Source organism: Malaclemys terrapin, chromosome 13, assembly GCF_027887155.1.
Source record: "Malaclemys terrapin pileata isolate rMalTer1 chromosome 13, rMalTer1.hap1, whole genome shotgun sequence".
Taxonomy (NCBI): domain Eukaryota; kingdom Metazoa; phylum Chordata; order Testudines; family Emydidae; genus Malaclemys; species Malaclemys terrapin.
Window position 1 is genome coordinate 29,529,206 of NC_071517.1, and position 65,228 is coordinate 29,594,433.

The 65,228-nt window shown below is 49.0% G+C and overlaps 1 protein-coding gene across 3 annotated transcripts; it reads left to right on the top strand.

The window, feature by feature from the left end:
• The first annotated feature begins 19,616 nt into the window (after window positions 1-19,616).
• On the top strand, window positions 19,617-32,298 carry LOC128848267 (zinc finger protein 883-like). 3 transcript variants are annotated; one of them, XM_054048162.1, is made up of 3 exons: window positions 19,617-20,641; window positions 25,442-25,540; window positions 25,891-32,298. In XM_054048162.1, exons 1-3 carry the CDS (start codon window positions 20,617-20,619, stop codon window positions 27,513-27,515), a joined length of 1,749 nt encoding a protein of 582 aa, XP_053904137.1. In that variant the 5' UTR covers window positions 19,617-20,616; the 3' UTR covers window positions 27,516-32,298. The 3 variants fall into 3 exon arrangements, with proteins under 3 accessions (XP_053904137.1, XP_053904138.1, XP_053904139.1); XM_054048163.1 differs by having other exon boundaries at window positions 25,894-32,298; XM_054048164.1 differs by lacking the exon at window positions 19,617-20,641 and adding an exon at window positions 21,105-21,509.
• The last annotated feature ends 32,930 nt before the right edge of the window (window positions 32,299-65,228 follow it).

A 65,228-nucleotide genomic window follows, 5' to 3' on the forward strand; every position in this document is an offset into this window, starting at 1 on the left:
ATTCCCGAAAGCTTCTGCCCCTAACGAAGCCAATTGTTGGGAGGACACCCCCCCCCCCCCCCATATATTGTCCCAGACCACGACCACTCCCGGCGGCACCATTACCAGCTGCGGCGGACCCAGAGCCCAAAACAGCATTTGTACCGAGACAGATGCCGCCAACAAAAATTGAGGACACTACAAGTCAAGCCAGTGAATCAACTAGTGGGGCAACCAGCAGTGGGTATGCTACTACGTCCCTGTCTGTTCCCTTCCTTAGTCTGTCCCATACAAGAAAAGGGGCGCACTACAGGGAAGACGTGGTTAATATACAGGCACCCCTCCGGACTATCCCAGTTTCCACAATGGATGGGAATGTCATAGACCGTTATGTCCATGTCCCATTTACCACTGCAGACCTTATGAACTGGCAAACCACTACACCCCGCCTTAGGGACGACCCGGACGTCGTTCATAGGCGATTCCGTGCTATTTTCCAGTCTCATAATCCTGATTGGCAAGACGTGGGCCAGTTTTTAAATTGCCTATTGCGTACGGAGGAGAAGGAGCGGGTCCTAAGGGGGGTCCGGGGGGCTGCAGAAGCCGCCAACGAGGGCCGCGACTTTATAACTCTCGCCAACCCGGCCCAATGGAACCCGAATGATTTAACCCACCAGGCAGATCTAAAGAGATTCCTAAACTATATTTTGACAGGTATAAAACAAGCAGGAGAAAAAACTCTAGATTAGTCAAAGGTCCATAATACGGTGCAAGGGAAAGAGGGTTCCGATTTCTATGAGATGCTTTGTAAAGCATTTTGTACCTATACTAACATAGACCCCAAGGCCACGGACACACAGTCCATGGTCAGGCTTATTTAGGCACAGTTAATCTCCACGCCAGATTCCAGTATGGAAAAGGTGAGTAAAATGAGAGGAGACATAGCCGGGGAGACGAGATTGGACATAGGAAGGACAGGGGGGACGGGCGCAAGGAGGCCCGCAACATATAGTGCTACTAATGGGAGACAGGCTAAACGACATACATTAGGGTGTTTATACACCAATGCGAGAAGCCTAGGTAATAAAATGGAGGAATTGGAGCTCTTGGTCCAAGAGCTGAAACCGGATATCGTAGGAATAACAGAAACGTGGTGGAATGACGGTCACGACTGGAACACAGGTATGGAGGGGTATACGCTGTTTAGGAAAGACCGGAACAAAGGTAAAGGTGGGGGGGTGGCATTGTATGTCAACAGTGAAATAAGCTGTAAAGAAATAATAGTGGATGGATTAGATAACACAGAGTCCGTCTGGGCAATACTCACACTGGGTAATAGGACTACTAGAGCCTCTCCGGGGATAGTGCTTGGAGTGTGCTATAGACCGCCGGGATCGACCCAGGATATGGATAAGGAACTATTTAACGTGTTTAGAGAAGTAATTACTAATAGAAACTGTGTAATTATGGGGGACTTTAACTTCCCGGATATAGATTGGGGCACAAACGCTAGTAGTAATAATAGGGCTCAGATGTTCCTAGATGTGCTTGCTGATCAATTCCTTCATCAAGTGGTAGCTGAACCGACGAGGGGGGAGGCCACTTTAGATTTGATTCTGGTAAGCAGTGAGGACCTCGTTGAGGAAGTGCTAGTGGGGGACAATTTGGGCTCCAGTGATCATGAGCTAATTCGGTTTAAAATACATGGGAGGAGTAACAGAATTAAGTCAAAGACTAGGGTTTATAATTTTAAAAAGGCCAATTTTAACAAATTAAGGGGACTGGTAAGGGAAGTGGAGTGGGCAAACGTATTAAGGGATCTAAAGGCAGAAGAAGCCTGGGATTACTTCAAGTTAAAGATGCATGAGCTGTCGGAGGCCTGCATTCCAAAAAAGGGAAAAAGATTACAAAGCAGGAGATTTAGACCGAGCTGGATGAGCGACCGACTCAAAGGGGTGATTAGGAAAAAACAGAAAGCGTACAAAGAGTGGAAGAGGGGAGGGATTAGTAAAGAAACTTACCTTAGTGAAGTCCAAGAATGTAGAGATAGAGTGAGAAAGGCCAAAGGCCGTGTAGAGTTGGACCTAGCGAGGGGAATTAAAAGCAATAGTAAGAGGTTTTACAGCCACATAAATAGGAAGAAAGCAAAGAAAGAAGAAGTGGGACCGCTGAAGACTATTGCCGGAGAGGAGATTAAAGACAATCTAGGCATGGCGCAATATCTCAATGAATATTTTGCATCGGTGTTTAATGAGGCCAATGAAGGTATTAGGGATACTAGCACCACTACAGAGGGGCATTCGGGATGGGGGATTACCGTATTCGAGGTAGAAACAAAACTTGATTGCCTTAATGGGGCTAAGTCGGGAGGACCGGACGATCTTCATCCGAGAATATTGAAGGAATTGGCGCGGGAAATAGCAGGCCCGTTAGCGATAATATTTAATGAATCTGTAAACTCGGGGGTGGTCCCGTTAGACTGGAGAATAGCTAATGTGGTTCCTATTTTCAAGAAAGGGAAAAAAAGTGATCCGGGTAACTACAGGCCTGTTAGTTTAACATCTGTAGTGTGCAAGGTGTTAGAGAAAATTCTGAAAGAGAAACTAGTTGAGGACCTGGAGGTTAGTGGCAATTGCGATAAATTACAACATGGTTTTACGAAGGGCAGATCGTGCCAAACGAATCTGATCTCCTTCTTTGAGAAAGTAACGGATTTATTAGATAAGGGAAATGCGGTGGACCTAATATACCTGGATTTCAGTAAAGCGTTTGATACTGTACCCCATGAGGAATTATTGGTTAAACTGAAAAACATGGGGATCGATATGAAAATCCAGAGGTGGATAAGGAATTGGTTAATGGGGAGAATGCAGCGGGTCGTATTAAAGGGTGAACTGTCGGGTTGGAGGGAGGTTACTAGTGGAGTGCCTCAAGGTTCGGTTTTGGGACCCATTTTATTTAATCTATTTATAACTGACCTCGGGACCGATTGCAGGAGTGGGCTGATAAAGTTTGCGGATGATACGAAGGTGGGAGGCGTTGTAAATTCGGAGGAGGATAGGGATATCCTACAGGGAGACTTGAATGAGCTTGTGAATTGGAGTATCAGAAATAGGATGAAATTTAATAGTAAAAAGTGTAAGGTAATGCATTTGGGGATGACTAATAACAATTTTAGTTACAAGATGGGGACGCATTGGTTAGAAGTAACGGAAGAGGAGAAGGACCTAGGGGTCCTCGTAGACCGCAGGATGACTATGAGTCGACAATGCGACGTGGCGGTGAAAAAAGCCAATGCTGTCTTGGGATGCATTAGGCGAGGTATATCTAGTAGGGATAAGGAGGTCCTGCTCCCGTTGTACAAGGCGCTGGTGAGACCTCACTTGGAGTACTGTGTGCAGTTCTGGTCTCCCATGTTTAAAAAAGATGAACTCAAACTGGAACGGGTGCAGAGAAGGGCCACTAGGATGATCAGAGGAATGGAAAACCTGTCGTATGAAAAGAGACTAGAGGAGCTTGGGTTGTTTAGTCTGACAAAGCGAAGGCTGAGGGGGGATATGATTGCTATCTTTAAATATATTAGAGGGATTAATACAAGGGAGGGAGAAGAATTATTCCAGCTTAGTACTAATGTGGATACGAGAACGAATGGATATAAACTGGCCGTGGGGAAGTTCAGGCTTGAAATTAGACGAAGGTTTTTGACCGTCAGAGGGGTGAAATATTGGAACGGCCTTCCGAGGGAAACGGTGGGGGCGACGGACCTGTCTGGTTTTAAGATTAAGTTAGATAAATTTATGGAGGGAATGGTTTAATGGTAAAACATAGTAGTCAAGGAAAACCAAACAATGGTAGGTAAATCGTATAATGGCTGACAGGGGTCAGGCTGGTGACTCTTGCCTATATGTTCGGGGTCTGACTGATCGCCATTTTTGGGGTCGGGAAGGAATTTTCCTCCAGGGCAGATTGGCCGAGCCTCTGGAGGTTTTTCGCCTTCCTCCGCAGCATGGGGCAGGGATCTCTAGCAGGAGGGTCTCTGCCGATTGAAGTCACCTAAAACAGGATTGGGGACTTCAACAGCAGAGTCCAGGGAAGGGGTAGGGACGGTTTTATGGCCTGCAGCATGCAGGGGGTCAGACTAGATGATCATAATGGTCCCTTCTGACCTTAAAGTCTATGAGTCTATGAGTCTATGAGTTATTTTTATCTCTCAGTCAGCTCCAGACATTAAGAAGCGATTGCAGCAGCTCGAAGGCGCTGAGGGAAAATCCCTGGAAGAACTGGTAAGCATGGCCACCCGTGTATATCACACAAGAAAAAAGTTCAGGAAACCAAACAGGTGAGGATGCTAGCGGCCCTTATAAACGCTGAAAATGAGAAGCAAGAAGGGTGGCGGGGACACCCCAAGTGGCAACCAAAAACGGATCACGGGGGGGGCCCCGAGTCGCGCCAATGATATGTGTAACTACTGTAAGCAGCTTGGTCACTGAAAGAGAGAGTGTCCAAACCAACGTACCGGACGCCAGCCCCGTCGCCCAGACCGACCTCAGCAACAGATGGCTGTGAAGAGAACAGACGCTGTTAATAGTGAGGAATGACGGCGACCCAGGGGTCCTCTTGTTACCTATTCCAATGACTTTACCACCTATGTTTGTTCCTCCACAGACCCCCAGGTTCGCCTAACTTTGGGAGGAACCGCTTATTCTTGTCTTTTGGATTCAGGGGCTGCCCTTTCTACTCTTACTGCCAAGCCAAAAAGAGGAAGTCTCACAGATAAGAGCATTCCGGTAATGGGTATAGGCGGAAAGCCATTTGACTGTCCTGTATTACAGGAGGCTACTGTAGAAATCTCTGGGGTCTCCGCCTTCCATGCCTTTTTGCTAGCTCCTGACTCTCCAGTTAATTTCTTGGGCAGAGATCTGTTGTGTAAACTGCGTGCTCAGATTTTCTTTTCAAATAACAAAATCATCCTGCGGTTGCCTCAAAAGCAACTTCCTCAGCTATGTGCCGCATTAACCCAGGCTTCAGAGGACCCAATCCTGCCTACGGGCCTGATCCTACCCGAACGACTCAGGCAGGAGGTACAAGCCTCCCTATGGGATACTTCAAAAGCAGACTTGGACACTCTCTGAACAGAACCAGTACACATAACTCTGAAGCCAGGCATTAAAATTCCTTGGATTCGTCAGTATCCCATCCCCCGAGAAGCTCTGCTTGGCCTCTGGAATCTTATCACAACATTCCTGTGGCTGGGAGTGCTAGTTCGCACCAAGTCTCCTTTCAACACCCCCATTCTGACAGTCAGAAAACCTGACACGGATTCAGATGGAAAACTGGTATACTGATTTGTCCAGGACTTGCGTGCAGTAAATAAAGTCGTCCAGGCTAGACACAACGTGGTACCTAACCCTCACACTATCCTGACTGCCATTCCAGCAGGTACTGCTTGCTATTCGGTAATAGACTTGTGTAATGCCTTTTTCAGTATTCCCTTAGATCGAGACAACTGGAATATTTTCGCATTTACATGGACAGACCAGAGACCGGGAAAGCAGAACAGCTGACCTGGACTCGACTACCGCAAAAATATGTTAAGTCACCAACCATTTTCTCCTCTATCCTGGCACGCGATTTAGCTGATATTACCCTAGCGGGAGGGTCTACGTATCTCTTGTATGTGGATGACGTTCTGGTTTGCTCTCCGGATCAGGTAACATGCGAAATGGACACTATTTACTTGCTAAACTGCTTGGCAGAGAAAGGACATAAAGTATCACCTTCTAAGCTGCAGTTTGCCAAAGACAAGGTAACCTATCTTGGTCATGTGCTCACCCCGGGGCATCAAGTGTTATCCAGTACCCGTATCCAGTCAATCCTTAATATTCCCCGACCAGAGACAAAACGTGAAATGCGGGGATTTCTAGGCCTTGCAAGTTTTTGCCATTCCTGGATTCCAGGCTTTGGGGAAATGGCAAAACCCCTTTTTGAGCAGATCACCCATAATGCTGAGGAACCCCTCCACTGGGACTCTGGGGCCGTTAAAGCCTTCCAGGGAATTAAAACAGCTTTGGCCTCAGCCCCAGCCCTTGGACACCCTAATTATCGAAAACCCTTTGTTTTCTATGTACATGAGCGGCTAGGGGTGGCCTCTGGTGTCCTTACTCAGACTTTTGGGCCTAGAGAGCGACCTGTGGCCTATTATTCTCAAAAATTGGATGCTGTAACACAAGGCTTTCCTGGCTGCCTCCAAGCAGTGGTTGCTGCTGGTCTCCTGGTGCCCCAAGCAGAAAAGATTACCTTGGGCCATCCAATGACCCTACGGATTCCACACGCAGCCCAACAACTGTTAGTCCAAAAAAGAACTCAACATTTAACCTCTCAGAGACTAACGCGTTTGGAAGTTTCTTTGTTGTCTGGGACCAACTTAAAAATTAAGCAATGCCATATCTTGAACGCTGCCACCCTTTTACCTTTCCCGGACAACGATCATGAGTCCTCACATGATTGTCTTCAAGTAGTGCATCATCAAGAAAAACCCCGACCAGATCTTTCAGATGTGCCCATTCTGAATGCTGAAATGGAACTATACACAGATGGTTCTGCACGAGTCTTGGAGGGCTAACAGATATCCGAATTTGCAGTGACTACCCAGTTTAAGGTATTACAGTCTGCACCTCTGGGACCCTCCACCTCAGCCCAGGCAGCAAAATTAATAGCCTTCACCCGAGCATGTGAGTTGGCCGCAGGTCAGTCTGTAAACATTTATACTGACTCGAAATATGCCTTTGGTATCTGCCATGCCACAGGCCAAGTTTGGGCAAAATACGGGTTTATTACCTCCAGTGGCACTAAGGTAGCTCATGGGCCCTTGATCCTGGAATTATTGAAAGCCATACATTTGCCATCTGAAGTTGCCATCATCCATGTTCGGGCCCATCAAAAGGGAAACAATCCCACCATCCATGGGAACCAATTGGCTGATACAGCCTCAAAGACAGCCTCCCTTCAACCTTTTGTTGAATGGTGCTCATGTCCTCTCCCTCATCAACTCCAGTCCCTTTTGTTCCTGAACCATCAGAGGTTAGTCACTGGGAAAACATTGGGGCCACTAAGACACAAAAGCGGGAATGGCAACTACCTGATGGGAGAAGAGCCCTGCCCCGAGCTGCTCTGCGACCTGCCCTGCTTAAACTACATCAAAAAACACATGGTGAAGCAGAGGCCATGGCAGCTACTGTAAATAAACTTTGGTATGCACCTGGGGTATTCCAAGAAGCTAAACAAGTCCTTGCTACCTGTAATATTTGTGCAAAATTCAATCCAAGGGGGGAACCAAAATGCCCCCCCGGAGCAAGATTATGGGCATACATGCCCTTTGAACGGCTCCAAATAGACTATTCAGAGATGCCTAAGTGCCAAGGCTTCAAGTACCTTCTTGTAATCATGTGCCAAATAACTGGCTGGACCAAAGAATTCCCAACTAGATGAGCAACTGCCTTGGAAATGGGAAAAACCTTATTAAACCATGTCATTCCTAGGTTTAGCCCTCCTAGGTCTATTTACTCTGATCAAGGGACTCATTTCACTGCCCAGATTATTCAACACATTGCTAAGGTCCTAGGTATTACCTGGCTTCTACATACTCCTTGGAGACCACCGTCGTCTGGACAAGTAAAAAAAATGAACCAAACTTTAAAACTTAAACTCTCAAAACTGTGTGCACAGACTGGGTTAAAATGGCTTCAGGCCCTACCTCTGGCCCTTTTGGCAGTTCAAACTGCCCCTAGAGGCTGTCTCTGTCTCTCACCCTTTGAACTTTTATTTGGCAGGCCATACACCGGATTTGCTGATCCAGGACCTGTGTCCGACTTAGCTACATGGGGTGACAAGGAGCTAACCAGATATGTTGTTTCCCTCCAAACCATTCTCATGTCTCTCCACAGGTACGCAGCTCAATTTCAGTCCCTACCTGCTGATGTCCCTGCCCACCGGATCACTCCTGGGGATTGGGTCTATGTGAAAGAGTGGAAACACGAGCCTCTCCAACCCTGGTGGGCGGGCCCATTCCAAGTCCTTCTTACCTCCCACACTGCAATTCGAGTGAGGGAATGAGACACTTGGATTCACCACACCCGAGTCAAGCTAGCCCCTAGGCCGGGGCCAGAAGCAGACGACTCCAGACTTCGAGGGAGCTCCACCAGCTCTTCCCACCGCGATCCGGAAGAGCCTGAAGCAGACAATTCCTGGAAAGCCGAACCTCTCAAGGGACTAAAACTCTTGTTCCAACGAACTAAATTCTAAGGCTTCATAACCATGACTTCGTGGACAGTGGTGCTGTGGCTACTTCTTTCAAGTTAGCTCTTTATAAATGCTAACACTCACCCAGCGGCCGGATCCCTGCAACGACTAGCCACACTGGGACACTTGTCTGATTGCTGGCTGTGCCACCAAACCCGCTCTGAGGAAAAAAATAGGGCTGTGGGCTGCACCTGCAAACCTCTCTGAAGTACTCTCCTTACAAGTAATGCAAAAAACTGAATGGGCGTGGGTTGAAAAATACCAGTATAGTAACTATGGAAAGGTGTCTAAAGTTTGGCATTACTACTGGGCTGCTAAGGGGGTCCCTCTTTTTAATGTCTTAGGGATTGGGTATAAATTGCCCCTTTGCTTAGAAAATATGGAGGGAGTTGGAAGGGAAGTGGGTTATCTTCCCCTTGAGACCTGCAAGCAAACCCTTCAGTTTAATGTCAAAACTAAAACCCTTTATCCTTTAAAAACTCCTAAAAATGCCCAAAGCTACTCCCCCTGCCGCCTGAGTACGGGTTTTACTACACAATCAACAGGCGTGTATTATCAAGGGCAGTGGCTTCCCTCATTCCTCCCATTAGGTCCCATAAATAAAACACATGCATACTATATAAATATTTACTCTGGCCTTCTGTTGCCTCACCCGTCCCTTAAAAGGATGTCTGGATGCCCAAAACACATGGGGACACTTGCAAGTTTCACAGCCAAATTGTTTGCTGTTACATATTGTAAAGGCATCCTAAATAACACCCACGCCCTAGGGCACCTAAATGCATCCCACTGGAGGTGTCAGGATCGAATAATGAGTAACTCCAAGCACCGGGATGTAAGGGTGGCCTGGTGCCATCGGGTCGCGAGAAATACCCTTACCCTCTATTTGGAAAACCCCGGCTTGTATTTCATCTGTGGCCACAGTGCCTACAGAGTTCTCCCCCCAGGTTGGCGAGGTCGATGTGGGGTGGCCCAGGTACTACCGGATGTCCAAAGAAACCACACGTTAGATTCAAGTCAGATCCTCAACCTGGGGAGCTATTCTCACAAGCTCTTCACCCCCCCATAAAGCCTCAAGCTAAACGTGCCGAAAATCCGTTGGTAGTCAGGTAAACGGGTTTCATTCCTTTGTCCGTGCGTTTATTCCTGGGTTGAAAGTAGCAGAATTAGAGAGGGCGGTAGTAAATATTTCTGCAAAGCTTGAAAAGGCAGCTAATGCCTCCCTAGACGCTCTTCAAAAGTTACAGCAAAAAGTCAATGAAATAGCAGAATTAGCACTGCAAAATAAACATGTGTTAAATGCCATAAATGCTGAAGTAGGGGGGGCTTGTGCTCAGATTAAAAAAAAATGCTGTTTTTATATTAACTGCTTTGGCTTAATTAAGGAAAATTTGCAAGCTATTAAGAATGTTGCTGTTGTTTTCCATGCTGTATCTCTTGATCATACCTTTAGCTTTTAGGACCTCCTCCCAGACCTTGGGTCCTGGTTTACAGGACTTTTCCGAACAATTGTTAAGTGAATTATTTTCCTTCTTTTCTTTTTATGTGTTATTTGAGTATTGTTACAGTGTGCAAAATGTCTGTGTAAAGCTGTCACAAAAGGCTCTGCTACCCGAGGGAAGACCCAGTATCTGTCCCTCCAGGTTGATTGCAAATTGCGCAACGGGCCTGACAATTTAGAATTGTCAGGCCCGAAGGAAGGACTGTGATAATCAGTAGTGACCCCCCCCCCTTCTTTTTCTTAACAATCTAGCAGCCGTTATGGCTACCAACGGCCATTAGAGGTAGCAGGAGGGGTAGCAGGAGCCTCAGGTACACAGCTAGCCTGAACTTTTGAACTATCTTGAGGCAGAGGAGACCGGCTCCAAACCGGTTTTCACTGACCAAATAGCAGAAGTAAGGGGTCTGGCAACCACCAATCAAGTGTTAACATGGCAGAAGTCTTTATCTAAGTAGGGTTACCATACGTCCGGTTTTTCCCGGACATGTCCGGCATTTCGGCAATCAAACCCCCGTCCGGGGGGAATTGTCAAAAAGCCGAACATGTCCGGGAAAATGCCGGCCGGGCACTTCCCCTCCCGCGACTGCTCTGCTCCTCCCCTGACTCTTCGGCTCTGTTTAAGAGCCGAGCTGCCCGAGCGCTATGGGCTTCAAGCAGCCCCCTTGCCTCCGGACCCCAGCCGCCGGCCGGGCACTGCCCCTCCCGGGCTTCTGCGGCACAGGGTCCGGAGGCATGGGGACTGCCCGAAGCCAGTAGCGCTTGGGCAGCTCAGCTCTTAAACAGAGCTGAAGAGTCAGGGGAGGAGCAGAGCCTCCGGCCGCGGCGGCTCTGCTCCTCCCCAACTCTTCGGCTCTGTTTACAAGCTGAGCGCTACGGGCTTTGGGCAGCCCCCATGCCTCCGGACCCTGCGCTGCCGGAGCCCGGGAGGGGAAGTGCCTGGCCGGGAGCGCAGGGTCCAGAGGCATAGGGGCTGCCCGAAGCCCGAGCGCTACCGGTTTCACGGTTTGCCGGGCAGCCTCCAGACCCTGCACCCCTGGCTGGGCACTTCCCCTCCCGGGCTCCAGCTGCGCTGGGGAAGCGCCGGCCGGGGGCGCAGGGTCTGGGGGCTGCCCGGCAAACCGTGAAGCCGGTAGCGCTCGGGCAGCCCTTTTCGCGTGGCTGGGAGTGGGAGGGAGGAGGGGGCAGAGTTAGGGCGGGGAAGGGGCGGAGTTGGGGTGGGGCTGGGGTGGGGAAATGGGCGGGGCCAGGGCCCATGGAGGGTCCTCTTTTTTTATTTGTTAGATATGGTAACCCTATATCTAAGTGCGTATAAAAAAATCTGTACTAAGGTGCAGAGCTCTCTTTTCTTTTCCCTCCTGCAAAATAAAGCAATCTCTTCCTTATCCCTGTCCGGCTGTTATTGGCTCTCAGCTAGGCGGACCCGATATTTCGATAACATAAGCACTGGAATAAATTGTCTAGGGAGGTTGTGGAATCTCCATCATTGGAGATTTTTAAGAGCAGGTTAGACGAATACCTGTCAGAAATGGTCTAGATAATACTTAGTCCTGCCATGAGTGCAAAGGACTGGACTAGATGATCTCTTGAGGTCCCTTCCAGTTCTATGATTCTAATTGGAATAGAATGTTAACAGAAATGAGAGCGAGCAAAACAGAGCTGATTCTATCCCACTGAATGGAGTTGTTTCCACTGGAGTCCCTCAGAATGCTGTTCTCTGCTCAATGTTATTCAATATCTTTATTAATACTCTGGGGAAAAAACATGGAATCATTTGTGTTTGCTGATGACACAAAAGAATGGTGGAGTGGTGACAACTGGTCAGTTCTGTGGAGCAAACCAGATCACTTGGTAAACTGCGGGCAATCAAAAACATCTGATTTGATAGATACAGGCTATGGGAGACTGTCTTCCAGAAAACAGTGTCTGAAAATGACTTAGGTGCGTGGTGAAAAGCACCTGATCATGAGCTTCAAGGATAATGCTGTGGCTAACACTGACAGGGCTAATGTGATCCATCATGGATGTAGAAATAGGGGAATACTGAGTAGTAGTAGGGAGGTGGCGTTTGGTATTACCTCTCTAGATGGCAGTGGTGAGACCCATTCTTGGATACTGTGTCTAGTTCTGGTGCCTCTGGTATAAAAAAAGAAACTGAAAATTGGAAAGGGTTCAGTAAAGAATGTCTGGAAAACATGAGGGATAAATTCAGAATGGAATTAAGATGAACATTTTTAACAATGAATATAACTGGCCACTGGAACAAATTATGAAGGAATGTGGTGTATTCTCCATCACTTGATGTCTTTGTACCAGGATTGGAAATCTCTTTCTCAAAGATACATTGTATTTCAACAAGTGACAGATTTAGTGAAGGAGTTTCTAGGCGAAATTGTCTGATCTGCAATATGCAGGAGATTAGACTAGGTGATCATAGAGGTCCCTTCTGACCTTAAAATTCATGGGTGAAATCCTGACCCTACTGAAGTCAATGACAAGGCTTCCAATGACTTCAAAGAGGCCAGGGTTTCACCCTATGAATCCATGATCCACCTTGTGTCATGTCTGCAGCTCTAACTCTGTGTCTGGCATATGATATGATATAGGAGGCTCACAGGGATTTGGAGCATGTGCAATGTAGATGGAGAGTTAAGGGATAAGTCTTGAAGAAGTTTTCTGCACATATGCCCAAGGCAATTTTGTAGAGCTGGTTGGTAACCAGATGGAATTTCACAGGTGCACTGAAAATCATGTCTGTGTCCCGAATACTATCCAACCGAGCCTGTTTCCAAAATTCTCAGTCTCAGTCTCTTAACAATATCGGGATTCCTCTGCATCTGCCAGACATGTTAATCCCCTTTCAATCCTTAAACAACACAATTCTTGATGTGTTCGAATGAAGCAGGGAAAATTAAGCATCACAGATTTCAAAAATTAAGCCTCATGGATTCTCTGATGGGTGATCAGGTAGGAGCACTGAATGCTTTCCCCACACTTTCTCTTCCATGTGGATTTTCCTGATACATAACAACAATTTCTGGGAGGTGAATAATCTGCCAAATGTTTAACTGGGTGCAAGGGGATCCAGGTTACAGGATGAGATAAGCCATTCCTCTTCAACAAACTAAACTTCAGAGTCAGAAGTTCACAGATTGCTCTTATAAACAAAAAGGAACTTCATGATTCTTGGATTCTACCAAATGTGTCTACAACAACCCAATGTCTCCTCCTGAAGAGGAAGTTAAAGTCAATCGTCATGATGAGCCTAAGCTCTAGTGAAATCCGAAAGGCTCCATGACCATTGCCCAGCAGACCTTCTGGGGACAATTCCCTGAACAGAAATCCTGGTGCCACCTGCCCCACTCCCGAGCTAATCCCCTTTCTTGTTATTCAGGTAAATAAGGAGTCCCAGTGCCATAAAGAGTGGCACCAGCACAGAGCCCCCACCCCCCACCCTCCACCCCACCTCTGTAAGGATTTTGCTCCTGGAAGATTCAGTCCCTGTCCATTCAAGTATGATGTTGATGCTGGGTCCTAATGATGACATTTCCACAGCAACATTATTAATTAAATTCCCTGCAGATCATTCTAGCAGAAATATTCATGGCACATGCTTCTCCTTCCCTTCTGCATGCACAGGCTGATGATGTGGGCTGGGGGAGGGGACAGAGAAGAGAGCAGATTTTGTCAGTGTCATTGGAGTGGGGAGCGAAGCCCCTAAAGCCCTTGCCAAAAAAATGTCAAATCGCTGCTGACATTGCCCATAAAGGGAGGAGACCCCCTCACCCAGTACCAACCCTTTCCATTGATTCCTTAGGGCCAAGCCCCCAAACTGCTTCCCCTGGGGACATGCTTCCGGGCCCCACAGATCTCACTGCCAGGACATTTCTCCAGAGACTCAGCATGACTTTTCTCTTTGCAAATTTCACCCCCTCCCACTGCCTCCCCCTGCCCAAGTTATTGGTGTTGAAAGCACACCCAGAAATAACAGAGCTAGAAGCAGGCAGGGCGCCTCTAGTGATCCCTCTAGGCTCACACCACAGGCAGCCTCCATTTATTGGGATTTTCCATACACTTCATAAACACCTGTCCCATCCCATCCCCATCCCTTCTCACATCATGCTCTATTACATTAACCAGCATTCAGTTCTCAAGTCCACCCATTTCCCCCAGCCTTTCCTGCCTGTTGTTTCATTCCCTGAACCCGAGGTTTCTCTGCTGGAGCCCACCCTCCCCAGGCAGCTGCTGCAAATTCTCTCTGCACTGTCTTTCCTGAGTCAGTAGGCAACCCCCAGCCAGTGCTTCTATATTGCGATGCCAACTTTTCCCATCCAATGCTAACAATTTCCCAAATCTGGTGAAAAATTCCCAGATAAAATTTTTTACAGTGCTTCTATATGCTGGGAAATTTCCCAAAATCTGGGAATTTGTCAGTAAAATGTTTTGAATGAAAAGTCCCAATTTCCCAAATTGAAACATTTTACTGACAAATTCCCAGATTTTGGGAAATTTCCCAGCATATAGAAGCATTACCCCCAGCACCTTTTAACTAGAGCAACTCCCCCATCACAGCATCTTCACTACAGCAGCCTTCCTCACTCTGCAATTTCCTGAGTGCCTCCTGCTGCTCTTTGTAGGGAAACTGCTAATCTAACCCAGGTGTGCCTCATTAGTCATCAGCAATCCATACAGCCCTTAATAGGTGAACTGCCCTGTTACAAGAACCCCCAGTTCATGGACATATCAGATCCCAGCCATGGCCTCTGATGGCTCCAATTAGGGTCACAGAATATCAGGAGGTCATCTAGTCCAACCCCCTGCTCAAAGCAGGACCAATTCCCAACTAAATCATCCCAGCCAGGGCTTTGTCAAACCTGACCTTAAAAACCTCTAAGGAAGGAGATTCCACCACCTCCCTAGGTAACCCATTCCAGTGCTCAGAAGTGTCCAGCCTCCTTACAAGGCCGCCTGCCCTCAGCCAGTCATTTCTCTGTCCAGAACCCTGTGAGACTCCACAGGTCTGGAGCCCTTATGGGGCCTTGACTGTCAACCCTACTCTACTAGCTGCCCTCTAACAGGGGAATCTAATGATCATGGCTGCATCCTCATTAGCCTCCCCCTTCCTTGTGTGCAGCAGGCAGGGACAGGAATCTGAGACTCCTGCAGAACCGGAGGAGGATGGACCTGGGGCTGTCTCAGGGTGTCCCCAAAATAAATGGGCCCTGGGCTGATGGGCACCTGGCCACAGGTCCTGCCCCAAGCCCTGGCTGGCAGCAGGGACAGGTTTCTCTGGGGCTCTGTCTCTGGTCCATTTGCTCTGGAGGTTTCTATCTGTTCAGGAAAAAGAGAAGGATTCTGACCTGACCTGGATCCTCCCCACCCCACTTGCCCCACTTTTCCTGTTTCTGTCCGGGGGGAGGATCATTAGCTGTCACCACCAGAAGGTTCTGGTTATTGCTAGGGGAGAGGAAGGAGGCAGCTCTCTTTGCTCACCATCTCCCAGGTTGAGCTTCCTGTGTGCTGCTGCTCCCCAGCGGGGTCCATGTGGGGAGATCCCTTCACTAATGCCCCTCTGTGCCCAACCTTCAAAAAATCTCACTATGAGACTAAACAACCCCTAAATAATTAATTTTAGGAACATTTAATATTTCAAAAACGGAGAACAATAAAAGACAAATACAAATTTTTGATTGAAAATATAAAAAATAAATAAATAAAACAAAAAATTTCAGTCATCCCTCTTCCCTGTTTTTGACTAGCCAGTGATGGTACCTGAGCCCTTTAACCCAGTCAGAAGCCTTTTCCCAAAGGCTGGGGAGAGGGAACCCTGAAGTTGGGCAGTCCACCAGGGTAGCTTCAGGGAGACAGAGCTCCATACCCAAAGCTCCAGTCAGAGGGGCACTGCCAACTACTGACACAAGATACCTTTATATTGCCAGTCAGGACCTCAGGGATCATGCCAGGCCAGTGTCAAGAGAGAAGAGACCCTTGTCAGGACAGGCCTGCCTGCCCCTGCCCTCTTCGGAAGTCCCCACTCCTGCCAGGAGCAAGGAATGAGTGGAGCTGAGGACCATCCCACAGCCATTTAATTGGAGTAGATTCCACAATCTCGTTTGAACGTAGAGACTGAGCATTTCCAGAGGGAATCTTTCCCCTATCTCTTGCATCGTCACTGGGACCACCAGCTGACAAGCTCTTTCACACAGTAAACTGAGCTTCTTGCCTCTGAGCACTCAGTGTTACGCACTAGGAGTTAATCGTTGTGCTGAGAGGGGTGCATTCAACGGACACCGCTGGCATTGGGTGTGTACGGGTATGTGGGTGCATTCAGCAGGCACAGCTTGCATTGGGTTTGTGCAGGTATGTGGGTGCAATCAGCGGGAACAGCTGGCAATGGGTGTGTACAAGTATGTGGGTGCAATCAGTGGGCACAGCTGGTGTTTTGTTTATGTGATGTGTGGGCGAAGGGCTGGTGGTGTTTGTCTAATATCTAATGAGGTGCCTGTTGTCGTTGAAGCTTTTCCCATAGTCACAACACTTGTAGGGTTTCTATTCTGTGAGGATCTTCTGGTGCTGAACGTGGTTTGAGCTCTGAGTGAAACTTTTCCCGCAGTCAGGGCTTATAAAAGGCATTTCTCCATGCACACTAAGGGCTGAGCTCTCATTGAAGCTTTTCCTGCAATCACATTTATAGGGTTTCTTCCCCGTGTGCAGTCACTGATGGGTGATCAGACTGGATCTCCAAAGGAAGCTTTTCCTGCATTCACCACATGTGCTTGATCTCTTTCCAGTGGAGTGTCTTGGCTGGGCAATTTCTTTGGGTTTCTTGGCTGTCCTGTGAGTAGACTTATTCCCTCTCTTCCTTAGAAGGTGTCCATTCTCCATAACTGGCTCACTCTGATGGTCACAGGCTTTTTCCTGCTCAGGACTCTTGGAAATGCTCCCTTCGGATCTTCCTGAGCCCTTCTCTTGTGGTGCCGCTTGCTCCAGACCTGCCTGCAGAGGATTCTCTTCCCCGTTTTCCCTCACCATCCCGTAACCTGCTGGGATAGAGGATCCAGACAGGAGTCACTCCTTGTGCTGGTGGGCATGGGAACCTGAGAGAGGGGATGGGGAATAGGGCCGGCTCCAGGCACCAGCGGAGCAAGCACGTGCCTGGGGCGGCACATGCTAAGGGGTGGCATTCCATCCATTCTTGGGGCAGCAGAGTCCGGGCAGGGTTTTGGTTTTTTTTTTTGTGCTTCGGCTGTTCGGGTGGCAGCAGTCCGAGTGGCTTTTTTTTTTTTTTTTTTTTTTTGCTTGGGGCGGCAAAAATGGTAGAGCCGGCCCTGGGTGCTAGATTCCCTTTCTGAATATTAGCTAAATCTGGAAAGGAAAAGTCAATTTCTGCTTCCATGGCTCAGAAGTAGAAATCCTCCTAGGTGCCTGGTACTGTATCTAAAGCTGCCCAGGTCCTCTAGTAGAGCCTCCCCTCCCTTACTTTTCATTTTAAATTCTAGTGGGATCCACGTACCTCCCTTGCTAGGTTTCAGATAGAGAGGTGCACTGTCCATTTAGTCCACTCAATTCTTTCTTTGGGGGCTGCAAGGTGAGGTCTCACACACCAGTATCCCTAATCCAGACTGGGGATGTCTTCTGAAGGGGATAGATGGGCCAAAGACTTCTACTCTTTGGGCATACTTGTTCCCCGTTTTAGGGTTACCTACCATACGTCCATATTTTCACGGACATGTCCGGCTTTTTGGGTTTTAAATAGACGTCCGGGAGGAATTTGTAAAACTCTCAAAAGATCCGGGATTTCCCTCCCAACGCATAGCGCAGTGCAGCTGACAGGGTGGCCCGGCCAGATTGAGCCGCTCGCATCGGGGACACCAGCAGCCAGAGCCCCACCCCTGCTCCCCCACCTCTCTTCCCCTGCAGCCTCAGCGTGCCACACCAGCAGCACTCTGGGGGGGACGGGGCTGGGCACTCAGGGGGAGCGCAGCAGCGTGTCTGGCTCTGCATGGAACCAGACACGCTGGTCTGAGCGGCACGGCAAAGGGGTCAGGGGGCAGTCAAGGGACAGGGAGCGGGGGGTTGGATGGGTCAGGTGTTCAGGGGGGCTGTCAGGGGCCGGGGGTGTGGAGAGGGGTCGGGGCAGTCAAGGGACGGGGGCGTTAGATGGGTCAGGGGTTCTGGGGGGGCCAATCAGGGGACAGGCAGTGGTTGGATAGGCATGGGAGTCCTGGGAGTCTGTCAGGGGGCGGAGGTGTGGATAGGGGTCGGGGCAGTCAGGGGACAGGTGGGGACCTAGGGGGGCAGTAGGGTGTGGGGGGTCTCAGGAGGGGGCAGTCGGGGACAAGGAGAAGGGAGACTTAGATAGGGGGTGGGGTCCCGGGGGGCAGTTAGGGGCAGGGGTCCCTGGAGGGGGCGATCAGGGGACAAGGAGCAGCGGGGGTTGGATGGGTTGGGGGTTCTGTGGAGGGCAGTTGGGGGGCAGGAAGTGGGAGGCAGTGGATAGGGGGTGGGGCTATTTCCCCCTTCCCCGTGAAGTGTCCTCTTTTTTGAATGTGGTATCCCTATCGTTCACAGTGCCACCCCGTTCTAGCAGTGAGCTCTGCACTCACAGCAAGTCTCCGCATGAGGTCTCAACTACCTACCTACCTCCCCCTCCCTTTCCTGTTGATAGCGGCCAAGGGAATGCTGGGAAATGTAGTTATTTCCCTGCTCCAGGGCTGGCTCTATAGGCAGGGAGATAACCAAAGAACTACAGCTCCCATGCCACCCCTGCAAATGTGCCGCCCCAAGTACCTGCTTGCTTTGCTGGTGCTTAGAGCTGGCCCTGTGAATACCCTCAAAATTCAGGAGTGCTCAAGCTCAATTTGGGCAGCTGTTACTTTATTTCTCCCAAATCAAATCTACTGATCCACTGTAACTTGCTGTAGAAAAAGTAGGATAAAATTGAGCAAAAAATGCTTCCCAGTAGTTATTAGGACTGGAACTGCTATTTTCAACAGCCATTGCATTTTTTTTTTATTTTATTTGTTTAAAAGGAAGACAGTGATATTGCATTGGCAAATTCCCCACAGAAACGAAGAGTGGAAGAAAAGAATAATAAAGGCACCTCAACTTTTCTTCATTTATGTAGGACAGTCTTATAATATGCATCCAGATATCCTCCAATCACAAGCTGAAAATTGTTCCACTTTACTGCAGTTCTGTAACCATTTGGGAACCAATCCTGTCTGTGTTCTGTGCACGTCCAAAATTCCTGCTGAATGACCCGCCCTGGGAGCAAGTTACCAGTGACCCAGGGCTGGGGTGGCAGGAGGGTGCAGTTGGTGGGGGTGGGGGGTCAGGGCTGGGGCAGCAGAGGGTGCGGGGAGAGCCCAGGGCTGGGCTGGGGGACAGCCAAAAAAAATTTTGGTTGGGACGGCAAAAAAACTAGAGCTGGCCCTGCCCAGCCCCAAAGGATGAGCCGGAGCTCTCTGCCTGGGAGTGGATTTTATAGGAAAAGAGGAGATTCCAGAGACCCCCCAAATAAAGGGGTCTGGGCTGATGGGCACCTGGCCCCAGGGGCTGCCCCGAGCCCTGGCTGGCAACAGGGGACAGGTTTCTCTGCGGCTCTGTCTCTGTTTCGTTCGCGCTGGAGGTTTCTCTCTGTTCAGGCAGGCGAGAAGGGTTCTGGCCGGATTCCCCCCTGCGCCACGCTTCTGCCCTTGGGGAGAGCAGGGAGGGGAGCTCATTAGCTGCAGTCGATAGCGGGCCCGGGCTGTTGCTACGGGAGGGGGCGGGACGGGAGGCTGCTGCTGCTACTGCTTTCTGCATGCAGGCTGCACTTCCTAGGTCAGACACTGTTGCTCCATCCGGAGTAGCTGCTCCTCCCGTCCCCTCCCCAGCGGGGTCTGTGCGGGGAGAGCCCTTTCCTACCGCCCCTCTGTGTCCAGCCGGAGGGGTGACCCATCTTTGCTCCCGGGCGGGGATCTGCGAAGCTCAGCGCTGCTGCCCCCCTGAGCGCCTGCAGGAGTCGAGCCAGCTCCGGGAGAGCGAACGCCCCGGGCCGGGGCCAGGGACCGAGTCTCCCAGCCCGAAAGGAGAGGGGGCAGGAGGGAGAGACTGGATGGGGCAGTAGGAGCAATAAGGGGGTGTATACAGATCTCTGATCAGATCCTTAGGCGGGGGGGGGTGGGGGTTGAACCTGTTTGGCCCACATCCCAGCTGAGTGCTAACTACTGGGCTCTGAGTCATACAGTGGGCACTTTCTCCTCTGGGTTTGGAACGGCCCCTGGCTGAGGCATGCTCTGAGCACACCTAGCAGATCAGGCTTTGCAGGGAAGTAAGGCATTCACCTGCCTGGCTTAGCCTGGTTCAGGGATCGTGCTGGGGCTCAGAAAGGAGATAGTGTCTGGATGCCTAGAGGGAGGCAGCGGTGTGCATGACCAGAAAAGGAACTTAGGCAGCTAGGGAACTTTTACAGCAGTAATTTAGACGTGCAGTGAGAGTGGGGTTGTATAAAGGTGGCACCTGAAACTGGGACATAGGCATCTAAATCTGAGCCAGTTAGCTTATCTGAATGATTACACAGGCCCAGGAGGAGGCTGTGAACTTGTGAGTTTAGGAGAGAGTGCCTGGCTGGATTAGCACCCGGGCTCACAGAAGATGGATGGACAGGAAGGGTTAAAGATTTGTACTTTCGAGTTAATGAAATAAGCCCCACAAAGGAGGAATGTTGGTCTGAGCATTCTGGTCTGGGAGTAATCATTGCAAGACGGCAAGAGAGCAAGAAAGAGCTGCAGGTCTGCAGGACCGAGCATGCCACCAGGGGGTGGCTCCTGGGTGGCACACCATCACTCCAGTCAAGCATGAGAAAGCCAGGAAAGGTCACAGGTAAGGGACCCCTTGTGGATCTTTAACGGCCCCCTTTTGCTTAAGCATTCAGGGCCGGCTTTAGGCCAATTCAACCAATTCCCCTGAATCAGGCCCCACGCCTAAGAGGGCCCCGCGCCCCTAAAGAGGAGAATTGGTTGAATCAGCCTAAAGCTGGCCCTGCCCAGGCCCTTTAAATAGCCCCCAGAGCCCTGGGGTAGCGGGGGCTCTGGGGGCTATTTAAAGGGCCAGGGCTCCAGCTGCCTCTGCCGCCCTGTCCTTTAAATAGCCGCGGGAGCCCCGCCTTCCCTAGGGCTCCTGCGGCTATTTAAAGGGCTGGGGCGATAGAAGCAGGGGAGCCCCGGGCCCTTTAAATAGCCCCCGAGCCCCAGGCTGCTGCTGCTGCCCCCTGTCCTGCCTGCACCAGCCCCACGCCCCCCCTGCCCTGGCCGCAGCCAACCCCTGTCTCCAGCCAGCCCCACACCCCCTGCCCGCAGCCAGCCCCTGCTGCACCCCCTGCCCTGCCCGCACCAGCCCTTGTCTCCAGGAGGGAGGAGGAGAGGGCACTTACTGTACAGGGTGGGCTGGGGGCTGGCTCTAACCCCCTCAGCCAGTGGTGAGCTGGAGCCGGTTCGCACAAACCGGTTGTTAAATTTTAAAGCAGTTTTGGAACCGCTTGTTAACCGGCTTCCCTGCGAGAGGGTGCTGCGGCTTTGATGGGCTCCGGCTGGGGCTGCTGCGCTGCGGGAGCCATGTGGGCCACCTCCTGGTCCTGTTGCTGCTGCTGCTCCTCGGACCTCTGGCCCTGGGGCTCCCGCTGCTGCCTGGTGGGTCCCCGGCTGCTCTGCTGGGCCTGGGCTGCGTCCTGCTGCTCCAAGGTGCCCTCCCGGTGAGTACCCACCACCCTGCCTGCAGCCAGCTCCTGTCTGCTGCCAGCCCCTGCTGCACCCCCTGCCCACAGCCAGCCCGTCTCCAGCCAGGCCCGCACCCCCCACCCTGCTCGCAGCCAGCCCCTGTCTCCAGCCAGCTCTGCACCCCCTGCCCGGCCTGCAGCCAGACGCTACCTCCAGCCAGCCCCTGCCCTGCCTCCAGCCAGCCAGCCCCATGTCCACTGGTGCCCTGCAGTTCCCAGGGCAGTAACCCTGCACACCTGCTTCAATGGGGGGGGGGGGGGGGAGAGCAGCTGGGACCGACACATGTGCACACGTCACACCCCCAGGGAGTGGCGGGGACCCACACATGTGAAACGGAGCTCATTTCTAATTCAGGCCCATCTTTTTAAAAAAGAACTTTAGGTAGGGTTAACATACATCCGCATACATTACGCAATGTACGTAATATATAATTTTGTTATTATTTATATACTTATGGAAAGTAAATAATACATGGAAGAAATGAAAGGGGATTTTTACGTGGGTTTTTTTTTTTCTTAGTCATCCCTGCCGGGGCCCCGCCAAAAATGTTCGAATTGGGCCCCGCACATTCTAAAGCATTAGGACACTGTGTTTTATTACATGGTCACATATTATCTCTCAGAACTCATTGTCTCAGGAAGTTGTTGAGGCCAAGAATTTAATAAGATTCAAAAAAGGATTGGACATCACACTTCAGGTCTGAAGCCAATTTCTGTCTAGTAGAGACCAGGAAAAGACCTAATATGGGGGCACATTATCCCACACAGCTACAACATCCTCTGAAGCAGCTGGTGCTGGCCATTGTGAGAGACAGGATATTGGGCTAGGTCCATACCTGGGTCTGATCCAGTCTGGAAATTCCTATGTTTGTATTATACACTGCAGGGTTTTTTCCTACGATCTTAAATGCACGTGTGTGACACCCTGTAATATAACTCTGTCACCCGGCATGCCAACAACAACTTCCTCGTGGCCAAAATCCTACAGTAAATCTTTAGTGAAACAGATTTGTCATATGGTCACTTCTGTCTTCTATAATTGTGTAGGCAGTGATTAATTTGTGCCGGGGCTGAGCCCTGGCACCTCGAGGCTTGGCAGTTCATAGCACCGACACCTCTGGGCTCCTGGCCAGCAGCCGCAGGTCTCCAGTTGCCCAACTCGGAAGGCAGCACCACCAGGGTCACCCAGAGGATTCAGGAGGCCTGGGCCAAAGCAATTTCGGGGGCCCCTTCCATAAAAAAAAGTTGCAATACTATAGAATACTATATTCTCGTGGGGGCCCCTGTGGGACCTGGAGCAAATTGCCCCACTTGCCTCCCCCGGGCAGCCCTGAGCACCACTGCCATTGGCAGCACAGAAGGAAGAGTGGCAATACTGTCCCATGCCACTCTTAGTTCTGTGCTGTTGCTGACAACAGTGCTGGTTTCAGAGCTGGGTGCCCAGCCAGCAGCCGCCACTCTCCAGCTACTCAGCTTGAGCCCCGGCACCTCTTTCATTACAAATTAAGCACTGGGTGTATATCGTTAATTATTATGCTGCTACATGTACAAGCAGGATTTCTATCCCTCTGGACTCAGATACACTTCTGAGGGGTGGTTTTGTTATCACAGCAGAACAGAGAGTTGCACTAACAGCCTGGATGCCTCCTTTTCTGACACCAGTATCCCCTTCTGACACCAACCTGGCCCCTCCGTCAAGCAGTAGCAGTTGTCCGAGGTCTTGCAGGTTGGCTTCGCAGAGGGGGAGAAATCAGTGATTATCCATGAGGGTTTTCAGCCAGCTAGTTTTCATCACACATGGGTGACTCAAGGTAACATGCTGTGGCCACTGAACTTGAGCTATACGAGGGATAAGCAACCTATGGCATGTGAGCTGATTTTCAGTGGCACTCACACTGCCCGGGTCCTGGACACTGGTCCGGGGGGCTCTGCATTTTAATTTAATTTTAAATGAAGCTTCTTAAACATTTTAAAAACCTTATTTACTTTACATACAACAATAGTTTAGTTCTATATTATAGACTTATAGAAAGAGACATTTTAACGTTTTTAGAAGGTATTACTGGCACGCAAAACCTTAAATGAGAGTGAATAAATGAAGACTCGGCACAAAACTTCTGAAAGGTTGCTGACCCCTGAGCTATACCAACGTACTTTTAAGTTTGAAATCGGTCTGTATACACTGTAAGGGTAAATTGCAGTACACCAATCCTGACATGAGAAGGTCAAACTGCATGCAGGGCAATCCCTTCTCCTAGGAATCTCAACCCCACACCAGTTCCCAGACAGCAGCTCTGTCTCAAGCAGACTGTATTTAGAGAGCAATCTCTCCTGCTCCTCGCGCAGCTTCTCCTGTCCCAAAGCTGCCTCTACTCCAAGCCTGGCATAATCCAAAACTAACAAAGCACAATATATCATCCCAAGAGTCAAAACTTGCTCACATGCCTAGGAAAAGGGTTTGGAGACTGTGTAACAGTGCCACTTTGTGACACCTGCCAAGTTTTGTTATGAACTTTATTTGCCTCTTTCCTGGGAACTGCCCTGAAATGACCCTCATAGAGTTAACAGTAACTTTCCCAAAGCAGTGAAAGGAATTGCTTTAAAGTATTTATGCTTTTAGCTTCCAAATTTAAGCTAAAGTCCTTCTAGGAGCTGACAAATGCACATGAATGTCTTCCTAGCTGCTAACTGTACACCAGAATAGAATACCCTGTAATAATAGGTCATGCTTGTGTTAAATCTTTCTTAGCTGACCATTTAATGGCACACATTTTTAAAAAGTGGCCTCACTGATAGCCTCCATTTTTTAGGAACCCAACTTGACATCTTGGGCAGCCACAGTTCCCATTAGCTCCAGCACCTCTTAAGATCCATAACCGTCTCACCGTGGGCACTTTTCAAGTACCTCACATGTCATCAGTGTCCCTGGAAGTGCAGCAGCCTTTGGGGCTGAGCAGAGCAGCCGAGGTTGCCGAAGGTGACGTGCTGTGGCCAGTGAAACTAATAGGGTTTGTCTACACTACGACATTAGGTCGATTTTTAGACCTGGACTGTGGGTTCCACCAGAGGGGAAGGTCTCTGGGCTGTTCCCCAACCCACATGGTGGATCAGCAGAGACTACAGGGATTGTTCTCTTTCCTTTTCCCCCTGCTGGCTGGTGATGAGGTTATCTGAGTAAAACAGGAGATTTGAGCCACGAAAGTGGCCAAACTGAGGGTTGCCATGAATCTCTGAGGCGAGCAAATCCACCAATAAGCGCAGGACCCACCAAGGTAGAGGAGGAACTTTTTGTCACAAATTATTGTGGGGCAGGTCTCTGGTCTGTGTCCTACAGTAGGTCAAACTAGATGATCACAAAGGTCCCTTCTGGCCTTGGAGTCTATGAACAGTGGAGGGAGGGGAGATCTTGTACAGAATTGTCAGAGCAAAGCTCTGCAAGATGCAACAAGAGGCTACTTAACATCCATGTCCTCACCCGGGAGCATCTGGTTTTAAGGAACTTGCATGAAAAATCCACACTCAGAAAACAAACTGGGATTTTCTCTTTTGTGGGCAGGAAGCCTGGAGCCAAGCTAGCCTCGTGGCGCCAGTGGGACCTGGAGGGGGGGTTGCTCTGTATTTCATAGATAGTGTGTGCTTTAGAATGCTCTTTTGGTTCCCTGCCTCTCCTAACGTCAGACGAAGTGACCATAATGATTCCTTCTGGCCTTAAAATCTACAAGGAGAACAATACATTCCTCAGCAGGCATTTGTCTCTCACAAAGGGTCTCCATGACCAGGTTCCTATCTGTTCGGATCCCATGCCCCTCAGTATGGAATAGTGTGGGTTAAAACACCGTGTAACACCTTATTGTAAGGAAATGGAATAAACCCTGATTTCAGTTGTTTGTGTGTTTTCTCCTGAGCAGGATTACTCATTGACAACTCCAATCTGAGCTCTCAGATGGAACAAGAGAAAGAGCTGTGGGTCCCAGATCTCCAGGGCTGTGAGGAATGGGAGATTTCAGGTGAGGTTAAACTAACTTGGTAGCCATCAGCAAGTGAAGTAAAAATGAGGGATTCCCACCAACACCCCATGTGTTCCCCCAGTTCTGCCTTCCCCGGGACTGTCCCCCACAGGGGTCGTATCCTCATCGCAGATGTCACTCATCATAGCTTCCCATCCACCCTGCCTGACAGCTGGAGTGTTTGGGTGGGAATGTCCCTTCCCCCATTTCCTCCAGGGGATTCATCTCCTGATGTTCCAGTCTCTCCATTTGTTATTTGGGTTTGTTCCCCCACTTCCTGGTCCCCTCTCTGAGGTTCTCTGTCTCCTCGGCACAGGGAATGACTCCTGTCTGGATTCTCTCTGTTCCAGCAGGTTATAGGACAGTGAGGGAGAACAAGGAGGAGACCCCTCAGCAGGAAGGTCCCGAGCAAGTGGAACCACCTGGGATGTTATTGGGAAGAGCTGAAAGGGATGTTTCCCAGAGTCATGAGCAGGGAGAAGCCTGTGAGAGTCAGCGCAGGCTGGAGAAACATCAGAAAAACCAGCCAGGGAAGGGAGAGAGAAAACCCACTTGCTGTGGGGAAGGACTCAAGAAACCAAAAGACATCTCAGCCTGTCAGAGAGAAGGGAAAGGAGGTGAAAATAGAGGTACACACACTGTGTCTGGGAAGAGCTGTAGACAGAGCTCAGAACTTAGTGTTCAGCAGACAATCCACTCTGGAGAGAGGCCCAATAAATGCCCCGACTGTGAGAAAAGCTTTAGCCAGAAATCAGCCCTTGTTAGACACCAACGGCTGCACACGGGAGAGAAACCCTACAAATGCAGTGACTGTGGGAAGAGCTTCAGCGTGAGCTCACACCTGATCACCCACCAGAGACTGCACACGGGAGAGAGACCCTACAAATGCCTGGACTGTGGGAAAAGCTTCAGTGAGAGCTCAAACTTTATTCACCATCAGAGAATCCACACAGGAGAGAGACCCTATAAATGCCCCAACTGCGGGAAACGCTTCAGTAACAACTCAGACCTCACGAGGCACCACCGGACCCACACGGGAGAGAGGCCTTATGAGTGCCCGGACTGCAGGAAGAGCTTCAGCATGAGGTTCCATTTAGCTAGACACAAGCACGTGCACGCAAAGGAGGAGATGGAAAGCTCCCCCCTTCTCACACATCAGAGACTTCCGTCGGACGAGAAGCTCTGCAAATGCCCTGACTGCGGGAGAAGGTTCAGGGACAGCAGAGGCCTCATGACACATCAGAGAATCCACATGGGGCAGAACTGCTATCAGTGCTCTGACTGCGGGAAAAGCTTCGGGGTGAGCTCAGCTCTTTCTGAGCACCGGAGAATCCACGCGAACGAGAAACCCAGCACCTGCCCGGATTGTGGGAAATGCTTTCTTCAGAGCTCAGAGCTGCTCCTCCACCAGATTAGCCATGCAGGGGGGAAGCCCTACACATGTGAGGAGTGTGGTAAACGCTTCGCTCACAGATCAAATCTCCGGGCGCACCTCAAACACCACACAGCTGAGAAGCCCCATAAATGCACCCAGTGTGGGAAGAGCTTTGTCAAGCACTCCATCCTGGCCAGGCACCAGATCACCCACATGGACCTGAAACCGTTTAAATGCTCCGCGTGCAGCAAAAGCTTCACTCAGCTCTCCAGCCTCACGAGGCATGAGAGGGTCCATGAGGCAGAGATGCTTTCTGAGCCCCCCGACTGGATGGCAGAAATGAACCATACATTCATCGATTCCAGCGGGCGGGCATGGAATTGGGCTCAAGAGTACCCAGCTGCCCGGCTGTGGGGCGAAGAGGTAGCCATAAGCAACCCCAAACTGATCAGTGACCCTCGGCCTACACCTGGTCTGGCAAACCCCAGACAGGTCAGGGGAGACCTCAGCCAGCCCCTTTTAAGTGCTGTTGAACTGGCTGCTGAGCTACCAAGCTCTTCTGCCTCCTGCCAAGACAGTGCATCCATCTCTCTGGACTGAAAGATCCCCCGTCCCCTTAACCGCTTCCCCGGGCCACCAGCCTCAAGAGCCACACTAGAGGAGGGCATTGCGGCTGGGATTTCCCGAGACACCCAGGGGGCAGGATTGGGGGTGGTGGGAAGCAGAGAGGGCCAGCTGGCTGCTAGGGGTATTAAGTGTCTGGGGACTGGGGGTTAAGGAATCATAGAATATCAGGGTTAGAAGGGACCTCAGGAAGTCATCTAGTCCAACCCCCTGCTCAAAGCAGAGGGAGGATGGGCAGGGTTAGGATGCTGCATTCCCCTCAGTTGGAGTCTCAGCATCTCTGAAAGCCAATCCTGATACTTCTAATGACCACCATTAGTCACTTACGCCATCACTTCCTGGTAAAAACTGCTGCTTTTTCCCACCCTTTGGGTGTCTTCCCCACCCTTCTTTCCAGGTGTCCCTCCCCTGCCTCTGTATTTCTCCTTCTGTCTTCCCTCAGCATGTCCTCTGCTGCAGCAGTTCATGCTGCCATTACTCCCTTTCCCCCCATCCCCTCAGCTACAAGGACAAGCAATGACACAGTCGGGCTGGCATGTACAGTGCCATAGGGATTTAGCGTAAACCCCACCGCAAGAGGAAAGGAGGCGGGGCTTTCTGCAGACACCTCTGAACCAGACTTACCTGGTGTTTGGAAGGTTCCCTTCCCTAACAAATGAAAGCTTAGATTCTGCAGGATCTGGACATGCCAGAGGAAGAACACAAACACTTCCGGCAGCTGGATGTTTGATACTGCTCTCTTACATACAACGATTATGGTCGGTATGGAAATGCTTAAGCCGACAGATAGAGGGATGTGTATGGAGAAAATAGATAAATAGAAAAAAGACTCTCCCAGGGACCAATAAAAGATCGTTCCCTCTTGAATATTTTCTAGAGCTTGTTGGAAGGATTGGACTCCAAGTATAATTTTACAACGTTAAAGAAGACCCAAGTATCTTGCAGTGTATGGGGGGGGAAATGGTTGGAAAGTTACTTGAGTTAATCCAGTAGCAGGAACCTTTTTGTAGTTGATGGGTATCTTTCTGTTTTATACTTTTTTATTTTAAACTACAGGCATATGTGGTTTGAGAAAGCTCCCAAGGGAAACTTTATAAATCAAAATAAAATAATTGTATGATGGCTGAAATGCTGGCACAGCTCCTTAGGGACTTATCAAGGAAAGGTGTGTGTATACATGTGTACATGTACACAAAAGATATACCTATTTGAGATGGGAAAGTAACTGAAAGTACAGTAAAAGCTTTGTTATCTGGCATGTTGGGGGAATAGGAGGTGCCAGTTAATCAAATATTCCAGTTAACTAAGAGTTATACTTACAATGGAATACCAATTTTCAAAGAATTAGAATACAATAAAATGAATAAAGTATAAAATAGTAGACAGGTACTCACCAATCCAGTAGTAGTACTGCACTGCAGAGTGGTTGGTTTCTTGAAGCACTTAGGTGTATACAGGTAAAGTTTTCTATACAGTAGGTTATCTTATGACACCACATATCACTAAGGGCAGCGGATGGCATACACCCAGAACACAAAAAATCCACTTAACACTAAAACTATACTGAATATAATTTCATCTTTCTTTGATGATTCAGAAGGCACTTCAGGATCTAGCAGTGCCTCAGGATCACCATTATCAACATAAATTATCATTGTAGATGTAGAAGGTGTAGGAAATGGGGCTAAATCTGTAATGACCCTATGACACACCCTAGAAGCTGCTTTTTTGAATAAATCTCTGATATCACCTTGCTGACTTGTCTTCTGCCTCTTTTGCATAAAAGTAGAGTGTAGAATGTGCAATTGCATAACCTCCTGGGCAATATACTAGTCCCAGTTACTAGATTGAAGATTTGTATTGGGAGAGATCAGAAATGCCTGTTAATAGAGCTTTCCTGTTGGTAAAGTGCCAGATAACACAGTTTTTTACTGTAATTGATAATGAAATAATAAAAATAAATATACAAAAAGCATTAATACTAATAAACCAATGTCACAGGAATATTAACAGGGGAATAACATTATACAGTAACTCCTCGCTTAATGTTGTAGTTATGTTCCTGAAAAATGCTACTTTAAGCAAAACGATGTTAAGCGAATCCAATTTCCCCATAACAATTAATGTAAATGGGGGGTTAGGTTCCAGGGAAATGTTTTTCACCAGACAAGACTATATTTTAATATATATATACACACATAGACACCGTATAAGTTTTAAACAAACAATTTAATACTGTACACAGCAATGATGATTGTGAAGCTTGGTTGAAGTGGTGAAGCCAGAGGGTGGGATATTTCCCAAGGAATGCCTTACTGCTAAATGATGAACTAGCACTTGGCTGAGCCCTCAATGGTTAACATATTGTTGTTAATGTAACCTCACACTCTACAAGGCAGCACGAATGGAGGGAGGGGAGACAGCATGGCAGAGAGAGACAGAGACACACCCTGTGTGAGAGAGAGAGATGCACGTTGCCCCTTTGTAGGCTGACGCCCCTGTAAGTACATTGCCTTTTTAAGTAGATTAGCAAGTTGAGACAGAAACTGCTGACAGCAAGCTCCCTCAGTCCTGAGCCCTGTAGTGTCATCGTCACCCCCCTCCTCCCTCCCATGGAGATAAGGTACAGGAGATGGGGGTACAGGATTGGGGGGGAAGGTTACTTATTGTACAGGGTTAAAAAAAGAACTAGATAAATTCATGGAGGATAGTTCCATCAATGGCTATTAGCCAGGATGGTCAAGGATAGTGTCCCTAGCCTCTCTTTGTCAGAAGCTGGGAATGAGCAGATGGATCACTTGATGATTATCTGTTCTGTTCATTCTCTCTGGGGCACCTGGCATTGGCCACTGCCAGAAGACAGGATACTGGGATAGATGGACCTTTGGTCTGAGCCAGTATGGCTGTTCGTATGTTCTTGCTTCTCTTGGCCAAATTACACCAGCTCCCATGCACACCTGTAACGTCACAGGCATTCACACTCCAGCTCCCATGCCTTCCTCCAGCTCAGTCATAGAGCTCACAGCTGTGATGTCACAGGCTTGCATTTCACCAGGAATCAGATGATGGCTAAATGAGTGGGGGTAGCATTCTGTGTTCTGTGTCCTGAAACAAACCAGATTATCACCAGGAAGACAAAGGCAAATTAACCCAAGGAGTCAAATACCTGGAGGAGGGGGATTTCTTGGGTCTGTTTGTAAGGCCACCCCCATGAGGGGGTTGTCAACAGCAGGGAGCAAAGCTAGGAACTCTTGCTGTAAAAACATGGTCCCCCAGTGTCAGAGCTAAAAGACCAGTTGTGCTAGCCACAGCTGTAGCAGGCTCATTGATGTCTATGTGTGGCCTTTCCACAAGTGGAGGGGGACAGAGCACCGCACGGGGTGGATGATGTGTTCTCACTGCACATTCCTCTCCGTGTCCTGCTGATGCCCCCCTGAAAGCAAACAGAAAGAAAACTGGGGGAATCACTCCCTGGAGATTTGGCCCCGGATTTTAAAAGCCATTTAGGCATTGCTGCACTCAATGTGCAACACCTAACTGATTTAGGAGCCCATGTCTTATTTTCAAAGGGATGTGGGCACTTAAGTCTAAATCCTATCAATTGCTCATGGGGATTTAGGCTCCTAAACGCCTAAATCCCTTTTGAAAATCTGATTTAGGTTCCTAAGTCAGTTAGGTGTTGTAACACTGAGCACAGCAATGACTAAATAGTTTTAAAACTCTGGCCTGGCCTGGGCTGTGCCAGCCAGACTCAGTCTGAAGTACCTCCAGCTGAGGTTCACTAACCAGGGTCCTGCCCAGGATCCTTCTGCCTGCGCTGGGCCAACTGAGGCCAAGTCCCAGGGTCTCCTGGCTGGCGTCTGATCCTGGATCCCCTGGGAAGGCTCTTCCTAGGTGTGATTCCTGTTACTCCCACCCCTGCCTTCTCGAGTCAGGCAGCCGCAGACACAGGAACAGGTGCTGGGTGGATGCTAAGTCAGCAGGCACTCTGCTTGGATGTGTTCAGGCTTCCCTGTAGCAGCAGCAGCTCATCCTATCCCATTGGGTCAGCAATATGGGAATGTGACCCTCTCACAGGCTTCTGGGCAAGGCTGCTGGAACAATTTGTATAGTGGAGGTGCTGAGAATCATTGAACCAAACTGTAAACCCTGTGTATGATGGAAACCACTTCAAGCCAGGGGGTGCTGCAGCACCCCTAGCTCCAGTACCTATGCTTCTGGGGCAGTGGTTAGCATCTTCCAGAGGGCAGAGCTCCCTGAATGCTGAAGGGATTTGACCCCCAAGGAAGCATAATCCAGGCCCCCTGTTGGTCACCCAGTGCCGCTCATCTCCAAACACTGAAGCTGATGCCTCCTATGACCATGTGACAGGTTGGTGTAGCCAGCCACCTGTGCTCTGGCCAAGCTGCCAGCTGTGCCAAAGCTGGCTTTCACCTTTCACCTACCCCTCTTCCAGGGAGGACAACAGCAGCTTGAATTAGCTCCCTGGCTGCCCAGGGGCACCAATGTAGGGGTGATAGTGTGGGATAGGAACGAGATGGCAGGAGCACGATACAGAACCATACGGACCCCATAACAACAGTTCAGACAGAGGCTGGAGGCATCACCAGTCTCAATGCCATTTTGACCAAAGGACGGATAACACCGGTCTACAATTTTTGAGAAGTCATCTGCTTCAGAGATAAAATGTGCTATTTATTATGTATTTTGATGTGCTGAATTCAAATATGACAATTAAAACAACTGATTGGCTACTGTTTCTAAGCTATTTAAGTTTTTACATTTTATGTCTATGTATATTGTGTAGGTAGTAGAGTTTTAATCATAAATTGTAAACCTAGGTCTTTTCATGTGTTTATGGTTGCTTTACATGATAATATTTCACCTGTCCTGTTTATGTAACACTTTAAAAATCAGCAAAAGGGTTATATAAATAACATTTATTATGAAACAAAAGGCAAAAAACTGTTCTGTACATAGTTTAGTCCTATTCAGTGTCTACTTGGCGCTTCTTGGCTTGTCTCTTGTATTCATTAAATGGAGCATCTCTTGTCACTGTCCAGCAATAGTCTGCAAGCATTGATGGGCTCCATTTGCCCTGATAGCGTTTCTCCATTGTTGCAATGTCCTGGTGAAATCGCTCGCCATGCTCGTCGCTCACTACTCCGTAGTTTGTTGGAAAAAAAATCTAGATGAGAGTGCAAAAAATGTATCTTTAGTGACATGTTGCAACCAAGGCTTTTGTATGCCTTGAGGAGGTTTTCCACCAACAACCTGTAGTTGTCTGCCTTGTTGTTTCCGAAAAAATTTATTGGCACTAACTGGAAGGCTTTCCATGCCGTTTTTTCCTTGCCACGCAGTGCATGGTCAAATGCATCATCTCGAAGAAGTTCACGAATCTGAGGACCAACAAAGACACCTTCCTTTATCTTAGCTTCACTTAACCTTGGAAATTTTCCACAGAGGTACTTGAAAGCTGCTTGTGTTTTGTCAATGGCCTTGACAAAGTTCTTCCTCAGACCCAGCTTGATGTGTAAGGGTGGTAACAAAATCTTCCTTGATTCAACAAGTGGTGGATGCTGAACACTTTTCCTCCCAGGCTCCAATAACTGTCGGAGTGGCCAATCTTTCTTGATGTAGTGGGAATCTCTTGCCCGACTATCCCATTCGCAGAGAAAACAGCAGTACTTTGTGTATCCAGTCTGCAGACCAAGCAAGAGAGCAACAACCTTCAAATCGCCACAAAGCTGCCACTGATGTTGGTCATAGTTTATGGACCTCAAAAGTTGTTTCATGTTGTCATAGGTTTCTTTAATATGGACTGCATGACCAACTGGAATTGATGGCAAAACATTGTCATTATGCAGTAAAACAGCTTTAAGACTCGTCTTCGATGAATCAATGAACAGTCTCCACTCATCTGGATCGTGAACAATGTTGAGGGCTGCCATCACACCATCGATGTTGTTGCAGGCTACAAGATCACCTTCCATGAAGAAGAATGGGACAAGATCCTTTTGATGGTCACGGAACATGGAAACCCTAACATCACCTGCCAGGAGATTCCACTGCTGTAGTCTGGGGCCCAACAGCTCTGCCTTACTCTTGGGTAGTTCCAAATCCCTGACAAGGTCATTCAGTTCACCTTGTGTTATGAGATGTGGTTCAGAGGAGGAGGATGGGAGAAAATGTGGGTCCTGTGACATTGATGGTTCAGGATCAGAAGTTTCATCCTCTTCCTCTTCCTTGTCTGACTCAAGTGAGAATGATTCTGGTGCATCAGGAACCGGCAGTCCTTCTCCATGGGGTACCGGGCGTATAGCTGATAGAATGTTTGGATAATGCACAGTCCACTTTTTCTTCTTTGACACACCTTTCCCAACTGGAGGCACCATGCAGAAGTAACAATTGCTAGTATGATCTGTTGGCTCTCTCCAAATCATTGGCACTGCAAAAGGCATAGATTTCCTTTTCCTGTTCAACCACTGGCAAAGATTTGTTGCACAAGTGTTGCAGCATATGTGTGGGGCCCACCTCTTGTCCTGATCTCCAATTTTGCAGCCAAAATAAAGGTGATAGGCTTTCTTAACCATAGTGGTTATACTGTGCTTTTGTGATGCAAAAGTCACTTCACCACAAACATAGCAGAAGTTATCTGCACTGTTCACACAAGTACGAGGCATCTCTGCTCACTTTGGCTAAACAGAAATGTGTCCCTTTGCAAAATCAAACACTGACAAATAAGAGAGAACGACACTATATGATTTCTAGAGCTGATATAGGGCAATTTGTTCAGCAGAGTGATGTAAGCTTTGTTATGATTGTATCATCCATGACTTCTAGGAATAAAATGATGCAATTCATATAATGTATGACGCAATACCAGCTTCAGATTGCATCATTCATTGTTTTGCCTAAAAAGCAAGTACTGTCCAAACCCAGTCATAGATTTATTCATAGATCCAGTCAAAGATGTATTTTAGTCATTTCTGGTTTAAATTGAGATCCCTTCCCTTTATAACTCACTTATCCTCTGCCATTCCCAAGTCAAGGGTCGTATATACTGACCCAATAACATATCTTGAAAACTAGAGCCAATCAACAATTTTAAGCATCATTTTCATTCTCAGTGACCCAGAATTAGTAAAGTTTGACTACATTTATTTCAGAAACATTTTGGCTGTAGAGCAGTGTAACAGGCCTGCACGATGCCACAGGGCTGGGATATTTTTACCTGCATGCCATGATATCACGGCCCTGCAATGAGCTTTCCAACCTCACTGCCCTGTAGCTCAGCCAGTGTGATACCATGGCATGCAACCGAGCTGGGTAACAAAGCCTGTGATCTGACAGGTTCAGTGCAGCCTTTTGCAGGAATTTAGTGGCAAGGTAAGATCTGTAGCTTTGCAGGTGTTGGTGTCATTCTGGCTCAGCCCCATTCAGCTTCCCACCCTCAGCCCCTTCAGGACCATCTGCAGACACTCCACAGCCTCCACTTTTGTTAGCTAAGTCTAAACTAGCTTAATACCTCTGTAGGAATTTAAACAGCTTCTACAGCTTCATGAACAGGAGCTGGCGTTTTAAAAGCCTAACACTCCCTGATTAGGACAGCGAGAGATCTCTGTGGTAAAAGCCCTTTAGGAGGTTTCAGCCCTTATGCCTCTGAATGATTGTTCTTTTATTTTACAAGGAAAAGCTATTACAAAAGGTAGCAGAAACCCACAACTCTGATTCCCAAGCATTTTAAATGAAATCCCAAAGCAGAATTCACCCCATCATATTCCCAGAGAGAAATGAAACATGCAACAGCAAAATATTGTTGCTCTATGGTCTGATTTATTGCAACTGCATGGTGTTAAATACTTTGCATTAGGATATGGCCCTTCCTATACAATCTACCCAGTTAAAATCTCTGCTCCTTCCCCTGTTGTTGATGTCACACAAAAGTTTCTGGCTGATTCAGTTGGATCACACTGATTTCTTCTTCTAAATGAGGAAACTTCTCTCCCATTCAGGATCTTGTTTTCCCAGATTAAATGTCTCTCTTCTTTAATTCAGCCTCTAGACTCGCTCATGTCTGAGGAATTGTGTGCAAAGTTGTCCCCTGGGCAAGGAGCAGCTATGCAGATTTCAGGGCAAGGTCAGCTCTTCAGCCAGGCAAACAGGTGACAAGATCTCTCTCAGGCTGGGATTTGCTCCTCTCTCTTCTCCCCTCTTGTTCTCACTCTCTTCCCAGCCAGGATATCGCACAGGGAGAAGGGGAAGGACATGCCTCTAGGAGGAACGCCTGAAGATGGGAATGGCGGAGTGCTTGGCCAGCTGCTCAGGCATCACCAGCTCCAGGGTGGCTTGGAGCTGCGACGACCCAATGGTGGGGAGATGGCTGTTCAGCCTCAGCTGCTCGGCCTTGTGGACACCCAGCTGTAGAGGTCACTCACAAAGGATTTCATCAGCTTTCTGGCTTTGCCTGACATGCGCACCTTGCCCTGGTGCAGCTGGCACAGGATTCTGGAGACATACAGGGAGTGGGAGCATTTCTTCACCAGGCTGCTCCTTGCTGGCTCTGGTTGTCTCCTGCTGCCCTTCCTGAGGCTGGAGCATCCTCCACTTGGGCTTTGGGTGCATCCTTCTGCATAAGGGCCACTTTCTCCTCTGAGCCTGAGCCACCTTCTTCCTTCCTGCCTGGGCGCCTGCCATGGCTCCACTCTGGGACGGCTCAGCTCATTTCAGTTCCTGCCGCACCTGCTGCCCTCTTATATATTGGCTGGCATGCAAATGAGGGGTGCTCATTGTGACAGACCCCATTACCCAACTATGCATGACTATGATCAGTTCCTTCCCCTATGTGAATGAAAAAACCTGGCTGCTCATTGGCAATCAAGATGCTACAGCACCTTTATGGACTTATAATAGACTCCTGCTACCCCACAGAGATTTATGGGGAATAATTACACATTATAATAATTAAAATATTTGAAGGATCACCAGTGAATGATTATTCTCATGATAATATTATATTATAGATTTATAGTCAATTAATTAATTATCATGGACTTACTATTGACATTATCACATGTTTGTTATTTATTTTATTATTGTGTTATTATTCACTTTTATTGATGACTATCAACCATTGAAAGTATTTGGTGCCATGTCCTACTCTCTCTCACCAGTATAAATCCATGCTAACTCAGTTGCGGCCATTGGAGTTAGTGGAGTATAAATCCGGAGCAAATGATGGCAAAATTTGGCCCTATTTCTTGGGCAACATTTGCCTTGACAAATGTCTAAGGTGACAGGCCAGGATTTCAGACTTTGTACGTTAATTGAATTGTGATTTATAATATTTTCTCCTCTGATAATCTGACTCCCGTGTCTGAATTTAGGTGCAAAAACGCTGGAGCACCCAAAATTCACAGGCACTTTGGAAAATGTTGGCATAAAGTTTATCCAGACTATATATAATATATATTTACAAATGTTTATTCAGAATTAATTTTCACTATGAAACAATGAATTGTTGGGATTTTTCTTTTGCCATACTATAAAAATACAGTGAAGGTTCCTGAAATTGACAGAGGGAAGCCAACACAAATGTATCCTCTTCAAGAACCACTCGACCCAAGTCCATAAAACGATCACCTGCAAACTCAATCATGTGAAGCATGGATAGCGCATGAAGCAGAAAGCGGCGTGCACACTAAAATACACAATTCTATGTAAGTACAGATCAAAAGAAGAAAGGCCACACTAACACTTAAGAAAACAAAGACAAACAGGAGTGAAGATAATATACGTCTGAGCATGCTGGACCGTAAACAAAAGATGGCAGCCTTCTGGCTATTACCAGCCAAGGGGGATGCTATACCTGATGTCACTCTAGGACAAGTCCCATGCAAGAATGAGCTTGGCAGGATTGCTTCATGCCACTGCCGTCTCCCACTTCACATTTTTTCACGATTTTATCAGCAGTGAGATTATTTATTTATTTAAATAAATTATGAAAGCACAGTCAGAATTTTACCAGTAGCAGCTGGCCATCAAAATGCTGCCTTAGGTGACTGATAGCAGACTTACTCATAGAAATACTAATTTTACTAGTGCAATTATCCTTTTTTTCTCAGCCCTGGCCTCTCACCTGTCAATAATGAACAATTAGTGAAGGGTAAGGGTATTTGTGTAGCCAGATGTGTATACTTTTGTCATAATTGAACAAAAATGTCTATATTTAGAGAGAAACTTCTTTTTCCCATATCTCCTTTATTTATCAACCGAATTTGATAAAATTTGAAATGGAGTCAGTTTTTTCTTTTTTAGAGACCCTTCATATTGTGCGGTCCTAAACTGTATCTTAGTTATCTTATTCCTTAATCTGGCACTGCCTCTTTTTTTATACACAAGATCAAGGAATAAGTGTCAGAGACACTGCACACTGGCCCCATTCCACCCTGCAAGAGGTATGTTACCGCCATCCTTTGATAACTTCTTCTTTCCTTCTAGCTTCAATTCCAGGTGGTGACTTTGGCTAGGCTTGCCAAAGGATGGTAAAGAATTTAGGTATAAGTTTCCAAAAATGCCACCTTTCACCGTTAACTTGCTAGGAAACTTCCTACCTTCCCCCCAGACAGGTAACTGGCCGCAGTGAACCCTGTATTTGCCAACTCCAGGCTTGATTAGTGCAAATCCCTGTATCTGAGGCTGAATATGCATAGATTCCAGCTGGTACCAAATGCAGCTGCCTGCCTGCTCTGAGGCCCAGGCTGCTGTGAGCACATCAGGCCTGTGCTCAAGTGCCTCCACTGCCTTCCAGTCAGCTCCTGATGCCACTTTAAGGTCCTGACATTTTCAAAAGTATGTCAAAGGCTGAAGTTTCAATCTCTGAACCACCACACAGCTGCAGCCCTCTGGGATAGTGCAGGTCACTAAGCCTAGGAGGAAGCAGGTGAGAACGGGGGATAAAACATTTTCTGTGTAGGCGATCTAGGAACTTCTATAGGAGCTCAGCTGAATCCAGAGTCTGACCATCTTTAGGAAGTGTTGTCAAGCCTTCCTGTTTGGGAAAGCCTTTCCACCACATGCTGAACACTTCTTTTATTGCCAAAACCTCTGTCTTGTCTCCGCCAAACCTCCTACCCCAAGCAAAGTTTTGACCCTTCTAAAAAGGCCAGAGACGCCACTAGGGACTTTGATATTGCTATTGATTTTACATGGCAGATGATCAGACAATAAAGAAATAATAAATAATAGATTAAAATAACATTATGTTTACAAAATCAAACACTCAAAAGGTCTTAAATGCCAGATTGAAAGTTGTCCATACAGCAAGTTGTAGCTATTCAGTATTGCTTTTTATCATTCAAATCCAAACCCTGCACTGAATACAAAATTATTAATTTCTTCCTGGGTGTTTCCCATGACATATCTGAGTGCTTCACAAACATTAATAAATGTATCTTCACAGCACCTGTGACAGGGGACATGGCATCATAATCTCCAGATTGCAGATTGGAAACTGTGATTAAAGTCAAAATGGTCAGAAGTGTCCTCTGGATGGGAGGGCAGCTGGACTAAATTTGAGAGAGTGGTGCCCTAACCCTGTGGAATCACTTTGCCTCTCTGTGCCTCAGTTTTCCCATGTGTAGAATAGGGATAATGATACCACACTTTGAGCACTTTGAGAGCTATGGATGTACAGTTCTGGACATCACTGATCAGGGCCAGCTCTAGGCACCAGCAAAGCAAGCAGGTGCTTGGGGCGGCAAATTTGCAGGGGCACCAGAATCCAGCATGAGAGCTGAGAACCAACAGGGAGCCCTGGGAGCTGTAGTTCCTTGGCTAGCTCCCTACCTATAGAGCCAGCCCTGGAGCAGGGAAAGAACTACATTTTCCAGCATTCCCTCAGCTGCAATTAACAGGAAAGGGGGGGAAAAGGCGTGTAGAACTGAAACCTCATGCTGCAGCTTGCTGTAAATGGTAGGGACAGAGCCAGCTCTAGGTTTTTTGCCACCCCCCACCTCAGCCCTGGGCTCCCCCTGCACCCCTGTGTTATCCCAGCCCTGGTCTCTCCTTTGCCCACACCACCTGCTGCCCCAGCTCTGGCCCCCACCTGCACCCCCCTGCTGCCCCAGCCCTGGGTTCTCCCCCCACTCGCATCTCCTGCCACCCCAGCCCTGGGCTCTTCTCCCCCCCCCCCGCACCCGCACTCCCTGCTGCCCCAGCTCTGGCCCCCACCTGCACCTCCTGCCGCCCCAGCCCTGGGCTCTCCCCCAAAGAAAGAATTGGGTGGACTAAATGGACAGTGCACCTCTCTATCTGAAGCCTAGCAAGGGAGGTACGTGGATCCCACTAGAATTTAAACAGAAAAGTAAGGGAGGGGAGGCTCTACTAGACTGGGCAGCTTTAGATACAGTACCAGGCACACAGGAGGATTTACACTTCTCAGCCATGGAAGCAGAAATTGACTTTTCCAGATTTAGCTAATATTCAGAAAGGGAATCCAGCACCTGCCTTCCAGATTTGAACACCCTCAAAATTCAGGAGTGCTCAAGCTCAGTTTGGGCGGCTGTTACTTCATTTCTCCCAAATCAAATCTACTGATCCACTGTAACTTGCTGTAGAAAAAGTAGAATAAATTGAGCAAGAAATGCTTCCCAGTGGTTATTAGGACTGGAATTGCTATTTTCAACAGCCATTGCTTTTTTTTTTTTTTTTTTTTTCCAGTTTTAGTTTTATTTGTTTAAAAGGAAGACAGTGATATTGCATTGGCAAATTCCCCATAGAAACAAAGAATGGAACAAAAGAATAATAAAGGCACCTCAACTTTTCCTCATTTATGTATGTCAGTCTTATAATATGCATCCAGATATCCTCCAATCATACAAGCTGAAAATTGTTCCACTTTACTGCAGTTCCGTAACCATATGGGAACCAAGCCTGTCTGTGTTCTGTGCACATCCAAAATTCCTGCTGAATGACTCGCTCTGGGAGCGAGTTACCAGTGACTCCTATGACCTGCGAGTTACCAGCCAAAATTTTTTTTGCTTGGGGCAGCAAAAAACCTAGAGCCGGCCCTGTCACTGATACAGTATTTCTGTTTTTGAAAGCTATGCTGTAGCTCAAACAGAAGCTCGGGGCTCAGTGCAGGAATGGCTAGGTGAAATTCTCTGACTTGTGTTATACAGGAAGGGAGGCTAGATGACCATAATGGTCCCTTCTGGCTTAAAATCTTTAGGGTACGTCTTCACTACCCGCCGTATCGGTGGGTAGCAATTGATTTATCCGGGATCGATATATCGCATCCCGTTAAGACACGATATATCGATCTCCGAAAGCGCTCACTGTCGACTCTGGAACTCCACCAGAGCGAGTGGTGGTAGCGCAGTTGACAGGGGAGCCGTGGCCATCGGTTCCGCGCCGTCTGGACCCCAGGTAATTCGATCCAAGATACTTCGACTTCAGCGCGTATCTTGGATCGATCCCCCCCCATGTGTAGACCAGCCCTTAGTCACTGATCCACCTCCAACACAAGTTCATATAATTTTAAAAAATCAGAAATGACATTGTGGCAAAGAAAATGTCGCTGGTCTGTGCTTATCTCCACCAGCACCAGGGATAACTTCTCAGAGCCCTCCTTGTTTTTAAGATGTCAGCACATGACCGTCAAGCAGAAATCTCCAACTTACACCTGTTCCTCAGAGAGCCCATCCCCAGTACCACCGCTCCATGATCGTCTGCACATAGTAATCACAAGCTCACCTCTCACAAAAACTCATCTCTCTCTCCCTTTTAAGTTTAATACCTCCTGTTTTTTTAAATAACCATTCAATTGCAAAGATAAAGTACCGCATAGTGTTTGCAGTACGATAAGTGCACTGTTCAACACAATTAGTAGGAGATAAGGACTCAGTTTTCCAGTTATCAAATGTGATTGTAAAACCCCACAGATCTTTCCCCTATTCTCTTCAGTTATTAAATATTGAGATAAAAGCCAGTCACTGGTCCCTTCCCCACGGCCATGGGGGGAGGGGAATTAGCACTTTCTAATTATTTATCAAAGAATGAGCCAAAATCCCCTTGTATTTTACCCCTTTTCTCCCTAATCATCAAAACATTGATATAAAATCCCACCTCCATTCCCCTGCCTGCCCAGCCCCCAATTTGAAATGCAGGAACTTCTGGTTTGGGAGGGAAAATTGTTGTCTGGGCTCCCCAGCCAGGAGCGGCGCCAGGGTTTTTGGCGCCCTAGGCGGGGGTCCTTCCGCGCTCCTGGTCGTCGTTGTCAATTCTGCAGTGGGGGGTCCTTCCGCATTCCTGGTCTTTGGGGCACTTCAGCGGCGGGTCCCGGAGCAAGTGAAGGACCCACCGCAGAATTGCTGCCAAAGACCCGGAGCGCGGAAGGACCCCCAGACGCCGAATTGCCACCAAGGGCTGCAAAATGCCGCCCCCCCCCAATCCTGGTGCCCTAGGCAACCGCTTAGGTCGCCTAAATGGAAGCGCCGGCCCTGTCCCCAGCCCAAGTGGGCTGACAGTTACAGCCTGCACAATGATCAGCTCTTCTCTCACATGTGATTATAACATTGCATCCCCTTTTACGTCAAACAGAAGCGGAGAGATTTGCTGATTAGGGTCTGCACGGGCAAGGATGTGCCCTGGCAGTGCTCATCTGCAATCTAATCTTTTGTTGCTGATGTAGGACTTATGATCTCCTTGACGTTACATGTCCTGGCTCTCCAGGCCTTGGATTTTATGGGACAGGCCAGGAAGCTGTCACTTAGCAAATATAACTGGCTTTTGAAACAAAACATTTACTTTGTGAGGAATTCAGAGTCTCTTGGGAAACAACTGGAAGACTAGGGAGCAGAAAAGTTTTCACAGGAGCCGTATTTTCAAAAATGTGGGGCACGTCCATGTGTTTGTGTGTGCCCCAACAAACCCCACACAACCAGGTCAGTAGGTTTCATAGTGGCAAAGAAAATCTGTAAAATGTGACCCAGGTGTGACTGATACAGATGCATTGCTCTGAGTTTGCAGAACACCTGAGACAAAGGCACGAGCTGTCCTGTGCATTTCAGTGGGTGCTGACTCGGAGGCCACTGCTGATGATTAAAAGTCAACATCAAAACGTTAGAATCCCTGAAAGTCTCCTTTGAGACAGCTCTTTTCTAGGGTTCCCTCAGAAATTGTGACTGCTTGTTTCCTGATGGGAGGTGCCAGGTCTAAAGTGTCCAAACACTTTCCCAGCATCACAGATGTTCTGTCTGCAGGGAGAGATCCGGGGGTGGGGGATCACGGTGTGAAATAGACTAAAGCCCCTTCTGAAATTGGCCTCTTTTCCCTTGTTACCCTGACAGGCTGCAGAACAACATCCACATTTCACTCCAGATCGTCCCATCCTCCCAGGAGATGGGAAAAATGACATGGCTGCAGCGGAGCTGGTGACCTTTGAGGAGGTGGCTGTGTATTTCACTGAGGAAGAATGGGCTCTGCTGAACCCAGGTCAGAGAGCCCTCTACAGGGCCATCATGCAGGAGAACTATGAGACTGTGACCTCACTGGGTAAAGGATTCCTGTCCTCTCAGGTATTAGAAATTGTAGGGCCTCTAAAATGCCCAGGTTTTGCTTCTGTTCTGGATTTTTCCTTGGTCCTTTTCCAGATAGTTTCACAAGTTTGTAGATGAAAAGCAATGAAGCTGGAAGAACCTTATCTACACTACAGCTGCTACTGGTTCAGCTGAACTGATGGGAGGGTTCGTTTCTTCCAACATTCCCTAGTGAAGAGACTGCCTTAAATCTCAGGAGGTTCAGACCCTCTAGTTCCCAGAGACCATGTGAAAAGGACTGGCCCCTCCACACCTCCTGTGGGACAGGAAATTCTGAGACACAATAGAGATGCTAACCTACCCTCAGGTTTTCAAGAGGGAAGAAGATGTTGATGATTCACAATCACTAAAATGCATAAAATCTCTCTCTTGCGAGCAGTGGCACAGAAGGCAGCGAACAGGGCTGCTAACAGGGGAGTTTGAGTGGGAGTTTACAGGGGGAGGTGAAAGGGGAGGCAGGAGGGCGAGGTGCCCTGTGTGCTGTGTTTCCCCAGGTGCAGAGGGCACAGCTGAGTAGGCAGGCGCAGACAACAGCAGCCATGAGCCAAGCAACAGGGGACACAATGCAGATGATCGCATGCAGCAGCTGCGGTATGTACATGGTCCTAGCAGCGGTGCCTGAACAGAGGTATGTGTGCATGAAATGCCGCCTAATAGAGCTGCTGGAGGAAAAGATCCGAGAGTTGGAGATGCAGGTAGATAGCCTGATAGAGTTTAGAAGGGAGTTCGAGCAGCTGATGGAGCAAAGGCAAGGAGTGGCTGAAGGGGAATACTCAGGGGTACAGGTGGAAGCAGGGGCAAAGACCTGTGAGGGGGGAATGCCGGGGGGAGAACAAGGGCAGTGGAAGCATGTGACCGTGAGAAGCAGGCCAAGGAAAAGGAGGGGCAGTGAAGGAGAAATAGAGCTCAGGAACAGGTTTGGGAGTTTGGAAAACAAGGAAGGGGTGCAGCAGGTGGTAACTGAAGTGGGCAGGGTGAGGAAAAAGAGAAGAGCGGCTAGTCCCGTAGAAAGAGGGGAGGAGTTGATGGAGACAGCACCAAATCTGGGCTCCGGGAGGACACAGGATGGCATAAGGGGGATTATAAGGGAAAATAGGAATGGACAGGGGTTGCAACTAGAGGGAACAGGGGATAGATTAGTTTCAGAGTAGCAGCCGTGTTAGTCTGTGGGTACGTCTACACTTACCTCCGGGTCCGGCGGCAGGCAATCGATGTTCTGGGATCGATCCCGGAAGTGCTCGCCGTCGACGCTGGTACTCCAGCTCGGCGAGAGGAGTACGCGGCATCGATGGGGGAGCCTCCCTGCCGCATCTGGACCCGCGGTAAGTTCGGACTAAGGTACTTCGAATTCAGCTATGTTATTAACGTAGCTGAATTTGCGTACCTTAGTCCGAAGTGCGGGGGTTAGTGTGGACCAGGCCTGAATCCACAAAAAGAACAGGAGTACTTGTGGCACCTTAGAGACTAGCAAATTTATTAGCGCATAAGCTTTCGTGAAGTGGGCTGTAGTCCATGAAAGCTTATGCTCTAATAAATTTGTTAGTCTCTAAGGTGCCACAAGTACTCCTGTTCTTTTTTTAGGGGATAGATTAGTAGATCGCACTGTCACCAGGCAAAGGCAGGTTTATGTGATTGGGGACTCCTTACTGAGGAGGTTAGACAGGCCTGTGACCAGGGCAGACCCAGAGAACAGAAGGGTGTGCTGTCTACCGGGCGCTAAGATACGGGATGTGGACCTGCGGCTGAAAAGGATCCTAAAAGGAGCAGGTAAGAACCCCTTGATCATCCTTCACGTTGGAACGAATGACACGGCTAGGTTCTTGCTAGAGAGAATCAAGGGAGATTATGCCAGGCTGGGGAAGACGCTTAAGGAAATCGAGGCTCAGATCATCTTCAGTGGGATTCTGCCTGTTCCTAGAGAAGGGCAGCAAAGGGGTGACAGGATTGTGATGATAAATAGTTGGCTAAGGGAGTGGTGCTATAAAGAGGGCTTTGGGATGTATGGCCACTGGGAGGCTTTCGGGGACAGAAATCTGTTCTCACGGGATGGACTTCACCTGAGTAGGGAAGGAAATAGACTTCTGGGAGGAAGGCTGGCTCATCTCATCAAAAGAGCTTTAAACTAGGAATTTGGGGGAGACGGTTGGGAGATGTCCAGTTAATCTCCACACCAGATTATAACACTGAGAGGGAGGACAATGAGATAAGAACGGTTATAGCCGGGGGGACGAGATTGGACATAAGGAGGAGTGGGGGATGGATACTAGACTAATAGGTCATATTAGCAGTACGGTGTCCATACCAAAAGGGATAACAAATGTGAGAGAGGCCAAATGGCATAAATTAAGATGTTTATACACCAATGCGAGAAGCCTAGGTAACAAAATGGAGGAATTAGAGCTCCTGGTCCAAGAAATGAAACCGCATATCATAGGAATAACTGAAACGTGGTGGAACAGTAGTCATGACTGGAGTACAGGTATGGAAGGGTATGTGCTGTTTAGGAAAGACCGGATCAAAGGTAAAGGTGGGGGAGTAGCATTGTATGTCAATAATGAGGTAAACTGTAAAGAAATAATAAGTGATGGAATGGATAAGACGGAGTATGTCTGGGCAATACTCACATTGGGTAAAAGAACTACTAGAGCCTCCCCTGGGATAGTGCTTGGGGTGTGCTATAGACCGCCGGGATCTAGCCTGGATATGGACAGAGAACTCTTTAACGTTTTTAGGGAAGTAAATACTAATAGGAACTGTGTAATCATGGGAGACTTTAACTTCCCGGATATAGATTGGGGAACAAATGCTAGTAACAATAATAGGGCTCAGATTTTCCTAGACGTGATAGCTGATGAATTCCTTCATCAAGTAGTTGCTGAACTGACGAGGGGGGATTGCCATTTTAGATTTGGTTTTGGTGAGTAGTGAGGACCTCGTTGAGGAAATGGTTATGGGGACAACCTTGGCTCGAGTGATCATGAGCTAATTGGAAAGATTAACAGAATTAAATCGGAGACTAAGGTTTACGATTTCAAAAGGGCTAACTTTAATAAATTAAGGGGACTAGTTAGGGAAGTGGATTGGACTAACATATTTAGGGATCTAAAGGCAGAAGGCACCTGGGATTATTTCAAGTTGAAGCTGCAGGAGCTGTCGGAGGCCTGTATCCCGAGAAAGGGAAAACGGTTCGTAGGCAGGAGATTTAGACCGAGCTGGATGAGCAAGCATCTCAGAGGGGTCATTAAGAAGAAACAGAAAGCGTACAGGGAGTGGAAGATGGGAAGGATCAGCAAAGAAACCTACCTTATTGAGGTCAGAGCATGTAGAGATGGAGTGAGAAAAGCCAAAAGCCATGTAGAGTTGGACCTTGCAAGGGGAATTAAAACCAATAGCAAGAGCTTTTATAGCCATATAAATAGGAAGAAAACAAACAAAGAAGAAGTGGGACCTCTTAAGACTGAAGATGGAGTGGAGATTAAGGATAATCTAGGCATGGCACAATATCTAAATGAATATTTTGCATCGGTATTTAATGAGGCTAATGAAAGGCTAAGGAATAGTAGAAGCGAGACGGATGGGAATAAAGGAGTGGGGATTGACATTACCGTATCCGAGGTAGAAGCCAAACTCGAACAGCTTAATGGGACTAAATCGGGCGGATCGGATGATCTTCATCCAAGAATATTAAAGGAACTGGCACGAGAAATTGCAAGCCCGTTAGCGATAATTTTTAATGAATCTGTAAACTCGGGGGTGGTACCATTTGACTGGAGAATAGCTAATGTGGTTCCTATTTTCAAGAAGGGGAAAAAAAGTGACCCAGGTAACTACAGGCCTATTAGTTTAACATCTGTAATATGCAAGGTCTTGGGAAAAATTTTGAAGGAGAAAGTAGTTAAGGACCTTGAGGACAATGCCAATTGGGACAAATTACAACACGGTTTTACGAAAGGTAGATCGTGCCAAACCAACCTGATCTCCTTCTTTGAGAAAGTAACAGATTATTTAGATAAAGGAAATGCAGTGGATCTAATATACCTCGATTTCAGTAAAGCGTTTGATACGGTACCGCATGAGGAATTATTGGTTAAATTGGAAAAGATGGGGATCGATATGAAAATCCAGAGGTGGATAAAGAACTGGTTAAAGGGGAGACTGCAGCGGGTCGTACTAAAAGATGAACTGTCAGGTTGGAGGGAGGTTACCAGTGGAGTTCCTCAAGGTTCGGTTTTGGGTCCGATTTTATTTAATCTATTCATTACTGACCTCGGAACCAAATGTAGGAGTGGGCTGATAAAGTTTGCGGATGACACAAAGTTGGGAGGTATTGCCAATTCGGAGAAGGATCGGGATATCCTGCAGGGAGATTTGGATGACCTTGTAAACTGGAGTAATAGTAATAGGATGAAATTTAATAGTGAGAAGTATAAGGTTATGCATTTAGGGATAAAAAACAAGAATTTTAGTTATAAGGTAGGGACGCATCAGTTGGAAGTAACGGAAGAGGAGAAGGACCTCAGAGTCCTGGTTGATCACAGGATGACTATGAGTCGGCAATGTGACGTGGCCGTGAAAAAAGCTAATGCGGTCTTGGGATGCATTAGGCGAGGTATTTCTAGTAGGGATAAGGAGGTGCTGGTTCTGTTATACAAGGCACCGGTGAGACCTCATTTGGAGTACTGTGTGCAGTTCTGGTCTCCCATGTTTAAAAAGGATGAAATCAAACTGGAACGGGTACAGAGAAGGGCCACTAGGATTACCCGAGGAATGGAAAATCTGTCGTATGAAAGGAGACTCGAGGAGCTCGGTTTGTTTACCTTAACCAAAAGAAGGCTGAGGGGGGATATGATTGCTCTCTTTAAATATATCAGAGGGATAAATGCCAGGGAAGGAGAGGAATTATTTCAGCTAATGTGTACACGAGAACGAATGGATATAAACTGGCCGTCGGGAAGTTTAGGCTTGAAATTAGACGAAGGTTTCTAACCATCAGAGGGGTGAAGTTTTGGAACAGTCTTCCGAGGGAAACAGTGGGGGCGAAAGACCTCTCTGGCTTTAAGATTAAGCTTGATAAGTTTATGGAGTGGATGGTTTGATGGGATAAAGTGATTTTAGTCAATAGGTCAATAACTTGCCATCGCTGGTGTCATAACTATAAAGGGAAGGGTAATAGCTGTCCTGTGTACAGTACTATAAATCCCTCCTGGCCAGAGACTCCAAAATCCTTTTCCCTGTAAAGGGTTAAGAAGCTCAGGTAAACCTGGCTGGCATCTGACCTAAAGGACCAATAAGGGGACAAGGTACTTTCAAATCTTGGGGGGGGGAAGGCTTTTGTTTGTGTTCTTTGTTTTGGGACGGTGTTCTTTCTCGGGACTGAGAGGGACCAGACATCAATCCAGGTTCTCCACATCTTTCTAAGCAAGTCTCTCCTATTTCAAACTTGTAAGTAAATAGCCAGGCAAGGCATGTTAGTTTTCCTTTGTTTTTCTCAACTTGTAAATGTACCTTTTACTAGAGTGTTTATCTTTGTTTGCTGTACTTTGAACCTGAGACTAGAGGGGAGTCCTCTGAGCTCTTTAAGTTTGATTACCCTGTAAGGTTGATTTCCATACTGATTTTACAGAGATGATTTTTACCTTTTTCTTTAATTAAAAACCTTCTTTTTAAGAACCTGATTGATTTTTCCTTGTTTTAGATCCAAAGGGGTTTTGGATCTTGATTCACCAGGAGTTGGTGGGAGGAAGGAGGGGGGATGGTTAATTTCTCCCTGTTGTAGATCCCAGGGGGGGGTTGGAACTGATTCACCAGGAGTTGGTGGGAGGAAGGAGGGGAATGGTTAATTTCTCCTTGTTTTAAGATCCAAGGGGTTTTGGATTTGTTTTCACCAGGGATTTGGTGAAGGTTTTTCAAGGCTTCCCAGGGAGGGAATCCATTGAAATGGTGGCAGCAGAACCAGAGCTAAGCTGGTAGTTAAGCTTAGAAGTTTTTCATGCAGGCCCCTACATTTGTACCCTAAAGTTCGAAGTGGGGATCCAGCCCTGAGATGGTGGATAGCGGTGGGATCATTTTAAACCCAAAAGCCAGTGAGATTTTTTTTTCCTTCTAGCTGCTTGGAAAGCCGAGCTGGAAGGAGATAGATGCATATCTTATCTCTTCTTGCCTGAAGGCAGAGGTGTTAAGTTTTTTTAACAGGTCCTTTGTTAAGAGAAGTGTTCAAATGAGCAAACAAAGCTAAAGGGAATTTACAAGCTGAATTGTTTTTTTTTTCTTTTTACATCCTCGGGAGTAGCTAGTTAGAAAGTTTCTGTTAACGCAGCAGCAGCCAGAGCTGAGAGCTTCCCAGTTTCAGACAACTGCAGAGGGGGTTACCCAGCACAAGAAAACAGGAAAATGACTACCAAAGAAGTAGCTAACAAAATAGAACTGGCCAAACTAGAAGCAGAAGAAAATTAAAGAAAACATCAGAGACTGCTTCAATTAACAAAACTCGAGACAGAGCAGAGAGAAAGAGAAGAAAAAGCCAAAGAGGAGGCCCACAAGAGAGAGATGGAGCTGAAAGAAAAAGAGATGAAGATGAAAGAAAAAGAGATGGAGCTGAAAGAAAAAGAGATGGAGGAGAGAGAAAAAGAAAGGAAGCATGAACTGGAAGTAGCAAAGGCTAAGCAGGATGCACCAGCCAATGCTAACAACCCCCCTCGAGGTACCACTTCCCATCCCAGAAAATTCCCCACCTACAAGGCAGGCGATGATACTGAGGCCTTCTTAGAAAATTTTGAAAGGGCCTGCCTTGGATACAGCATCGCTACAGACCAGTACATGGTAGAGCTGAGGCCGCAGCTCAGTGGACCCTTAGCAGAGATGGCGGCTGAAATGCCTAAGGAACACATGAACAGTTATGAACTTTTTAAAAACAAGGCCAGACTCAGAATGGGGCTAACACCCGAGCATGCCCGTCGGCGGTTCAGAGCCCTAAAGTGGAAACCCGATGTGTCATTTACCCGTCATGCCTACCACATTGACAAAAATTGTGATGCCTGGGTATCAGGAGCAAATGTTCAATCTCTGGAAGATCTACTTTCCCTAGTAAAAATGGAGCAGTTTTTAGAGGGTGTTCCTGAGGAAATAGAAAGGTACATCCTAGATAGGAAGCCCAAAACTGTAACTGAGGCGGGGGAGATTGGAGCCCAATGGGTGGAGGTGGCAGAAAAGAAAAAAACTAGTAGCAGTTGGTGCGAATATCAGAAGGGGCAAGCCGAAACAAAACCTTACCACCGGGGACATCCCAAGGCCCCACCCACATCCCAAGGGAAACCCCAGACGCCTTCTCACCCCACCACACCAGTCTCCACCAACCCACATCGTCCCGGTGATACCTTAGCAGGGTGATGTTTTAAATGTAATGAACTGGGACATATAAAGGCTCACTGCCCCAAGAACCCCAACCGATTACAGTTCATTACACCCCAATCACACCAAAGATCCCCAAACCCAGATGCCTCTCTCATACCCTCGGAGCGAAGGGAAACCTTGAGAGTGGGCGGAAAGAAGGTTACCGCTTGGAGGGACACTGGGGCTCAAGTGTCAACTATCCACCAATCCCTAGTGGACCCCAAACTCATCAACCCAGAGGCTACAGTGACAATTCAACCCTTCGTGTCACAGTCTGTAACCTTGCCTACAGCCACGTTGCATGTCCAGTACAAGGGCTGGTCAGGAATGTGGACTTTTGCAGTCTATGACAATTATCCCATTCCCATGCTGCTGGGGGAAGATTTGGCCAACCATGTGAAGGTAGCCAAGAGGGTGGGAATAGTCACCCGCAGCCAGGCTAAGCAAGCTTTCACCCCCATCCCTGTTCCTGAGCCGTCCACCAGGGCCCCGTCTGTGTTACCGGAGACCCAAACAAAGGTGGTGGAACTGGATCCCCTGCCAACGACTGCAACAGCCGTAGTGGATCCAATCCCAGAGACCCAGCCAAAGCCAGTCCCAGAACCGGAACTGGCAACGCAACCAGCACCAGAACCATTGCCAGCCCTGAGTCCAGTGCTTGCAAACCCGTCTACAACTCCAACGCCAGAGGGCACCAGCGAGCCTGAACTGGCAGAAGCAGCAGATAACCCTACCCAAGAGGCTCAGCCAGAGCCTGAGTTACCACATAGTGCACCAGCGGACAGCGGTTCACAGTCAATGGAAACAGCCCCAGCACCTGCATCGCTTCCAGAGGGACCAAGCCCCAGTCCACAGTCCAAGGAGGAACTGATGTCTCCAGCATCAAGGGAACAGTTCCAGGCCGAGCAGGAAGCAGATGACAGCCTTCAGAAAGCTTGGGCGGCGGCGCGGAGCACCCCACCGCCTCTCAGCTCGTCTAACCGATCCCGGTTTGTTGTAGAACAAGGACTTTTATACAAGGAGACTCTTTCTGGTGGGCACCAGGAAGACTGGCATCCTCAAAGACAGTTGGTAGTTCCCACTAAGTATCGGGTAAAGCTCTTGAGCTTAGCCCATGATCATCCCAGTGGCCATTCTGGGGTGAACAGAACCAAGGACCGGTTGGGGAAGTCCTTCCACTGGGAGGGAATAGGCAAGGACGTTGCTAATTATGTCCGGTCTTGTGAGGTGTGCCAACGAGTGGGAAAGCCCCAAGACCAGGTTAAAGCCCCTCTCCAGCCACTACCCATAATTGAGGTCCCATTTCAGCGCGTAGCTGTGGATATTCTGGGTCCTTTCCCAAAGAAGACACCCAGAGGAAAGCAGTACGTACTGACTTTCATGGATTTTGCTACCCGATGGCCGGAAGCAGTACCCTTAAGCAACACCAGGGCTAAAAGTGTGTGCCAGGCATTAACAGACATTTTTGCCAGGGTAGGTTGGCCCTCCGACATCCTTACAGATTCGGGAACTAACTTCCTGGCAGGAACCATGGAAAACCTGTGGGAAGCTCATGGGGTGAATCACTTGGTTGCCACCCCTTACCACCATGAAACCAATGGCCTGGTGGAGAGGTTTAATGGAACTTTGGGGGCCATGATACGTAAATTTGTAAATGAACACGCCAATGATTGGGACCTCGTGTTGCAGCAGTTGCTTTTTGCCTACAGGGCTGTACCACATCCCAGTTTAGGGTTTTCACCATTTGAACTTGTGTATGGCCGTGAGGTTAAGGGGCCATTACAGTTGGTGAAGCAGCAATGGGAGGGGTTTACGCCTTCTCCAGGAACAAACATTCTAGACTTTGTAAGCAACCTACAAAACACCCTCCGACATTCTTTGGCCCTTGCTAAAGAAAACCTAAAGGATGCTCAGGAAGAGCAAAAGGCCTGGTATGATAAACATTCCAGAGAACGGTCCTTCAAGGTAGGAGACCAAGTCATGGTCTTAAAGGCGCTCCAGGCCCATAAAATGGAAGCGTCGTGGGAAGGACCATTCACGGTCCAGGAGCGCCTAGGAGCTGTTAACTATCTCATAGCCTCCCCCACCTTCAACATAAAGCCTAAGGTATACCATGTTAATTCTCTTAAGCCCTTTTATTCCAGAGAATTAAACGTTTGCCAGTTTACAGCCCAGGAAACAGATGACGCGGAGTGGCCTGAAGGTGTCTACTATGAAGGAAAAAAGGATGGTGGCGTGGAAGAGGTGAACCTCTCCACGACCCTTGGACGTCTGCAGCGACAGCAGATCAAGGAGCTGTGCACAAGCTTTGCACCAATTTTCTCAGCCACTCCAGGATGGACCGAACGGGCATACCACTCCATTGACACAGGTAATGCTCACCCTATTAGAACCCCACCCTACCGGGAGTCACCTCATGCCAAAACTGCTATACAAAGGGAGATCCAGGACATGCTACAGATGGGTATAATCCGCCCCTCTAAGAGTGCATGGGCATCTCCAGTGGTTCTAGTTCCCAAACCAGATGGGGAAATACGCTTTTGCGTGGACTACCGTAAGCTAAATGCTGTAACTCGTCCTGACAACTATCCAATGCCACGCACAGATGAGTTATTGGAGAAATTTGGACATGCCCAATTCATCTCTACTTTAGACTTAACCAAGGGGTACTGGCAAGTACCACTAGATGAACCCGCTAAGGAAAGGTCAGCCTTCGTCACCCAGGCAGGGGTGTATGAATTCAATGTACTCCCTTTCGGGTTGCGAAATGCACCCGCCACCTTCCAAAGACTTGTAGATGGTCTCCTAGCGGGATTGGGAGAATCTGCAGTTGCCTACCTCGATGATGTGGCCATTTTTTCTGATTCATGGGCAGAGCACATGGAGCACCTGGAAAAAGTTTTCGAGCGCATCCAGCAGGCAGGACTAACTGTTAAGGCTAAAAAGTGTCAAATAGGCCAAAACAGAGTGACTTACCTGGGGCACCAGGTGGGTCAAGGAACTATAAATCCCATACAGGCCAAAGTGGATGCTATCCAAAAGTGGCCGGTTCCAAAGTCTAAGAAACAGGTCCAATCCTTCTTAGGCTTGGCTGGATATTATAGGCGATTTGTACCCCACCTCAGCCAAATCGCCACTCCGCTGACAGACCTAACCAGAAAGAACCAGCCAAATGCAGTTCAGTGGACTGATGAGTGTCAAAAGGCCTTTAACCAGCTTAAGGCAACACTCATGTCTGACCCTGTGCTAAGGGCCCCAGACTTTGACAAACCGTTCCTAGTAACCACAGATGCGTCCGAGCGAGGCGTGGGAGCAGTTTTAATGCAGGAAGGACCGTATCAAGAATTCCATCCTGTCGTCTTTCTCAGTAAGAAACTGTCTGAGAGGGAAAGCCATTGGTCAATCAGCGAAAAGGAATGCTACGCCATTGTGTACGCGCTGGAAAAGCTACGCCCATATGTTTGGGGACGGCGTTTCCAACTACAAACAGACCATGCTGCGCTACAGTGGCTTCATACCGCCAAGGGAAATAACAAAAAACTTCTTCTGTGGAGTTTAGCTCTCCAAGATTTTGATTTTGAAATACAACACATTTCGGGAGCTTCTAACAAAGTGGCTGATGCACTCTCCTGGGAAAGTTTCCCAGAGTTAACTGATTAACAATTGTTCTTGGAATGAAACATATTGTTAGTTTTTATATAATCAGTAGTATGTCTAAAGGTACATGTGTCTTATTAACTCTGTTTTCTCCTAGAACTCCAGGAAGAAATCACAGCCAGTGTGGAACCGAACATCCAACACTATCTGTGATTTGGGGGGCGTGTCATAACTATAAAGGGAAGGGTAATAGCTGTCCTGTGTACAGTACTATAAATCCCTCCTGGCCAGAGACTCCAAAATCCTTTTCCCTGTAAAGGGTTAAGAAGCTCAGGTAACCTGGCTGGCATCTGACCTAAAGGACCAATAAGGGGACAAGGTACTTTCAAATCTTGGGGGGGGAAGGCTTTTGTTTGTGTTCTTTGTTTTGGGACGGTGTTCTTTCTCGGGACTGAGAGGGACCAGACATCAATCCAGGTTCTCCACATCTTTCTAAGCAAGTCTCTCCTATTTCAAACTTGTAAGTAAATAGCCAGGCAAGGCGTGTTAGTTTTCCTTTGTTTTTCTCAACTTGTAAATGTACCTTTTACTAGAGTGTTTATCTTTGTTTGCTGTACTTTGAACCTGAGACTAGAGGGGAGTCCTCTGAGCTCTTTAAGTTTGATTACCCTGTAAGGTTGATTTCCATACTGATTTTACAGAGATGATTTTTACCTTTTTCTTTAATTAAAAACCTTCTTTTTAAGAACCTGATTGATTTTTCCTTGTTTTAGATCCAAAGGGGTTTTGGATCTTGATTCACCAGGAGTTGGTGGGAGGAAGGAGGGGGGATGGTTAATTTCTCTCTGTTGTAGATCCCAGTGGGGGGTTGGAACTGATTCACCAGGAGTTGGTGGGAGGAAGGAGGGGAATGGTTAATTTCTCCTTGTTTTAAGATCCAAGGGGTTTTGGATTTGTTTTCACCAGGGATTTGGTGAAGGTTTTTCAAGGCTTCCCAGGGAGGGAATCCATTGAAATGGTGGCAGCCGAACCAGAGCTAAGCTGGTAGTTAAGCTTAGAAGTTTTTCATGCAGGCCCCTACATTTGTACCCTAAAGTTCAAAGTGGGGATCCAGCCCTGACAGCTGGTAATTAGCAACAATGGTCAATGATGGGATATTAAAAGTTACTACAGAGAACTTTTTCCAGAGGGTCTGGCTAGAGAATCTTGCCCGCATGCTCGGGGTTCAGGCCCCTCCAGTTTCACGCCCCCCCCTTAGGTCGGGGGTGCTTGATGGCACTCGCAGTTCGCGTGTGGGAAGGTTTATGCGGCCTGCGCCCTTTTCCCACCCCCATACCTCTGGGGTTCCAACTGGGCTGTGGTCTTCTCCCAGCGCTCCAGTCTGGAGGTCTGTGCTTTGGGCTCTCTTGGTTCAGAGCCGCCCTTTTAACCTTGGCCACCCTCTGGAAAGGATCCTTTATGCTGGGCAAGGGTCCTAAAGCTGTTTTCCCCTTGTCCCAGGCCTTCCTCCCCCTCTGACAGGGGTCACAGGATCCGCAGTACTGTCGGACAGTAACAAAGACCCCAGGCCAGTAAAAGCTCCGTAGCAGCCTCTGCTGGGTACGCCAGGTTCCCTGGTGCCCTGCGAGGGGAATGTCATGGGCCCGGCACAGCAGCTGGCGGCGATACTTCTGGGGTACCACCAGCTGCCTCCTGATCCCCCCTGACTCCATTTTCCCTGGGGGAGCCCATTCTCGGTACAGGAACCCCTTCTCCCACAGGAACCTTTTCCGGCCACCTCGTCCCATGGTCTGTACCGCATTGAGGTCGGCCAGGTCCCTTATCTTCCGCAAGGAGGGATCTCTCTGCAACTCGGCCTGGAACTCAGCAGCTGGGACAGGGATGGCCACCTGCTCTTTCTCGCCCGCTGGGTCCGAAGCTGCAGCCTCCCTGAGCCGCGTCCCTGGGCGTTCCCTCCCCACCAGCTTAGGGTCCCGCGCCTCAGGCAAAGCACCCCCCCCAAGGCCAGGGGGCAGTGCCCCTTGCTGGCTCTGACCGCGGGTCACAGCTAAGGCGGTCTGGGGGCTGCTTGGCCAGTCCTCTAGGTCCCCCCCCATCAACACCTCGGTGGGCAAATGGTGGTGCACTCCCACGTCCTTGGGGCCCTCCTTGGCCCCCCATTTCAGGTGTACCCTCGCTACGGGAACCTTGAATGGGGTCCCGCCCACCCCGGTCAGGGTCAGGAAGGTGTTGGGCACCACCCGATCTGGGGCCACCACCTCGGGCCGGGCCAGTGTCACCTCTGCGCCCGTGTCCCAGTAACCATAAACTTTCTTCCCCTCCACCTCCAGGGGAACAAGGCACTCGCTCCGCAGGGACAGCCCCGCGCCAACCCTGTAAACGGAGAACTTTGAATCCGGAGCATCTGGCCCCCCAGAGAAGCTAGCCTGGGGCTCTCCTCCCTCCTTAGCAGGTGGTACTCTGCCAGCCCCCCTTCCCTGGGAATGCTGCCTCTCGCCGGGCTGGGTCTCTACCCAGTCAACCCTCTGTGGGTTCGGCCTGCTCAGTCTGTCCCTGAGCCTGGGGCACTGGGCCCGTATGTGGCCCTTTTGGCCACAGTGGTAGCAGCCCATGTCCCATGGGTCCCCTTGAGTGGGTCGGATGGTCCTGATGCCGGATGTTCCCCTCTGATGGGGTTTTTCTGTATTTTCCCACGGGGAGGTCCCATGGTGACTCTCTCTCTGCGTTGTGGTGGGATTGCTCCTTTGGGACTCCTCCCTTTTATCTCCTGACCGGCTCTTTACGAACTCATCGGCCAGCCGGCCTGCCTGTCGCGGGTTCTCTGGCTTTCTGTCCACCAACCACAGCCTCAGGTCAGATGGGCACCGCTCATACAGTTGCTCCAGTACCAGCAGTTTGACCAGGTCCTCCTTCGTCTGGGCCCCATCAGCCCACTTGCTGGCGTATCCTTCCATGCGGGCGGCTAGTTGCAGATATGAGATCTCAGGGGTTTTATCCTGATTCCGGAACCTTTCCCGGTACATCTCAGGAGTCAGCCCAAACTCCCGTAGCAGGGCCTTTTTGAATAGCTCGTAGTCCCCTTTCTCTGTCTCTTCCAGTTGGCGGTACAATGCCACGGCTTTGGGGTCCAGTAAGGGGGTAAGGACCCGGAGTCTGTCCGCGGGATCAACCTGGTGCAGCTCGCAGGCCGTCTCAAAGGCCTCCAGGAAGTCATCCATGTCCTCCCCCTCCTTGTATGGGGCCATGATGCACTTATCAAAGCTCCGTGCAGTCCTGGGTCCCCCCTCACTCACCGCAGCCGGGGGTTCGCTGCCCCTCAGTCTCGCCAGTTCCAGTTCACGCTGATGCTGTCTCTCATTCTCCTGTCTCTGTCTCTCTTTCTCCTCCCGTTCATGCTGTCTCTGTCTCTCTTCACGCTGATGCTGTCTCTCTTTCTCCTCCCGTTCATGCTGACGCTGTCTCTCTTCATGCTGTCTCTGTTGTTCACGATCCTCCAGCTCCCTCAGTTTTAGCTCTTTCTCCCATTCCAGCCAATTCCGCTCCCCGGATGCCGAACGCCGCCGGGAGGATCCTCTGCTGGCCGGCGAGCTTCGCCGGGGGGACCCCCTGCTGGCCGGGGGGGTCACGGCGCCCTCGGTATTTGCTGGGCTCCTCCCCACCCTTCCCCTAGGCATAGGAAGGAGGGGTCTCGGGAAGCCCTCAGCAGCCGGCTGACCACTCCCAGCTGGGACAGACACTGGTGCCTGCGCTGCATTTGCCAGGCTGCTTCCCTGAGACACAGGGATCAGTTCATTCGCGCGATCTTCCGCCTCCAGCTGGGCAATGAGCTGTTCTTTGGTGAGCCTCCCAATGCGCAGCCGCCTCTGCTTGCACAGCTCCACCAGGTCGCTCTTAAGCCGCTTGGCATACATCTTCCTGCTGGCCACTCACCGGCCTGTGTGCTCACAGCTCCCCACAGTTCCCAGGGGGCCCCCTAGTGTGCCAGCCCTTCTCGAGGTCACCGCCTCTCTGCCAGGGTCGAGCTGCAGACTCCTCCGCCCCTGGGACCACTCGCTGCGATCCCCCCGGGGGACCCTGTTACTGCAAAAGTCCTTCTCGCTGGTCACACATTCCCAGGGGTAATAACCGTCTCTCTCTCACTCTTCAGCACGCCTGGTCCCCGTCAATCCCCCTTCGTTTTACTGCTCCCCAGTCACTTACTGCAGGAAGCGCCGTCCACGGGGTGCAGTAGATCCCACCGCTGCCACCAGTTGTCACGGAGTATTGGGGGACTCAGGGCCCTGCACCCCCGGCTTCCTGCGATTCACCATGACTCTCAGCCAGCCAGTAAAGCAGAAGGTTTATTTGGATGACAGGAATACAGTCCAAGACAGGTCTTGCAGGCCCAGACAACAGGGACCCCCTCAGTTAGGTCCATCTTGGGGTCCCCGGGCATCCCAGCCCAGCCCCCCTTGGGAGGTCAGAGCCATCTCTGCCCCCCAGCCCTCTCTCCCTGCCTGCTTCCCGCACTCTGCCTTCAGCGACCCCTCCCACAGCCTTTGTTCAGTTTCCCGGGCTAAGGAGTCGCCTCCCCTTCAACCCCTTCCTGGGTTCTCATGTTACACACTCAGGTATGCGCCCTCGGGCAGATCCCATCCTGCAATGCAGACCATCCTAGTCACACTCCCCTGTCAGCATTCACAGACCACAGCGAGAACAGGCCCAGTTCGTCACATCGGAATTGTCACAGATTGAAGTGTCTTTAGAGAAGGTTTTGTAAAAAATGATTAATTAAACAGTACTAAGTCACCAGGACCAGATGGTATTCACCCAAGAATTCTGAAGAAATGTTAAATTGCAGGGGAGGGGCACAATCCAGGAGCACCTACCCTCCTGTGCTCCATGGGGAGGGTGAAATTGCAGAACTACTAATTGTGGTTTGTAACCTACCATTTAAATCAGCCTCTGTACCAAATGACTGGAGGCTAGCTAAAGTGATACCAATTTTTAACAAAGGCTCCAGAGGTGATCCCGGCAACTACAGGCCAGTAAGCTTGACTGCAGTACCAGGCAAACTGGTTGATAATATAGTAACGAACAGAATTATCAGTCAATACTGATTTCAGCACTACTCCCCTTGTCGGGGAGGAGTACAGCTATCGATATTAAGAGCCCTTTATATCGAAATAAAGGGCTTCGTTGCGTGGACGGCTGCAGGGTTAATTCAATTTAACGCTGCTAAATTCGAATTAAACTATAAGATAAACATCATTTGTTGGGGAAAAGTCAATGTAGTTTGTGTAAAGGAAATCATGCTTCACAAAGCTACTAGAATTCTTTGAGGTGGTCAATAAGCATCTGGACAAGGGCGCTATAGTGGAAATAGTGTACTTAGATTTTCAGAAAGCCTACTTTCTGTATTTAATAAATATCACGTTTTACTTATTAATTAACCCAGAGTATGTATTAATACCTGGGGGAGGCAAATAGCTGTGCATATCTCTCTATCAGTGTTATAGAGGGCAAAGAATTTATGAGTTTATTCTGTATAAGCTTTATACAGGGAAAAACGGATTTATTTGGGTTTAGACCCGATTGGTAATTGGAGATCTCATGGTTAAAGGCAAGAACACTTCTGTAAGCTGCTTTCAGGTTAACCTACAACTGATAGGGGCCGTGATTCAGACCTGGGTCCGGGGTTTGCAGCAGGCTAGCAAGTCTGGCTCAAACCAGGCAGGGCACTGAAGTCCTAAACTGACAGGGCAGGAAAGTAGGGGCAGAAATAGTCTTGGCACAGCAGGTGGCAGTTCCCGGGGTGGGGGGTGGGGGGGTTCTGTGAGCCAACCCGTCAGAAGCCCGTGTCCCTGTGTTTTAAGGACAGTGAAGTCATAAAATTCAGATGGAAGGCACATTTTGATTTTTGATTTACTCCTGATTTACTTCTCTAATGCCACCATGACCATAATGTATATCCATAATGTATATCACCATAATACTTCAATGATTTGAAAGAAAATCTCTTGCCGATCACCCCACCACCTTCAAAGAAACCAGGAATCACAAGGAAGCAGGGCCAGATGGCATACCAGCCAAAGTCAATGAGAAATGCCAACATTATTACAATCTTTAAGAAAGGAGATAAGTCGGAGTGTGGAAATTATTGAGGAATTGTTTTGCTTTCTATAGCAAGGGAACTATGATGCGATTGGAATAACAGAGACTTGGTGGGATAACTCACATGACTGGAGTACTATCATGGATGGATATAAACTGTTCAGGAAGAACAGGCAGGGCAGAAAAGGTGGGGAAGTTGTGTTGTATGTCTACACTACGAAATTAGTTCGAATTTATAGAAGCCGGTTTTATTGAAATCGGTTGTATACCGCCGATTGTGTATGTCCACACAATAAAATGCTCTAGGTGCTCTAGTCGGCAGACCGCGTCCACAGTACGAGGCTAGCGTCGACTTCCGGAGCATTGCACTATGGGTAGCTATCCCACAGCTATCCCACAGTTCCCGCAGTCTCCGCCGCCCCTTGGAATTCTGGGTTGAGATCCCAATGCCCGGATGATGCAAAACAGTGTCGCGGGCGGTTCTGGGTACATGTCGTCAGGCCCCTCCCTCCCCCATCACAGCAACGGCAGACAATAGATTCGCGCCTTTTTATCTGGGTTACCTGGGTTACCTGTGCAGACAACATGGAGCCCGCTCAGCACAGCTGAGCTCACCGTCACCATATGTCCTCTTGGTGCCGGCAGACGTGGGACTGCATTGCTACACAGCAGCAGCTGCTAACTGCCTTTTGGCGGTAGACGGTGCAGTAGACTGGTAGCCTTCATCGGCGATCTGGGTGCTGGCAGCCGTGGGGCTTGCCTTTTGGCAGTAAATGGTGTATTATGACTGTTAGCTGGCCTATTACAAGTCGGGTCATCGCACATTAGCAGAGTCTTCCCTGAGCAGCAGCTCGTGCAATAGGCCTGAAGACCATCGTCATACACCGCCCCGTATTTGCTGCCAAGCACCCAGAAAGATGCCGAGGGCTATCAGTCACGCTGCGCCGTCGTCTTAAGATGTAAAAAAATAGATTTTCTCTGTATTCATTTGCTTCCCCCTCCCTCCGTCAAATCAACGGCCTGCTAAACCCAGGGTTTTCAGTTTAATCTTTGGGGGGGACCAGTCTGTGACAGTTGTTTGTGTCTCTCCCTGATGCACAGCCACCGTTCTTTATTTTAATTCCCTGTGCCTGTACGCCATGTCGTCACTCGGCCCCCCTCCCTCCTTCCCCTAGGCCGTCAGATACTACGTTTGCGCCACAGCTCGAGCCGCGAAGCGGTTCGCGCCTTTTCTTTGAATTCTGGGTTGAGATCCCAATGCCCGGATGATGCAAAACAGTGTCGCGGGCGGTTCTGGGTACATGTCGTCAGGCCCCTCCCCCCTCGTCACAGCAACGGCAGACAATAGATTCGCGCCTTTTTACCTGGGTTACCTGTGCAGACGACATACCACGGCAAGCATGGAGCCCGCTCAGCTCAGCTGAGCTCACCGTCACCATATGTCCTCTGGGTGCCGGCAGACGTGGGACTGCATTGCTACACAGCAGCAGCTGCTAACTGCCTTTTGGCGGTAGACGGTGTAGCATGAGTGATAGCCGTGGGGCTGGCAGCCGTAGTGCTGCATTGCACCAGCCCCTTCCAGGCGATGGTATATTATGACTGGTACCCGTCGTCGTCATACTGGTATGGCTGTCAATCATGGCCACCTGGGCAGACATGCTACTGTTTTGATGATGATGGTTACCAGTCATAATATACTATTTTCTGCCAATTGCCCAATATTGTCTGCTAAGCACCCAGAAGAGGCCGAGGGCGATGCTGGGTGCTGGCGGACGTGGGGCTGGCAGACGTGGGGCTGCATTGCTACACAGCAGCAGCCCCTTGCCTTTTGGCAGATGATGGTATATTATGATTGGTACCCATCATCATCGTACTGGTATGGCTGTCACTCATGCTGCAGCGTCGGCTGCCACCTTAAGATGTAAAAAATAGATTTGTTCTGTGTTCATTTGCTTCCCCTTCCTCCGTGAAATCAACGGCCTGCTAAGCCCAGGGTTTCCAGTTTAATCTTTGGGGGGACCATTCTGTGTGACAGTTGTTTGTGTTTCTCCCTGTTCCTGTACCTGTACGCCATGTCATCACTCGGCCCTCCCTCCCTCCCGCCCTCCTTCTCCTGGTCCATCAGATACTACTTTCGCGCCTTTTTTCTGACCAGGCGCCATAGCTAGCACTGGGATCATGGAGCCCGCTCAGATCACCGCGGCAATTATGAGCACTATGAACACCACGCGCATTGTCCTGGAGTATATGCAGAGCCAGAACATGCCAAGGCGAAACCCGGACCAGGCGAGGAGGCGATTGCAGCACGGCGACGAGAGTGATGAGGAAATTGACATGGCCATAGACCTCTCACAAGGCACAGGCCCCAGCAATGTGGAAATCATGGTGTCACTGGGGCAGGTTGATACCGTGGAACGCCGATTCTGGGCCCGGGAAACAAGCACAGACTGGTGGGACCGCATCGTGCTGCAGGTATGGGACGATTCCCAGTGGCTGCGAAACTTTCGCATGCGTAAGGGCACTTTCATGGAACTTTGTGACTTGCTTTCCCCTGCCCTGAAACGCCAGGATACCAAGATGAGAGCAGCCCTCACAGTTGAGAAGCGAGTGGCGATAGCCCTGTGGAAGCTTGCAACGCCAGACAGCTACCGGTCAGTCGGGAATCAATTTGGAGTGGGCAAATCTACTGTGGGGGCCGCTGTGATCCAATTTGCCAGGGCAATGAAAGACCTGGTGATAGCAAGGGTAGTGACTCTGGGCAACGTGCAGTCAATAGTGGATGGTTTTGCTGAAATGGGATTCCCAAACTGTGGCGGGGCCATAGACGGAACCCATATCCCTATCTTGTCACCGGAGCACCAAGCCACCGACTACGTAAACCGCAAGGGGTACTTTTCAATGCTGCTGCAAGCCCTGGTGGATCACAAGGGACGTTTCACCAACATCAACGTGGGATGGCCGGGAAAGGTACATGATGCTCGCGTCTTCAGGAACTCTGCTCTGTTTCGAAAGCTGGAGGAAGGGACTTTCTTCCCGGACCAGAAAGTGACCATTGGGGATGTTGAAATGCCTATCGTGATCCTTGGGGACCCAGCCTACCCCTTAATGCCATGGCTCATGAAGCCATACACAGGCAGCCTGGACAGGAGTCAGGACCTGTTCAACTACAGCCTGAGCAAGTGCCGAATGGTGGTGGAATGTGCATTTGGACGTTTAAAAGCGCGCTGGCACAGCTTACTGACTCGCTCAGACCTCAGCGAAAAGAATATCCCCATTGTTATTGCTGCTTGCTGTGCGCTCCACAATATCTGTGAGAGTAAGGGGGAGACCTTTATGGCGGGGTGGGAGGTTGAGGCAACTCGCCTGGCCGCTGATTACGCGCAGCCAGACACCAGGGTGGTTAGAAGAGTACAGCAGGGTGCGGTGTGCATCAGAGAAGCTTTGAAAACGAGTTTTGTGACTGGCCAGGCTACTGTGTGAAACTTCTGTTTGTTTCTCCTTGATGAACCCTCCAACCCCCCCCCCCCGACCCGGTTCACTCTACTTCCCTGTAAACCAACCACCCCACCCCACCCTCCCCTCCCCTCCCGCTTGCAGAGGCAATAAAGTCATTGTTTTTTCACATTCATGCATTCTTTATTAGTTCCTTACAGAGGTAGGGGGATAATTGCCAAGGTAGCTGGGATGGGTGGGGGAGGAGCGATGGAAAAGGACACACTGCATTTTAAAACTTTAACTCTTATTGAAGCCCAGCCTTCTGATGCTTGGGCGATCATCTGGGGTGGAGTGATTGGGTGGACGGAGGCCCCCCCACCGTGTTCTTGGGCGTCTGGGTGAGGAGGCTATGGAACTTGGGGAGGAGGGCTGTTGGTTACACAGGGGCTGTAGCGGCGGTCTCTGCTCCTGCTGCCTTTCCTGCAACTCAACCATACGCTCGAGCATATCACTTTGATGCTCCAGCAGACGGAGCATTGCCTCTTGCCGTCTGTCTGCAAGCTGACGCCACCTATCGTCTTCAGCCCGCCACCTCTCCTCTCGTTCATGTTGGGCTTTTCTCATCTCCGACATTGACTGCCTCCACGCATTCTGCTGTGCTCTATCAGCCTGGGCGGACATCTGCAGCTCCGTGAACATCTCGTCCCTCGTCTTACGTTTTCTCTTTCTAATGTTCACGAGCCTCTGCGAAGGAGAAACATTTGCAGCTGGTGGAGGAGAAGGGAGAGGTGGTTAAAAAAGACACATTTTAGGGAACAATGGGTACACTCTTTCATTACAAGGTCGCATATTTTGGCTTGCAGGCAGCCATCGTAGGCCACAGTGTTTTGGCTTTTTTAACCTTCTTAACATGCGGGAAAGGTTGCAAACAGCAGCGCATTTCCCATATCAAGGATGAATTGGGTTGTCCATTTAAAATGGGGTTTCAATGTAAAAGGAGGGGGCTGCGGTTTCCCGGTTAACATGCGGCACAAACACAAGTAAACCACCCCCCCCCACACACACACACACACGATTCTCTGGGATGATCACTTCACCCCTCCCCCCCACCGCGTGGTTAACAGCGGGGAACATTTCTGGTCAGAATAGCAGGAACGGGCGCCTCTGAATGTCCCCCTTAATAAAATCACCCCATTTCAACCAGGAGAGCTTTCTGGAGATGTCCCTGGAGGATTTCCGCTCCATCCCCATACACGTTAACAGACTTGCTTGCTTTTTTTTTGTAATGTTTACAAATATTTACAAAGTTACACTCACCAGAGGTCTCCTGTGTGCCCTGAGGGTCTTGGGTGAGTTCGGGGGTTACTGGTTCCAGGTCCAGTGTCACAAACATATCCTGGCTGTTGGGGAAACCGGTTTCTCCGCTTCCTTGCTGCTGTGAGCTACCTACAGTACCTCCATCGTCATCTTCCTCGTTCCCCGAACCGTCTTCCCTGTGTGTTTCTCCAGTGAGAGAGTCATAGCACACGGTTGGGGTAGTGGTGGCTGCACCCCCTAGGATCGCATGCAGCTCCGC

Coding starts and splice junctions, on each gene's coding strand:
- LOC128848267 (XM_054048162.1), top strand. CDS start 20,617: ATGAGAAAGCCAGGAAAGGTCACAG. Junction 20,642..25,441: donor AAAGCCAGGAAAGGTCACAG/GTAAGGGACCCC, acceptor TCTCCTGAGCAG/GATTACTCATTGACAACTCC. Junction 25,541..25,890: donor TGAGGAATGGGAGATTTCAG/GTGAGGTTAAAC, acceptor TCTCTGTTCCAG/CAGGTTATAGGACAGTGAGG.